The sequence below is a fragment of the Phragmites australis genome, chromosome 22 (assembly GCF_958298935.1).
Source record: "Phragmites australis chromosome 22, lpPhrAust1.1, whole genome shotgun sequence".
Classification (NCBI taxonomy): Eukaryota; Viridiplantae; Streptophyta; class Magnoliopsida; order Poales; family Poaceae; genus Phragmites; species Phragmites australis.
The window spans coordinates 3,527,519-3,599,607 of record NC_084942.1 but is presented as its reverse complement, the minus strand read 5'-3'; the positions used below and the strand labels follow the sequence as shown (position 1 = coordinate 3,599,607).

General features: G+C 41.7%; 4 protein-coding genes across 6 annotated transcripts; 2 read left to right on the top strand and 2 right to left on the bottom strand.

Moving 5' to 3' along the window:
• Window positions 1–18,783: 18,783 nt before the first annotated feature.
• On the bottom strand, window positions 18,784–21,293 carry LOC133905403 (protein SMAX1-LIKE 3-like). Its single transcript, XM_062347164.1, has 2 exons — window positions 19,911–21,293; window positions 18,784–19,780 (listed from the first exon to the last, which is right to left on the bottom strand). The coding sequence occupies exons 1-2, from the start codon at window positions 21,101–21,103 to the stop codon at window positions 18,784–18,786; spliced, it is 2,190 nt and encodes a 729-aa protein (XP_062203148.1). The 5' UTR covers window positions 21,104–21,293.
• Window positions 21,294–34,375: 13,082 nt separating this feature from the next.
• On the top strand, window positions 34,376–39,247 carry LOC133905308 (transcription factor E2FA-like). 2 transcript variants are annotated; one of them, XM_062347066.1, is made up of 14 exons: window positions 34,376–34,673; window positions 35,877–36,066; window positions 36,148–36,204; window positions 36,358–36,443; window positions 36,524–36,612; window positions 36,686–36,740; window positions 36,874–36,926; window positions 37,006–37,056; window positions 37,140–37,188; window positions 37,277–37,342; window positions 37,434–37,510; window positions 37,622–37,841; window positions 38,367–38,433; window positions 38,552–39,247. In XM_062347066.1, the coding sequence occupies exons 1-14, from the start codon at window positions 34,521–34,523 to the stop codon at window positions 38,665–38,667; spliced, it is 1,329 nt and encodes a 442-aa protein (XP_062203050.1). In that variant the 5' UTR covers window positions 34,376–34,520; the 3' UTR covers window positions 38,668–39,247. The 2 variants fall into 2 exon arrangements, with proteins under 2 accessions (XP_062203050.1, XP_062203051.1); XM_062347067.1 differs by lacking the exon at window positions 34,376–34,673 and adding an exon at window positions 34,690–34,893 and having other exon boundaries at window positions 38,549–39,247.
• A 16,278-nt stretch (window positions 39,248–55,525) lies between these two features.
• LOC133904916 (uncharacterized) lies at window positions 55,526–56,401 on the top strand. Its single transcript, XM_062346563.1, has one exon. It carries the CDS (start codon window positions 55,688–55,690, stop codon window positions 56,189–56,191), a length of 504 nt encoding a protein of 167 aa, XP_062202547.1. The 5' UTR covers window positions 55,526–55,687; the 3' UTR covers window positions 56,192–56,401.
• Window positions 56,402–56,532: 131 nt separating this feature from the next.
• On the bottom strand, window positions 56,533–63,510 carry LOC133904915 (putative HVA22-like protein g). Of its 2 annotated transcripts, none has more exons than XM_062346561.1 (6): window positions 63,271–63,510; window positions 63,043–63,141; window positions 59,335–59,379; window positions 59,185–59,248; window positions 58,877–59,083; window positions 56,533–56,896 (listed from the first exon to the last, which is right to left on the bottom strand). In XM_062346561.1, the coding sequence occupies exons 1-6, from the start codon at window positions 63,300–63,302 to the stop codon at window positions 56,726–56,728; spliced, it is 618 nt and encodes a 205-aa protein (XP_062202545.1). In that variant the 5' UTR covers window positions 63,303–63,510; the 3' UTR covers window positions 56,533–56,725. The 2 variants fall into 2 exon arrangements, with proteins under 2 accessions (XP_062202545.1, XP_062202546.1); XM_062346562.1 differs by having other exon boundaries at window positions 56,533–56,893; window positions 63,271–63,508.
• Window positions 63,511–72,089: the final 8,579 nt, after the last annotated feature.

Below are 72,089 nucleotides of genomic sequence, written 5' to 3'. Positions count from 1 at the left end.
CCTTGTCTTTGTGACTTGGTGTTTCAAAGGCCGTGACCGAGTGCCGACGAGAAGCATATCTGTCGGTGACACAGGAACCAGGGGTCCCCTAGTCCCGAGGTCAGACCAGCAAGTTGCCACGTGACGACCTCCCGCGGGGATGATCTCCCCGAAGCGCGAGAAGACTAAGTCCCGGGAGAGGGTGCTCGGGGCCATGAACAGTGGTCCCCAAGTACCCGAGTTCCCCGATGATCTGCGAAGACCAAGTGCCAGGAAGACAGTGCTCAGGGTCATGAACAGTGGCCTCCGAGCACCCAAGTCCCCTGATGACCAGAAAAGCTGAGTACCGGGAAGGGTGTGCTCGGGGCTGCGAACAGTGACCCCCGAGCACCCGAGTACCCCGAGGACCCAAGGAAGGTAGTTCGGGGAGAGAGTGCTCGAGGCTGCGAACAGCGGCCCCCGAGCACTCGGTTCCCTTAGGATCTGAACAGTCAATTCCGGGAGAGAGTGCTCGGGGCCGTGAACAGTGGCCCCCGAGCACTCGGTTCCCCAAGGACCAAGAAAGGGCATATCCTGGAGAGAGTGCTTGGGGATGTGAACAGTGACCCCCGAGCACTCGGTTCCCCGACGGCCTAAGAAGTTTTTCGCCAGTGGCCCCCACAGAAGTTCAGCGGTGAGGTGTCGACCAGTAAAAGGCCCGATGCCGCATTTAAGAGGGCGCTTGGCCTGTCACTTCCAACTGCTCCTGCCACGCTCGGTGTCAATCCCTGCCACATTCTGGCAGGAGGGCGTGGGGACATTTAATGCACGGGTCCCATCCCGCGTCATCCGGCGCGCCTCGGGATAGCGTCACAAGGCCTAAGGCGCCCCGCCTGCCACCCTGCTGTGTCAAGCGTACAAGACTGAACGGGCACGCCGGGCTGCTCGGTCGCTGCCCGGTGGGCCCTCTTCGCGGCGCCCGTTGCCAAACGCCATCATGACGACCGAGACCGGGCAGGGGGCACGTTTTCAACCCCCGTCACTTTGCGCAGCAGCACATAATGGCTGCTTTTCCATTTATGGCACCTTGGAACTCGTGCCCTCCCTTTCGAGGCACACTACCGTCGGCGGGTATTTAAGAGAAGCCGGTGGACACAGAAAGGAAGAGGCTCTGACACACTCTGGAGGACCCGAATTCGAACACTCAGAGCCAAGGAAGAACACTCCCGTATAAGCACAGAAACTAAGACCACCGAAGAACAAGAAGCCCGAAGCTCTAGGATAGACAAACATTCTTGTAACCAGCAACATCCCTGAGAGACATTCTCAGTGCATTTATAGCATACACACAAGAGTAGAGTATTACGCTCAGTGCGGCCCGAACCTGTCTAAAAACCTCCAGAGCATTTACTGCATTCTGCATCCGATCATTCCATTCCACCTGCCATTGCATTTGCGCCCATTTATTTCTCCCGCAAACAGATTCAGAATCATCCCCCCGACCAAATCTCAAAAGGGGTCCCTCTGGATCCTTACGATAGGAGTTCACCCTCCGACAATATCCTTTGTGGACTAGGGGTGGCATTCATGCCATCGATACCACGGGAAAAAAAATCTTATGCCAAGTTTACTCTCTCTACCTTATTTACGTTTCCGCATTTACTTATTTATAATTTACCTTCTTAGATGGGTTGCAAGCCCTTTGATCGGTAGAGTAGACACACTAGATAAACCTAGAGCACATTTGCATAAAAATTGATATAGGTTTATCTTGTGTTATTTTTGGAGCTGAAATAGTTCTAAGTGTCATAATTCACCTCCTTCTTAGGACGTCACCGATCCTAACAACGTCTTAGTAAAAACTTGAAAGGCTACATATTGGCGACGACAACCACATTCTGTTGGTCTCTATGGCTATGTAGGAATGACATAGTCTTTAACAAGAGGAACTCGTTTTATCCTTTACAGGCTATTTTTACTTGTACACACTGACTCTATACATGGTCTGTACTTGACTAGAGTGGGCAGTTAGGGAGCTCTTTAACCAGTTTGGATGATAGTCTAGACTTCGCATCCAATACTAAGTAGAATAACCTCAGCTGAGGAGTTATAATTTTATCTTGTTAGACTATTGCTTTGTGTGGGTCATATGTATCGGGTTTATGTTTTTAGATCGTGGCTATGTGCATCATAGTTATGCAGAGGTGAGGGTAAACTCTTGTGTGGTTGTATCAGTTTGATGTAATGATGAGAGTTAATAAAACTCTTTTTTCCAAAAAAAAAAAAACTTTTGGGCTAATATTGTTGGTCTTCTACGTGCAAAGAGGTCATTGAAGCATGGCACCAATCAAGTCTACAAATGAGCACTAATTAAGAAAAATTGTGTATCTCTTGTTGCTAAGGTTTACGGGTAAAAGGTGATGAGCTATCTTTGCCAAAAGCGCTTGGGTTTGTATAAAAAGTTGGCAACACTTTGGAAAGGTAGGGCAAAGGCAAAGTATCATAAAAGAGTAGTCACCATTTTCTCTAAATAGACCCAGTCTGTAGAATAAGGGATGTGCTAAAGGACATTCGCCTGAAAAACGAGTTTTACATCGATGTTTTCCAGCCACAGGATGACCATCCAACAGCCACCGTTCTTTCTTCTTCCTCCTTCCCGCAGCTACTTTTCTCCTTCCTCCCGACAAGCCGACTGAATTGCCTTGAAGATGCGAAAGGGTTACGTTGAAAGTGTTTGCCAGCTATGCTGGACATGCTTTCGACTAATAGGATGGATACACTTAAAGATGTCCACACGTCTAAGAGCTCCATCTGCCACATGTCAAGGAGACATCCTGTGAAATATGAGGCCAAAAGACATTTTGACTTAATATAGCCTTTTAATCCGGAATCCCATCTGTACATCTTCAATTCAACTATCAAGCAATGTCATAATATCCTGGTTTCTTGTTATTTTCTTCTCGCTATTTGATCCTACCAAAATATTTTTGTTCATGCAAACGTTACGCTTTTTTGTTTGAGTAAATATGGTGATTAAGTCTATGGAACATTTCCATGACTGAATAAAATACCAGAACCCTCGGTTGAAGATGCGTAATGACGAAAAAAAAATTGATTTGAAGAAAGTTTGGTTAATATTATTTTCTGTAATTATGGCCAGTCAATTTCTGAATTGAGTAAATTTAAAAAACTTACAAGTATTTTGACATATGTCGTAGAAAACTACAACATCTAATGCCAATTTAAAAAACCTACAACTATTTTGACACATATTAAAAAAAACTATAACACTTTCTCACACCATGGACCCACCTGTCATCCTCTATGACATGTAATAGGAGGATTTACCAGGAGCTCACCTGTTAGTAGAGGATAATTGGTGGGCACACAGTAAGAAAATTATAGTTTTTTATAACATGTGTCAAAATAGTTATAGATTTTTTAAATGCACTCTTCTGAATTTAAAGTTTTATTTGAAAATTCTGTGTGGAAAAAGGGTAAATCCCACCCGCCGGTAAACAATATATATAAGCTGGTAAATGAGACATTGAGTACAAGTGTATATACATTACTAATTGTAAAACTATAAAACCGTATATAAGAATATATATATATATATATATATATAAAATATATGTTGGTTCTCGTATCACCTCTTACTCTACTTTTCATCCATCTAATAAAATTTTCCAAAATTTGAATAATTTAAACACTTTTGTCATCCACACTCGTTCTCCAACCTCCACACCTTGTTACCTGTTATAGATATGAGACACGTTTTACTAATTAAAATAGATAAAAGAAATTAGAAGAGAAATTAATGTAGAATCATCTACTCCTTTTTCGGATCCCATTTGAAGTCAAAATACGGCATCACTCTCAACATATTCGTTTGGTAGCACTCCTATAGCATATCCACATCCCATAGCTTAAGTTTAGAATTAATGTTATTACATATAATATTTCATGTTTTTGTTGCAATGCACTCGGTATTTAGCTAGTGTGTACGCTGCTAGCCAGCTCCTTTTACGAAGAAAGCGGTATGGAGCTTCTCCCCTTTTGAGATAGAGCAAAAGGTAGAGGTAAAAACAACAAAAGCTAAAGCATAACGTGATACACGCAATTAACTGCACAGAGCTTGTGGAAAGAATAGATAGTCATGGGGGAAGACATACACATACAGTACAGACTCTTAGATTTCAACACGTACATGTCGTCAATTTTTATATATCTCTGAAAAGCCCCGAACAACAAATTAAACGCCCTTATTACACTTAGTTTTGTGTATTTTAGTAATCAGATGTTGGGTGAGAGTAGTGTCTAGCTAGAGATCAGGAGATTAGATATCTTTCTAGGATTCTAAAGCACCATGCATGCTTTAGGGCCTAATGACCAGGAAGAGGAAGATATGCTTATCTTTGATCTCTTGCTTGCTTTTCTCCTGCCTAATAAGCTTTTCGCACCCACTGCTTTCGTTAAGATGGCAATGTGGATCCGGAAATCTAATTAAAGCGCGAAAAGGATTTTCTTTTTTTCCTCAAATGCATGGCATCACCATACACTAAAAGCAAATACCTTTTGATCATCTACTGGATGAAAGATTGTAGCTCGATCGTTGCCTTGTAAAGCGCTTCCTCCTTTCTACAACCCCGAAGTTTTGAATATATCGTACTAGCGTAGCACATCTATACCAGGACATACGCATTGATTACTACTCCATAACATTGTGTTTATGAATGTCACTACTACATAAATAAATTTATAGATCAGCTCGTCACTACTTAGTTACTAATAGGCTAGTAGTGATATGGTATCAGTGTCAGTTCGTAAGTCACGCAAGAAAAATATGTCATCATGGCTTATGAATCGACAGTGATAAGGATCATCACTGTTGGATGAAGACTTAAGCTGGCACTGATGCTCAGCTCCATCATCACTGTCGATTGAATCTACCGACTGACAATGATACTGGAACATCACTATCGGCTTATGGTATAAGCCGACAGTGATGTGTACAATATAACATAGTGGCCCTTTCTCATTTAAGCCCGAGCACAACACTATCTTTTTGGCCCCGGCGACCTTCCTCGTCCTCACCGACGCACCACTGCTTTTGAGCTATGTCCATCCAATTCCATTGCTCGGCGAGGTTCACAGTGCCACACCGAATCTTTTGTTCATGCTAGTTTGATCATAGCCTGACATCGCCCAGTGCTCCGCGTCAACTGGCCGGCCGCCACCGAGAGCTCGCCCACCTCCATGACAAACTCCGTACCGTTGGTTGTCTCTGCCTGAGCCAAACGCACGATGAGCTCGACCGCGGTCCAGGGAACCTCATCGCCCCCTTCCCTTCCACTCTCTCCCTCTACAGCGTGCCACCGTCGTTGGCCTAACTCCGCTGCCCACCATGGTCACCGTTGGTCGTGCTTGCCGCCTTACATGCCACCGCCGACCCCTCAAACGAGTTCGCCACAGTACGTTGAGTATTTTGGTACCCCTCCCTGGCCAAGCTCCACCGTCGTTCGCTGTCGGCGACCGGTCAAAATTAGTCAACAGCGATCGGAAAATTCAAAAAGGAATATTAGTTGTATTGATAAATTAACTAAAATAATCTATAATTTGTAGAATAATATCTAGAGCTCAGAAAAATATGAAACAAAGTTTATTACTTTTGTTTTGTCATGATCTACATGATAAAAATACATGCATGCATGAAATATTCACTGAAATACCTCTATTTCATTAAATATGATGTAACATGTTAATCCATAATTAAATCTTGAAATATCCAAAATTGGTTAATCAAACTTTGTTAATCTTATTTTTGACATGCTCTGTACAGGAAAAATATATTTCAAACATGAAATGCTTGTTTAGCACTAATTCTTTGTTAATCTTGATTAATCCTTTTAAGCTTGATTAATTTCTACATAAATTTATAAAAATCATAAAATGTGAAACTATTTTTTTAGTCTTCTCTATTATACCTTACACAGTAAAAATACCTTTTGCCATGTTGAGTACTTCCCTCATATGAGTTTGTTTGAACTACCTCATTTAATTTTGCATTTAAAAATAACAAGCATGTAATTTGGTTAATTAAGTGGGCAAATGAACTCCAGTTCATGTGATTCTTCCTCTACTGCATTCATAACCTCATGCACTACATGTCTATTAAATTTCATGTCATTTGGGTGACATCTCATGACATTTCATTCATTGTCATTTCAATGCACTTTATCGCTATTTAGAGAACAACATCGTGGAGTGTCACGAGGTTGATCTCGAGGGTGAATGTGCTGTTTAATTTTGATAAGTTATAGCTATATCTATATCATGCATGTACGGGTTGAATAATAATGAAAATTTCTAGGGATGGCACCAACAGACACTAATCGGAAACGGACGCGAAAGCATACAAAAGACAGCTCCTCCAACCTAGGCCAATTACCGGTAGGAGATGGTGAGGTAATTTATTTGTTGGTGATTACAAAATCTTCTAGATCTTATGAATTTGGATTTACAATAATGATATAATTGTAGATGGATATAAGATGTATGTACGATGCGAGCCGTGTGAGCGTAGAGTACAAGAACAACGTGGAGTATTTTCTGGTAGCAGCCGCGGCATACAAGTCAAATACACAGTCTCAATACATGTGTTGTCCATGCATCGATTGCAAGAATAAGAAGTAGTTTGCCATCACCCAGCAGATATATTTTCACTTGATGCAAAGGGGCTTTATGCCTGGCTATACCCATTGGACTGAGCACAGTGAAGCTGAGATCGTACATGAAGGGCAATACATTGGTAGAGAAGACGAAGACTTATGCATCGATATGCCTGCTGATGCATACACTGATATGCCGCCTACTAGAGATACATTGGTCGATGATGATCTAGAGAAGATGTTGGCTGACGTCGACACCGATGATCTAGAGTAAATGTTGCGCGATGGGGAGGGAAATTTCACCAATGAAAGAGAGTTTCAAAAGTTTCATCGTATGGTAGAGAACTCTAAAACACCATTATTCCCTTGCTATGAGAAGGAGCACACAAAGTTACGTACAGTGCTTTCACTACTACAATTGAAGGCAAGCAACGGATGGTCTGATGCAAGCTTCATATAGTTGTTACTATTCTTGAAGAAATTGCTTCCAAAAAAAAATATGCTGCCAAAAAACTCGTAACAAACTAAGCAAATTGTGTGCCTATTAGGGTTGGAAGTGCAGAAAATACATGTATATCCAAACGATGGCATGTTGTATCACAGAGAGCATGCAGACTTAGAAGCGTGTCTCGTCTATAGTGCAGCACGGTACAAGTGTGACAGTGATGATATCGATGGTGAAGGAAAGAAGAAAATGCCTCCCATCATGGTGATGTGGTACTTTCCTATAGTCCCCCATTTGGAGCGTTTATTCACGAACAAAAGGCATGCCGAACTGATGCGATGGCACGCAGAGGAGCGCATGGATGATGGAATGCTGAGACACCCCACTCTACCTAGCGGAGAAACATCGATAGGAAATACAATGAGTCCTTTGCAGAACATGTGAGAAATATAAGATTTGGGTTAAGTACGAAGGGGATGAATCCATTCGGTAACATGAGAAGTAATCATAGCACTTAACCTGTGACTGTATGGATCCACAACCTTCCTCCTTGATTGTGTATGAAATGGAAGTACATTATGATGTTAGTGTTGATACCAGGGCCGAGGCAACCTGGCAACGATATCGATGTCTACCTGAAACCATTAATGAAGTTCTTGTAATACTGTCAAACAATGGTGTGCAGGTATGAGATGCATACAAAAGAGAGAACTTCACCCTATACACAATGTTGTTCATAACAATCCAGGATTAGTTAGCCCTTGGCAACCTATCGGGCCAGACTGTCAAAAGGTACTATGCATGCATGCATTGCTTGATGAAACAGAGATCTTGTGGCTAAAGAATAGCCAAAAAATGGTGTACCTAAGTCATCATAAATTTCTTCTCAAGGATCACCCGTACTGCAGCAATAGGAGAGCTTTTGATGGGAAAGTTGAGACTCGATCACCTCCTAAGCATTGCACTGAGAGACAGGTATATGAGATGGTAAAGGGACTTACGGTTATCCTTAGAAAGGGACGCAGGAGTACACCGGTTCCAAAATCTAATCTTATAGCTCCTATGTTCAAAATGAAGTATATTTTTTATGACTTAGATTATTGACCAGATTTGGTGGTTCGACACACAATCGATGTCATGCACATTGAGAAGAACGTTTGAAACTAGACATACCTGGCAAAATAAAGTATACACTCCAAACACAGAAGGATTTGAAACGTTTGAAACTCAGACAGGATCTACATCCCAAAGATATGCAAGAAGGCCTCAAATATCTTGGTCCTGCTAGCTACAGTCTGAGAAGATGGAGAAAATTACAATGTGCAAGTGCTTATATGGAATCAAAGTTCCATCCGGTTACTCCGCCATCATAAAGAGACTTGTAAATATGAAAGATCTGAAATTAACTAACATGAAGCCTCATTATTGTCATGTGATGATGACATAGATGCTTCTAATTGCAGTTAGAGGTATTCTAGCGCTGAAGGTCCAAAACTCAATCATAAAGTTGTGTTCATTCTTTAATGTGATATCACATAAGGCTATCGATCTGACCAAGCTAGATAAGTTGTAGGAAGACGTGGTCAAGAATCTATCATAGTTTGAGGCATGTTTCCCTCTATCATTTTTGATATCATGGTGCATCTCATTATTCACATTGTACCCTTTCAAGAGGTTCATGGGAGTTCTGAAGAAATATTTTTGTAACCAAAATCGGTCGAAAGACTGCATGGTCGAAGGCTAGGGAAACGAGGAGGTCATTGATTTCTGCGTCAACTACATGAAGCTCAAATCGGTTGGTGTGCCTGTATCTTGCCATAAGGGGAGGCTAGAGGGGAAAGGGACGATAGGTGCAAACTCATTCCGCACTAATGACCCTATTTCATTCATGCAAGCACATTTCATAGTTCTACAATAATCAGTTGTAGTGGACCCGTATGTCAAAGAACATCAGAAGATGCTACACATCAAAAACCCAAGGAAGGCCGATGCTTGGATTGCGCAAGAGCACCGAGATCATTTTTGCACCTGGTTACATAGACAAGTGATGGATAAGCAGATATAATGTGCTCAGTTGAATGTGCTGGCTCACAGACCGTCAACTACAATCCTCACATTCCAAGGATATGCTATAAATAGCTATACATTTTATACGAGATCTCAGGATAATAAGAGCGCCAACCAAAATAGCGGCGTCCGTATAGATGCCTATGACTACAATGGAAATAGTGAGACCTACTACGGATTCATAGAGGAGATCTAGGAGCTCGACTATAGAGTGTTAAAAGTTCCTCTTTTCCGGTGCCAATGGGTCAGAATCTCAGGGAGCATGAAGATCGACAAGTACGGTATGACTATAGTGGACAAAAACTCGTTGGATATAGCGAAAAACCATTCAAACTTGCGAATGCTGTTATGCAAGTCTTCTATGTAAAGGAACTAAAACCAGCTAATAAGGAGGAGTGCCACGTGGTTCTTCAAGGAAAAATAAGTATTGTTTGAGTGGAGAATATCATTGACGAGGAAGATTACAATCAATTCGACGCGCTACCTCCTTTTGGAGAGGATGTCGACCTAGGTCCCATGGAAGACACAGACGAACCTCCCTATGTATGTCGTGATCATAATGAAAGGTGAATCGTTAAGACAAAGTAGCTAAATTATATTAATTGTTATGTATTACTATGTATTAATAAAGATATTTTTACTATTGATTTACATTAACTATAGTTATGAACTATTTCTTTTCAGTTTTTAAGGATTTAAAATATTTATCTATGAAATTAAGTAACATAGGAAGTTCCAATTATATTTTTAATTAATTAGCAGGCTCCAACAATATTTATTTTCCATTTTTATTGAATTACAAAAGTAAACCATGAAATTTAGGTATATAGCAAACTTAATTTTGATATATAGCAAGTTCAAATTAAAATAAATATGTATTAGGATTGAAGGTCAAAATAATGTTACTAATTATAGATAGTACGGTCACAATTGTGAGGAACCGTCCAAATTGTATTCCAATTAATCATCAGGACGATCATTTGTTTAATCACGACCACGATGATTAACCGGAATACCATCCCGGTAGTCCCGACACGTATTTTGTGCCCAAGATCGGGACATATGCCTTTCCAACATATATAGCATCACAACAAAGCTTAAGAAAGAGCGAGTAATTAAATTATATTACAAGTTTTTAAGCATTCAACCATTTACAATAATTTACAACAAAAAATTAGAGAAACTACGCAGCGGAAAAGTAACACCTATCAACACTAAAAGCTAGGTGATGCCATATGCCCTTAGGCTCCACCCAAAAGCATGCAACACGAGTAATTTGCACTACTCATTCACGCTACCTACATCAGCGGACGTGAAGTAGCCAAACATGAGCTCCTCCTCCCCGGTAAAACCTGAAAGAATAGTGTGGTTACAAAGGTACTTGCAAGACTTAATTCATAATGGGTACATCTAATAGTCCGACTCTAAGGATAATGCATTGAGGTATTTGCAAGGAATCGACCACATAGTTAGGTAAATTTTATAAGCGAAATGCAATTTGACATACACATGTGAGATTCTATACTTAATCAAAAGTACCTTTCTACCCTGTAACCAACAACTTGAACATAAATGCAACTAAAACCATCTCGTGTAATCAATAATCATTTCCAACCATCCCCAACACACCATTCCATATCACACATCCCTGAATTCTACGACCGATGTAAATGGACAGAAGCATGCTCATGACCGAGAGTACGGCAATTCGAATTATTTTTATACCCTGCAGGGGGTACTCCTTTACCTACACGACTCGAGGATCATACAGCTCACATGTCCAAACAGGCCCACGTAAGGTGGTACTCGTGTCAACCTTTCCCAATTCTCAATAAGCCCCAACCATTTGATCATGCACCGATAGGTGCGGGGATCATCCAGAACTACTACCGTAGCAAACTGGATACCCCTACAAGCCTATTATGCCGACGACACCAAGGTTGAACAACAAACACCTCAACCATGGCTCCCACAGCTAAAGTTGAACTACATACCAACTACCTCAACCACAATACCCACCATCGTGACTGACCCACACCTCAACTATGGTTCCCACCACCACAGTTGACCACACTAACTAATCCATCAAGTTATAATCATGGTAGTTTTTTTATGTCGCTCGTGACCATGAGCACGACTGAATACTCAATTTTAACTCTGTAGAGGTTGTACTTTACCCACAAGTCATGATTTCATCACCCACAAACAGGTGACTAAGTCTCTATTTTCCCATGTTAGCTAGACACTTGCACACATCCAAGGTGTGTGGCCAAGAGATGACTACAAAGCCTTTACAATGCCTCTCTCAGCACATGTCTACCCGTAAAGGTTTCACCGCCCTGTGATTCCGCCTCAACAACGGAAGCCCCCTCTTGCGTCTTACGAATCCCAAGATATCATCCATTCACTGCTCATCTGTCTGGTCTGTACTATGCTAAGAGTAAGCAAATTATTTGGCTAGACCCGTCCCATACCAGGCTTGCGGTTGTGTTATAAACACATAAAGGTCACCCCACAAACCGGTAATTAGATTTGAGCAAGACTATCACTTTCCCAACCAAACATCTCATCATACCATCTGCTCAAATCCTTATATCATGCTGCTACAAAACTATCCCATCATATTTTACCATTGTTTCCTAGGACCATTATCAAGTTCATGGAACAATTATCATAATTACCATCCCAAAGCAAGGCTAAGCATCATCTACCCTTCTATAACCCAAAACCATACTAAGGCGACAAGGATGATAAGGGAAAACTAGGGTAAAGTCTAACACTTGGGATTTCTAACATATTATTAGCATGCATGTTTATAAAACAAAATATTTTAAAAACTAGGATAAATATGTTCAAGAACACAACTTGTCTTCACTCGACTCAGTTGGATCTTCAGTAAAGTCTTGGTTTTGAAGTCCCTCTAACTCCTCCGGAACATTGGTGTCTACTCACGCAAATAAGCGGAAAGGTAACACATAAACACCAAGATCTAAAAAGAACCAAACATCACACAACAAACATCATCACATATTATATCACACTTTTTCGGATAATTCGGTGAAAGAATGGGTCAAAATGGAGTTACATTTATCATGTTATAATTTTCTAATGATCCAAATAGAACTAAAAAGATTAAGTACAGATGAAATTATATTGCTAAGAATTTTCTAGAATTTTTCCAACATCATCTATAATTTTCTAGGATTTCCTAGAATTTACTAGTATTTATTATCTTTTACTTTAATTATTAAACTATATAAAACATTAAACAGAATTAACAAACATTACAAAAACACTATAAACACACAAAACTATTTTACAAATGTTTATACTAATTTTAGAATTATTTTTATTGTAGAAAATATATGTATTGGAATTATTCAACTAAGGGAACACTATATAGAATTATAACACCATTAAACAAAATTTAATATACCTATAAAACATTATTAAATATTATCAGAAAGTATCTCCCTATTTTTAATTAATTTTATAATTATTATTACACTGGAAATCTATTTATTACTCAATATTTACTAATTATGACGTCAGCGGAACAATAAACGAAAAAGAAAGCTAACTCGGCAGGCTGAGTGGGCTGTTCAGGCTGAGGTGGCACAACACATCAGACAAAATCGCTGACGTGGCATCTGACTTGGCAAGTGAGGTGGCGAACCGATAGACTGGGTTTATGAGTGCCATGTGGCGCTCTCTGATTGGTTCGTGAATAGGTATGAGGATCTTCTAATCTTGGTCGTTGGCTTTAGATAGGACGACCATCAGCGCTTGGCCCTCATCTGCACAGGCGGCTCGACGGCGGAGCCGATGCCCGCGGTGGCGCTCGGTCAAACTTCCACCGAAACGGCGCTCCGGTGACTAAAACTTGACAGCGAGCGGCGAAACAGAGACACAAGCGAACGGGGAACTCACCTAGGTGCTTATTGAAGCTCGGGGAACCGCTAGCCCGGTCGGCGACGACGCATGTCGGCAAACTTCCTCGATCAGCGTCGTAGGCAGTGCTCTGATGATGAACGATGGTCGGGATTACCTTGGGAAACTTCCTTGCTCTCTTGCGATGCTAGAGAACTCTTCAACGGTGGCGATTGAGCTTCGGTGATCGAGATTGACAGTGGCAGCTCTCCTCATCGATGTGGCGGCGAACAAGCTTCTCTCAGCAACTCTCGGCTCTAAACCAATGACTTGATTTGGGGTGCTCTAGGGGAGGGGTCTAGGGTGCTATTTATACCCAGAAGAGATTGAGTTTGTAGGCGACTCAACTTCGATTTGAATGGCGGCAGCAACATCTCAGACTCCAATCCGTGTAGAGATAAGGCGTACTCATTTGGGATCCTTACTTCTACGTAGCTACCGAGCTTCTAGATGGCCTCCTCCATCGAACGTGCATCGGAATTGCTCCTTGGCCCATGGTAGGCTCGCTCTCCTGCGTTGGCTCAACACGGTGGTGTGAGAGAGAGCGGGAGGGAGAGGGAGCTGGAGGTAGGGGGTTACGGGGTGGGCAGGGTGGTTGAGCTGGGCTAGACTGAATCGGGCTGGAACAGAGAGAGGAAGAGGAGAAGAGAAGTGGGCTTCGGTCCAATAACTCAAAAAGGCTTTTCCATTTATTTCTATTTCTATTCCCTCACACACATACTGGTATACATATGTACATATACTTGTACAGCATATACCCTTCTCGGTATACTTTATATTGGCTCACTTAAATAGTCAATCTAGCAATCAAAACATACATACACACACACACACACACACACACACACACACATATATATTTATATATATCCATAAATATTCTTTTATAAGAAAATAGCCCTCAAGGTATTTATGCATTTATACATATAGCACACATACTCACATATATGTGTACATGTATAAAGCACACATACACACTTAGGATTTTTATTTAGTTTTGCAAAACTCTTTTATCTTCTTTGAAAAAGTTTTTAGTTTTCTTAGTTTTAAGAATTTGGGCTGTTACAGGAGGGGATGAACACTATAGTAGAGAACGAGCACACATTCATCATATGGGAGAAGGCATACATAGTGTTTCCACCAGGGAACCTATACTCTCCATGACACCCCGAGCCACCATCGTAGATCTCCCTCTCGTTAGCCATCTCCTAGAAGAAGTCCACCTCCTCAGCCATCACCTCAAAGAAATCCACCGCGCAAGAAGCCAGCAGCATCAAGAAGCTAGCCATCAGCTCAGAAAACACAATCAGGTTCCGCAACATATAAGCTGACGACATTATCTAAGAAGTCGGTGCCATCTAAGGTGGCAGAACCCAAGGATGACTATTCACTCATTGCTGAAGAAAACAAAAAAATTTGTGGACGCTAGTATCACGACTCATTTCCATCCTCCACCACCTCCACCGAAGCATGTTGTGCCTGAAGATACCATTAAATTTTTCATGAATATAGACAAAGCTAAACAGATGTGGGTGGCTTCAAGTAAGCCAACGAGTGACTATGAACGTATCAATAAGAAGCATGCCAAGAGAAAATTAGGTCCAATCATTCTGGATGCTCCAAGCATTGGGGACTTCCTAGCTTATTCTAGATTAACAGCAGTAGAACTAGCACGACTTACTGTATGAGCGGATATATCAAAGTCAGATGCTATATGACCATTTGAGTTGGGAAAACCTTTGGTCAAACCAGATATAGAAAGAAAACTTACAACTCAAATGTGTTGATCACATCATTGGTACTTGGAGCAGCCCAAGTAAGGTATACAAGCGTTCCCCGTAAGGTACAGAGATGAATATTTTCTCAACGGGGATGACTACTTCTGGGTGAAGTTCAAGTGCTTGTATGAAATGTACAAGGAAGATGCCCTCGACATGGCCATAATCAGAGCGTGGACTCTGTAAGTGACTTTTGCATATAATTCACGTTATATGATCATGTACATTGAAATCGCATGGCTAACTTCTCTCTTTCGTAGAATGGAGATTCAAGTGTGCAGAAAAGAATTAAATAATAAAGTAGGATTCATCGATCATGGGCTTGTCAACCAGAAAATTATATGATCGAATCCAGATTTCACCGAGGACTACTTATTGAAGTGTCTGCTTCACCACATCCACAAGACCTCCGTACTCTTACCCTATAGCTTTGAGTATGCGTGTTGTGTGCCAGGGTGTTCTCATAATCTCATTTTATGGGCAACTTGATTCTAGTACTAATTTACTATGGTGATATGTTCCTGTAGTTTTCATTGGATCCTCCTTATCATCCACCTAAGCTTGAGCAAGATCATTGTTTTGTACTCACAAAAGAGAGATAAGAAGACTTACCAAGACCTCATCGACATGCTAAATAGGTAAACTCGATCATTTATTTTCATATCGATTGCATCTAAGTTTAATTGGTATTCATATTCACGTACATAGCGTACAAAAGATATTGCAAAAAGAGTGTTATGTACCGTCCATACAAGAAGCAGTATGATGTAAAAAACCAACTTTCCAGTACACAGGAAATATTCATGACTTGCATTTCCTACTGAATAAAAAGATTTAATTCATTCCACTGATGAAACATTTCCTCTTGAAGTGTATGAGGCAACCTCCCAGCAACAATCACTGCAGGTTCTATGTCCTTACTTTTATTCATAGATTCAGCCCTGATGGAGAAGCTTTCACGTTCAATGATCTTGAGGTATGAAATTACATATCGATGTCTTCTTTCAATTTCTATAGGTGTTTAAGAACTAATTCTTTCAATTCTTCAAACGCAACGCTCCAAACAACGCACATGTGCTTTACAACCTGCAGAAATACATGTCATTCAAGAACAGGTCGTCGGATTCTTCATGTAACATGTTATCAATCCAGCTGGCAAGTTTCATGAACCGATCATGCCATCGATGCATGAGAAGTCTTCAAATAGTTCTGTGCCTTCTAGTAGAGAGTATGCAACAAGGATGAAGGCTGTCAAGGGGTTAGATGACTTATATATCACCAAATGACACTATTAATAAAAGAAATTAATTACTATGTATTAATAAAAACATGAATTAATATATATTAATGAAGGTGTATTTATTATTGATTTACATTAAATATGTGTCTCAATGTATGCATGTTAGTGCACTTAGTACAAAAGCAACAGCCCGTAAGCGTGCCCAGGAGGAGGAGGATGAGAGGCTAGCCCGTCAGTTGTGCACTGCGGATTAGCAAGAAGCAGCGTCCCGTAAGCGTTCCTAGGAGGAGGAGAACGAGAGGGTGACCCGTCAGTGCGCTGTGGATGAGAATGAGTGGGTGGCCCGTTAGTGCGCTGCGGAGGAGGTCGAAGGCTCAATCCATAGTGGCGTTCAGGCGTCAGACTTCGATATCTTTGACACGCCAATGAGCCTGGAGCTTAGGCAATGATGCGATCGATCAGGTGTGGCCAGGTCCTTCACTCCACCACCATCGGTTCCCTGACGTTCCCAGACGTACACATGCCATCAGTTGTCCGTGCAGAGACACGGTCCTCATCGCAGGAGAGATAGAGGGATACTGGACTAGCTCAACTCGACTGACTTTTCAAGGGTGACCTGTGATAACTATTATGTATATTTGTTGATGCCTATGACTTGTAATATGTGTTCACTCGAATATAACATGAATTACTATGTATTAATGAAAATACCTTTATTATTGATTTACATTAAATATATATCTCATTGTATGTATGTATTGAGAGGCAGAGAGGCAGAGAGATCGAGAAGATAGAGAGAGGATATAGAGAGAGCATAGGGAGAGAGGAGAGGCAAAACACTACCAGCTGAATGCTTCAGCCGGCACTGATGCCTTGGGAATCACAGAGAGAGAGCATAGTGATGCCGGTGAAGCCTTCAGTCGACAGTGATTCCTCCATCATCACTGGCGGCTAGTGGTTTCAGCCGGTAGTGACAACTTCTTCACTACCGATTTCCCAAGCCAACAGTGATAGTCCCCAACCATCACTACCCCTTACCCACTGTCGGCTCCAAAACTGACAGTGAAGGGGGTTTCGGCTCCAAAACTGACAGTGAAGGGGGTTTCGGCTCCAAAACTGACAGTGAAGGGGGTTTCGGCTCCAAAACTGGCAGTGAAGGGGGGTTTGGAGCCGGTAGTGATGTGTTGTTTTGTATAATACGTGATCGAGTCGAGAAATGTGAAAATGCATGCACAATCGACTGTCTATACTATCATCATCATTGAAACAACTTTGAGATTCATACTAGAGTGAAATCATATATAACCTACCACCTCAACTACGGTAGTGTTTGGTTGTTCGTATGTGAGATGATCTTGTAAGTGATGGTTTAGCCAGATGGGTTGATTCTAGATGGATTGATACATGTCTTATGTTTGGTTAGCTGTATAGGACGATACATGTTTCTATTTGGTTGGTTGTATGAAATGGGACGGCTTGGTATAAGATTTTGTTTGGCTGCCTGAATAGATTGATTCTGGATGTGCTGTATAGGATGATAAAAATGCATATAAATAGAGTATTACACGGTAACTTACTTCTTCACTATATAAAATAGGGCTAAAAATAATTTTAGAAATTAGTCCATCACATAATGAGAATATTAATGAATTTTTTGAGAATTTATTTGAGTCACTAACAATTGTTAGAAGTTATAAAAGTAGTTTTTTTTAAGAATTTTAGTTTAAATTCTACATAGGCTTTTTAGTGAATCCAATTAAAATAGATTTCATATGAATTACAGAACATATAAAAAAGTTTTAGAATTTTTGAAGCAACAGAAGACCGATTTTCAAATACTGTTCGTAGTGGGATGACTCAGTCCTAACGGCGCGTGATGCGACCGATTTTGGCGTAACAGGTCGTTCAGGATCTAGGGGAATATGCTTGCAATCTGTACAACCTGGTTCTAGACAAGTTCATTCAATTTAAACAACCAAACACTGGTATGCGGACCGATTCGAGACCGGCTCGTAAAGGATGGGGGGCAGGCATCCAAACACAGCCTAAACAAAGGTTCAACAAAAACCTCAAAGTGGTAGAACTAGCAGTGGGATAGTGGAACATGCCAAAAGAAAAATGTTAGCTTCATTTCAAGATTGATTTTTTCAGACAAAAAGAGGGAAGCCAACCAAATAAACTGGGAATGAACCTTGAAATTAATAATGAACTATTGTAACCGTTATCTACTTCGATAGTAATACTGAGTCCACTTAAGTACCAGTACACACATGGTTTTTGTACGTGACCTCCACAAACCGTATATATGTATGGCTATTCGTAAGAGAATCGATATTATCCAAATTTATGTGAAGATTTTTCCTAAAAGAACGAATGTGAAAATTAGTTCTGGCTGAAAAATTGAGTACGTTGCCGGCAACAGCGTAGTTTCCTGTAGCTGTAACGTTGGAGGATGTCATATTGTCATCTAGTCATAATGTTCATGAACTCGACTTACCACGGCCTCTAGATTGTGTTAAAGCTAAGCAATGTATCTCTTTCTCGTTGCTAATATAGTAGAAAATACGTAGTTCTCCTAAGTGTTATTGAAAAAAGTTTATGTAAAAAAATTATGGCAAAAGCAGAAACAATAGAGCAACAGCAGCAGGTAAAAATGTCATCAAATGAAGTAAAACCAATCTAATTATTCCTCCGTTAATATTGGAAGAAGAAAACACCATCCACAGCATTAAGGATCTCCACAACATCAAGTGAACTCTCTCCCTCCCCTTCACCGTCAATGGCGCATGCATTCAAATCCAAGCTAAAACGTGGCACAACTCCTTTCTCTGCACCATCATCTTCCTCCTTGCCGGCGACGTCGCACATGACCCGTTGCTTCACCCGCGGAGGGGAGGAAGCCGTAGATCTCGACTCGAGCACTTCATAGCTCAGCACTACAATGGCGTCCTCCAAGCTGACCACATCGCCATTGCAACCCCTCACTGTTCCAGTTGTGATCGCATTCTTGACGCCGGCTTCCGAGTCGTTGTCTGATCGGCCGACGCCGTTGATCAGCACGACACGGTGAGGGTTCTCGCGGATCGCCTTGTACAGCCTCTCCACGTAGCCGTGCTCGTTCTCCGCCGATCTCTGCCTCTTGAGGCTGAGTTCGTCTCCGGAGCTGGAACCGGAGAGAGCCAGGGCGAAATCGGTTGGTGCGATGGTTGTGAACTCGGCGTAGGAACCGAAGACAAGCCTGGCGAGCTCCCGAGACATCGACGTCTTGCCGTTGCTGTCCCTTCCTTGGAAGAGCAGCCACGTTGCCGAGCTCGGCCGCGTCGTCCTCGTCACGCCCGAGCGGCGCTGGAGCACGGCGCTGGCGATGCCCTGAGCGATGTCCCTGTACCGTGGAACGCGCGTTTCGAGTGCGCTGCACAGGATCTTGAGGTTCTCCGCGGTCAGCTCCGTGAAACATGGCCGACGGCGAGCTGCAGGCTCCGTGGCGCCGCCCGATGAGTAGGACACCGAGTTAGAGGAGACTGGATTAGGGTTCTGGTGAGGTCTGGACCGGTGACGAGAAGCGACCGGTGACGAGAAGCTCAGTGCGAGCTCGGATCCGGTGAGGTCTGGACCTTGGCAGCGGCGAAGCCACGAGGGGACGCTCGCTGCCGTCGCCGTGACCATGTCGGTGCCGCAGTATGTGAGCTCACTGGAAAGAATAAATCGAGAATGGATCATGTAAAATCGTGCACCACATGTTGACTAACCGATCGAAAATTAACTAGTAATCAAAGTGATACATGCATTGGTCAGTCTAACAAATCTAGCCAGTCACGCACCTGTCGCCGCCGAGGCTCAACGCGAGGCCGCCGTCAGGCACGACGACGGGGTGCAGCTCCAAAACGGCCTCCAGGGAAGGCTGCCCAGCCCTGCAGTTCTTGTAGGACGGGTAGGCTCCGAACGCTAGCAGCCAGAACCTGTCGCAGTCGTGACCTCTGCCGTCGCCACGCACCAAGCTGCTCAGCTCCATGACGGCGTGCTCGACGGGGCAGTAGTAGTTGCCGTGCTCAAGGCGGCCACTTCTCTTCACCGAAGCGGCGGTCCAGGCCTCAGCGGTGTAGCCGAGGTCCTCGAGCACGAGCACCAATCCTTTCCCGGCTGCGCAGCCCTCGCGCACGAGCGCGCGCAGGTCGCCGGCCCTGGCCTCCACCTCCTCCCTCAGCATGCGCTGGAAGGACGCGGCCGAGAAGGGCACGAACTGGACGTTCTTGAGGCACTCCTGCTGGCGCCGCAGCTCGCCCTTGCTCACCTTGTCCATCACCTCCTTCACCACTCCTTCCGCGGCGGCCGCGCTTTCGCCGACGACCACCATGCACCTCTTCCTCCCGCTCGCCATGCAATCCATCACGCGCATGGCGTCGCCGACGACGTCGATCTTGGTTTTGGACTCTTTGGGGTTAGGATTTGGGGAGGCCGTGCTTCTGCTTGCCGTATATGAGGACTGCTCCGACGAAACGGCCTTCTCAACGTTGGCCTTGACCTCGGCGCTCGAGAACCCGGCCTCGCGCATGACGCGGTTGACGCTCGGGTCGTCGAGGATGGAAATGACGAGCTGCTCGAGCTCAACCTTGGCGGCGAGCCCCGGCGGACGCTGGCCCCCCACGGAGGCAGAGCAGCCCCGGCGCTGGTTCGCCTGCGCGCGCTTGAACGCGGCTGCGAGCGCGTTGGACAGCGCCGGCGCGCGTTGTCCCGCGTGGTGGAACATGGCCGGTGCCCCGGCCGTCGCGAGGCGATTGAGTGCGACGTTAAAGCAGAGCTCGAGCGCCTTGCACTGGAGCGGGTAGGAGCTCGACCGCGTCCGGAGGCAGGCCAAGCGGAATAGGCCCCCGGCGTCCGCGACCATGGCGCTGGCGACGTGCAGCGGGGTCACCTGCGCGTGTCCCCGGCGCTGCGCCAGGCTCACCGCCTGCCTCATCACGGCCGCCGCTTCCCCCGCCAGCGCCTGTTGCACCGCGCAGCCGCCGCTCCGCATCTCCCTGCCTCCTCGAACGTACGACGCACGCCGGCCGAATCCTAGTTGCAGCAGCTACTGCGCGCCTACTGCTGGTGCGGTACGTGCAGATGGACGCATGCATCGAGGTGCAGCTATATGCCGCCAGGAAACGCAGCAAGGATCGGAGGAGGACTGGCTGGAGCAGTGATGAAGCTGCTATGAATGTGTCGTCTTGCATGACTCACACTATGTACCACAACTGACATGAGATTGTGTTTCTTGTGGCTGTCGGGATGTATGTTGCGTCATCATACAACTAACATGACATTATGTTTATTGTCATAATATATCAGAATATATTTATCTTACCTGCTAGCTACTTGATACGGTGATCTTGAGCCACACGATAATTCTTAATCTATTTTTAGTAAAAAAAATTATTTTTTAGTTTTCATTATGAATTTAGCTATTGATTACTTGTATTTTACATGGACTCTTTATTTAGGTATTTAATTTTTATAATAATTTATTTTGTCTAAGACTATATTTGATATGAATACTTCTTTATTTATTCTAACCTCAATTTCAATTATTATTTATTTTATTTTATTTGGACTCTTTATTTTGATATTTTTGCTTTCCAACCCGTATGAAAATCCAACTAGTAATTTTCTATAAATTTTAATTCTAAATTTAGCTATTTATTAATCGTATTTGATATATACTCTTTGGTTTATTCTAGACCGTTATATGTTTATAATAATGAATGATCTAGATCTTTTTTCTTTTTTCGATCAACATGGTAATTTGTGGTCTTGAGAGCAAACGAGAGCTCATTTTCCCCCTCAATACTAAGATAATAGATTTTATAATAATTTGTTTTTTCTAAGACTATATTTGATATTGTCGGTGACATGGGAACCAGGGGTCCTTGAGTCCCGAGACCATGACAGCAGAATGCTACGTGGCGCCATCCCTCGGGGACTATCTCCCCGAGGCCCGAGAAGACACAGTTCCGGGAGAGGGCGCTCGGGGCCATGAACAGTGGTCCCCGAGCACTCGTAGTTCCCCGAGGACCCGAGAAGACACAGTTCCGGGAGAGGGTGCTCGGGGCCATGAACAGTGGTCCCCGAGTACCCCTAGTTCCCCGAGGATCCGAGGAGGCACAGTTCCGGAAGGTGTGCTCGGGGGCATAAACAGTGACCCCGAGTACCCGGAGTTCCCCAAGGATCGAGAAGAGACATATCTAGGAGAGGACGCTTGGGGCTATGAACAGTAGTCCCCGAGCACCCAGAGTTCCCCGAGGACCTGAGAAGCCCCTTACCGGTGGGTCCCACAAGGGCTCAACGGTGAGGTGTCAATTGGTGAGAGGCCCGATGCTGCATTTGAGAGGGAGCATGGCCTGTCACTTTCAACCACTCCCCCCACGCCTGTCGTACTGAGTACGTCAGTTCCTGCCACCGCCTAGCAGGAAGGCGTAGGGACATTTAATGTGACGGGTCCCATCGCACGTCACCCTGCGCTGCTTGGAGATATCGTCGCTGGGCTCGAGACATATCGCCTGCCGCCCTGCTGTGTCAGACCTGCTCTGACCGGGCGGACACGCGGGGTTGCTCGGCGGCTGCCCGGTGGGCCCCCCTGCTGCACCCGCTAAAAGGCGGCGTAATAGGCGATAGGACTGACCAATGGCGCATTTTCAACCTCCTGTAACATCAAACTGCAACCCCATGATTGTTGCTTTCCATTTATGGCTCCTAGGAACTCGTGCACTTCTTCCTAGGCATGCCAAGCATTCCCCGACAAGATAAAAGGGGGGTGCACCTCGGAGAGAAGACAAGGATTAGAGGTTGGAGAGGCCTGAACAAGTTCGAACAAGCTGAAGACAAGCTTTGATAGACCGAAGAAGAAGAAGTTATAGACTTAGACAAGAAACCGTGTAACACAAGAGATCCAGAGAAAGGCATTTCCAGAGCATTAATAGCATATACACAGGAGTAGGGTATTACACTCCGTGCGACCTGAATCTGTCTAAAATCCCTTGAGCATTTACTCCCACCAGCATCCGATCATCCGTCCCGCCTACATCTCATATACTCGCATTAAATTCACGTACAAGATAGATTCAAAATCATTCCCCGGGCGAATCTCAAAGGGGGTCCCTCAGGATCCCCGCTTGAGGAGTTCATCCTCCGACAGATATGGATCCTTCTTTTTTCTATCCTAACCCCAATTTCAATTATTATTTATTTTATTTTATTTGAAATCTTTATTTAGATATGTTGCTTTCCATACCGTATGGAATCAAACCGGTAATTTTCCATAAATTTTAATTTAAAATTAAATATTATTAATCATATTTGGTATGGACTCTTTGATTTATTCTAGATCGTTAGATATTCATAACAATGAGTGATGTATACTCTTTTATTATTTCCGATTAACATGATAATTTTGTGGCTTTGAATGTGAATATGATGCTCATTTTTCCTTGAAATATTAAGATAATAGACGACTTAATGAGAGGGGACTGGTGCTTTTCAATTGCCCCATGTTCTCTCGTGCGGGGATCTATAAGCTGATGAGCGGATTCGGATGCAAGGTGATTTCACACTTACAATAGACCTTGTTTTTCTTTTTATCTTCTGAGTTGAATGGTTTCCTGTGAAATTCTTGTGAAAAACTCAATTCAAGAAAAAATATATAAATAACTCCTATTTCAACTCCTAACGTGCTAAATACATATTCAATGCTGTCGGAGGGTTAACTCCTGTCGCAGGGATCCTGAGGGACCCCTTTTAGAGATTCAGCCGGGGGGATGATTCTGAATATGTTTGCCAGAGAAATAAATGGATATGAATGCGATGGCTGGCGGGGTGGAATGATCTAGTGCGGGATGAAGTAAATGCACTGGGGTTTAGACAGGTTCGAGCCGCACGGAGGCGTAACACCCTACTCCTGTATGGATACTATAAATGCCCTGAGAATGTCCCTCAAGGATGTTGCTGGTTACAAGAATGTTTGTCTATCCTAGAGCCTGGGGCTCCTTATTCTTCGGTCTGTGTGTATCTGTTGGCTTTTGGGTGCCCCTTGGACTTCTCGATCTTCTCTACTTCCTTAACTGCTTCAACCGTTCAGAGCTTGCCGAGAGATTGTCTAGCGCCTGTCTTTGTCCGTGCTGCCGGCTGCTTTAAATACCCGCCGGTAGTAGCGTGCCCCGAAGGGGAGGGCACGAGTTCCAAGACATCATAAATGGAAAGGGCGTCATCATAGCCTCTGTGCGAAGTGACCGGGGGTTGAAAATGCGCCCCGCGCCCGGTCATCAGTCACCATAATGGCACTGGCAACGAGCGCCGTGGAGCGGGCCCATCGGACAGCCACAGAGTGGCCCGGCGTGCCCGCCCTGTCTTGTTCTCCTGCCACAGCAGCGCGGCAGACGGAACGCCTCAGCCCTTGCGACGTTATCCCGAGACGTGCCGAATGGCACGGGATGGGACCCGTGCATTTAATGTCTCCACGCCCTTCTGCCAGAATGTGGCAGCAACTGACACCGAGCGTGGCAGGAGCAGTTGGAGGTGACAGGTCACGCGCGCTCTTTAAATGCGGCCTCGGGTCTTTGACTGGCTGACACCTCATCGCTGGACCCCTGTGGGGGCCACTGTCAGGGGGCTTCCTGGGTCGTCGGAGAACCGAGTGCTCGGGGGTCACTGTTCACTTCCCCGAGCACTCTCTCCCAAGAATGCCCTTCCTCGGTCCTCAGGGAACCGAGTGCTCAGGGGCTACTGTTCACCTCTCTGAGCACTCTCTCCCGGGCATGCTTGTACGGATCCTTGGGGGACCGAGTGCTCGGGGGCCGCTGCACGCAGCCCCGAGCACTCTCTCCCGGAACTTCCTTCAGTGGGCCCTCGGGTTACTCGGGTGCCCAGGAGGCTACTGCTCGCAGCCCCAGGCACACCCCTCCCGGTACTTGGTCTTCACAGATCATCGAGGAACCTGGGTACTCGGGGACCACTGACTGTGGCCACGAGCATCCTCTCCCGGTACTTAGCCTTTTTACCTTGCGGAGGAGACTCCGCGGGATGGCACCACGTGGCGGATTGCTGACCTGGCCTCGGGATTTGGGGACCCCTGGTTCCTGATTCACCGACAAATGCCCTATCCATTCTTGCAAAAAAAAAACCAGTAAATTTACTCCCATAACCAAAAAAGCCATCCCAGAACAGGAAAAAGCAATAATTTTACTTCCGCAACTAGAAAAAGCCATACAAGCCTTTAAATAGTTGTTATTTCCTTCTCTTCCCTCTAATCCCTCATAAACCGCCAAAGATCTCTAAATCTATATTTGTAGCCAGTGCCGATGGGGGCAATTTGAGATAGTCGTGAATCTTTCTATCTCGCTACACTCACTCCCCAACATTCACCGATGAGCCAAGACGTTGTCCATCCGTGCAAGCACGGTTGTACACACGGAATCTCCATCAATACCTTCTTCCATTGCTCACACCTCTCCAGTCTCCACCGTCGACCCAATCGACGTATTCGACGGTGGCGGTGTGGGTATCACTCCAAACATTGTGTTTCTTTTGTTTACAATTTTGATTTTGAGTTAATGTGACGTGTTAAGGATATTTTTTTTGAAATCTTTTCTAGTGCAGAAAGAGATCTGTTGAATCGTATAATGTGACAATTGTCTCATATTTGTTTGGTTCATTTGGGGTACACAAATCATTGAGTTCAAGTTCTCCTGTATTTTTTATCTTCTTATTCTTTACTTAACTAGAAACAATAATTGTTAGAATCAAAAAAGTATCAAGAAAATGATGAAATAGTTGTCAAGAAAATAATCTAAGATGTAACCAAAATTGAAAAATGTAAATAGAAATAAAACAAGTGATTTCACAAGATTAAAATAATAAAACAAGTGATTTCACGTGTCACATATATGATCATAACAATAAAATGAAAAACATCATAAGGAAAGCATCACACATATGTTGTTTCTCTAATTATGTGATTAAATTTCTCTAGAGAGGAAATCTCGTAGGTTTTTATCCCTTTCCTTGATCAGTTGAAGGTTGTTTCCTTATTACTGATTTGTTTATTTGTTTAGGAATGAAATCTCCCAAGTTATTATTCCTCCGTACTCCATATATGGTGCATTGTTATTCCTCTGTACTCTATATATGGTGTTGCTATCAAATAAATCAATATAATTTTTGATTTTAGGATTGTTGTTTTCCAGTCATTGAAAAGTTAATTTCCAGTCACACCAAGCCATTTTTCCAAATATACAGCATATATTTTCCAGTTAAGATAACATATATTTTTCCAATCACGTAAATATATATCTTTCGGTCATTAGAACACAAGTTTTCATGTTGTATAATGTGTTTTCCTTTTTTTTTTCTCACCCGCGGAGTTGGATTGGTTCAGACGTCAACGCGTAGAGTGTTATTTAAGACGCAAACACATTATATATATATATATATATGAAACATATTTGTTACTTCCGGGAGTATGTACTCTTACATACGTATTTTATAACATAGAGAGTATCTCATGTGATAAATAATATGTATATGGAGCATGTGAATATATAAGATTATACAAGTGGTATGTATACTTTTTTAGTGGTTTGTACATATTTTTTTTGAGTATATTATATTTTATGTACAAATATGAAGGTATTATCAAAATCTATTAAAATTGATAGACTTTTTTTCAATTTTTTCATGTAATTCATATTAGAGTATCTTAGAATAATTATATAAACATACTCATAGTGATAAAATAGTATATACAATTTATTTGTGTGGTATATTATAATAAAGAGTATGTACTTCGAGAGTACAAACTAGTTTATATATATATATATATATATATATATATATATATATATATATATATATATATATATCTCTTCTAGTAAGATATTCACCAAGCAAGCCATCAAGATTATGTGCAACTTATTAAGACAATCCCGTTGAGTACGGGTTTTAAGTCACTGCACCGACTTAAGCAGCTGAAACTAATTCATATATGCAATACATATGCACAGTGGCAATTTTAGGGTCATCAAGAAGTAAGAGCTCTCTTTTTTCCCTCATGCTACTCCTCTTCGAGTACTACTTACGTTTACTTTTACTCGTCATCATTTTTTAATATAGCAAATTTAATTGTTGTTTCATAATAAATTTAATAATATAAAAGTTTTAAATATCTATAATCTTTGTAAAAAATAGATACTTAAATTTACTACAATAAAACATGATGATAAGTAAAAATAAATGGAAATAGTAAGAGGATCTGAATTCCTGCCCAATCGGTGGATCCGCCATGCATACGTCTGCGTCTGTCCGGTGCAGAGAAGCTGCAGGACAGTTGACTCCCGATCGATAGTGGTCCATGGCTACTTATTACGACCTATCGAACTTTGTGATTTGATTGCTGCCGATCTGCTTACTCCTTCCTATTGCAAAACACAGTGCATCTGGACATTAAGGCATCTCTAGCTAACTGAAGGTTTTATTATAGTTTGAGCTATATATTTTCTACTGTTCAGTGTTGTACTGTCACACAAATTTAACATCTTTTTTGTCTTTATAGACCGTGCAATTAAGAACCTGTTTGGTTACTAGTATCATCTAGACGCTCCTAGGTTTATTTTAGACATATAAGTGTATATAGTCTGTTTATTTATTTGGTTGTATGTATTTAGTTTAGTTGAGAAGATGTCGTGTTTGGTTGTTGGTATGAATATATGTTATGTGAGATTGAAATAAAATAGCAATTATTAATATGATATTTATTTTGTATAAATACACTACATAATATTTAATTTATTATATTAAACCTTAGTCTAATTGAAAATATACTAATATAAGTTAATATTCATTACTTATATACTAATTATGTCATTAACTAACCTCTACCGGCATGGCCCGATAAAAACAGATTTAAAATCCGTTTCCGTCGAGTCAAGCTCGCTCGCCGATTTTGCACACACGAGACCAGGCCTGTCCAGCACACACGGGCAACCAAACGCTCCATGCCAGCGCTCGACCAGATAACCAAATAATCCCTAAGTGGCTGTATCTGAAACTACGATTGTGCTCTTGTGCCGACACGGTTGAAAATAAAGTTGTGTCTATTATCGTGTTGTAAAATCTACTGGGTCATTGTGTTCTTTAGGTATACTGTTTTCAATTGTGTTGGATTGATTCCATGTTTGGCCTTTATGCTCTTATAGATCTTCTGTTTGTGACGCTGGTTGGAGAATTGGATTGATACAACATCGCTTTGAGCTTGTGATTTTGACAACACTTTCTTTTCTACCACAAGGATTACGTTCACACGCACAGCACAAGCACACACCAAACACTCACATATCCGTGAGTTTACCCTCCTATCACACACCTAAAAATAAAACCAATGAAAACACTAGTATATATTAATATGTGTAAATCGTGGATACCAAAATTTAAACTTTGGTGAATGAAATCTTACCCCTTACACCTCCACTGCCCACCAAAAGGTGGTTCGTGTTTTTTACAGCTATCTTTTGGTTGCCTTGGTGGACCCATTGGGAGAGGCAAATGAGCCGGTTAGTTGACGATGACGCATGGTGGCTGTGGACGGAAACGCGAGGACTTCAAGATTGAGGTTGAGTCTGTTTCAGGTAGTCGGAGTTGCTTTATCGTAGACTCATTGACGGACTTCGCGTGTGTTATTTTTAAGTGTTGCGCTATTTACTTTTTGTTTATCGGGATGCTCCTGTAGTCTTTTTTTTCGGTTGGTCTCGAATCAACCAACTAGTTATTAAGATTTTTTATCCAATTTTTCTCATAAACAAAACATATTATCTTCTTTTATAATAATATCGACATCACTGATACCGCCTTTCCAAAAAAATCAGTTTAGTCGAAATTGCAATCTCAACCTTGTTTTACAAAGTTTGGGGTGCCTCTATTAGCTGATTTTTCTTCTTCTTGTTTTTGTGTAAGTCGAATTGTTTCCTGTGATTTTTTTGGGTATCCGCGTCTGGATCTGCTACAGCACCACGCGGTATCTGTTACGATGGGATGTGTACGTTCGATCGATCAGCAACCTGCAGCTCCTGTATGTACACACCATCTACACGTAACGTATACACTGCTGGCGCGCTGGATCCTGTCCTGCACCCCACGATATTTTTGTGGACGGAGGGCAGGGCCAGGGATACGAATCCAAGAGTTGCGAGTCCATCGGCACGGCGTGCAGTCATCGATGAGCAGCGGGCACAGGTACGCGCCTGGTGCTCCTCCGTTCTCGCCGCAGCCGCGAGGCAGAAGGGCAGAGGGCTGACAGCATCGCGCGCGCACCGTGAGCTTGCTGTTGAAGCGCTGAGCCTTCTGACGCGCGATCGAATCCTGCAGCCAGCTGGTAGATGGCCCGTCTGGTCCAGTCAGTGTGATTTCATCAATGCTGAAAAACTAGGTCTATTGTGACATTGACAAAAGCAAGGTGAGCATATTGACGTTTGTTATGATAATATGCGGATGGACGTAATTAATTTGAAGAATTTATATTTAGAATTGGTTGTTATTTTTGTTTATGTGTAGTTGTGTTTTGAGAACAAATGGTTCGGTGACGGTGACCGAGAGTAGGTTCAGCGAGATTTATGGTTAAGACGATTACGAGATCATATGAGACGTTCGAACTAGGAACAACACATGTGAAGATAGATTAAATTATAAGATATATGTGGAAGATGTACTATTTACGTTGTGATAGGGAGGACCACGTCACTAGATGTAATGTACATGCTATAATGTAGATGTAAGCAATGTGGATCACTGTGGTGTGCGCTATGTGGAGCACGGTGGCCTGAACATAGCAACGAACTAATTTTGGTTAGGTAACGAATTAATTTTCGATCACCTAGCAACGAAGCATCTAGGTAAGATTCTGAAAGTTTTAGTTAGTTAATTTTTCGTAATTCTTGTATAATTGTGAAATTATAGTTTAATATATTTTTGTCACTATTTGTTACGGTCTGTTTTTAAAGGTCAACTTTTGATAAAGATTCGATTGACTCAATTCCGGTTGAGTTAGTTTCTAATGTAAAAATTTAAAAACAATTGGACATACATATCTTTTTATATTATTTTTAGTAGCATAATAGTTTAGAACTAAGCATCAGATTAAATTGATGTTTTATTAAGCTTAATTAAAATTTAAATTTAACTCCCATAATCATTCACTCCTTTGATTACATAATAATTAGTCAGTAATGGATCTAATAGTTGGGTTGGCCAGCCGGTGGATGCGAGGCGTGGTGTGAGGCTGCATGCACGTGCCGGCCTCCCCTCTTAAGACAGCTTGCTGGTGGTGCGAATGCGTACGGTGAAAATCTGCGATGGATCATGTCAGGAGTCAGGACTCGGGACAGGTAAACATGTTACGTCGTCGGTGGTGCGCATTGCCCCGGCTAAAGATGTTCAATTGGGCGGCCTGGTCAGACACGGCACAACCCGTTACAGTCTGTTAGTTAAATGGGTCGTGCCGTGCCAGCTCACGTGCCGTGGTTGCAGTTCAGGCACGATCCGTTTAAGATTAGGCCCATTAATATTTTTCTGGCCTAACGACCTGTTAACACGTGAAAATCCGAAAAAACATCAAAAAACTGCCGAATGTAGGGATCGAACTCAAGATCTCATACATGAGAAGCAATGACTCTACCACCCTGTTAAGCATCTCTTTATGTGTTAGGGATAAACAAATTATATAAAGCCTTAGAAAAATAGAAAAACTTAAATGGGTCGTGCCGTACCGGCCCGGCGTGCCGTGGCTCTGGCCCAGGCACGACCCGCCTAACCGTGCCGTGCCGTACCTGGGCCGGGTCATTTTTCCCGTGCCGCGGGCTGGCCCGTTAGACCCGGCCCAATTGACCATCTTTAGCCCCGGCTCCTGATGAGCCAAGTGAAAATCTGCAGGGGTAGGTCCAGACGTGGGCACTAGGCAGCACGCCTAACGAAAATCCTGTTATACGTGTGCACGACTTGATAAGTCACGGCTTGATCCGGACCTGTTGTTTAGCGGTTGGCTTAGGGTTCAGAATTAGGTTGGGATCTATTATCCGAAGGGTGTAGAGGGAGGTCCGAGGGGGCAGGGGGTTGCGACTGGCGAGGCGGAGGTGGCTAGTGGGGGGTGGGCCGTGGAGGATCGTCGATGGGCGGTGTTGGTGGTGTTGGTGGTGTGGGTGAGGATCAGGCCGGGTTAGCGGAAGGTGGGGCGGCGTGGTGGCGGTGGGAGGACGGGGGTGCCGCTAGCCGCAGGTGGTGGGAGGCGAAGGTAGGGGAGGTGGCGAAGGGGCGTCGTCAGGGGAGACGAAGGCAGACAGAAGAGCAAGCCAGCAAGGTTGGGTTGGGCTCCATTGCCCGGTAGGCCTAAAGGGAGGTGGGGGTTGCAGCTCGCGAGGTGAGGGTGGCGGGGGGGGGGGGGGGGTGAGGCCGGGCGGTGAGGGCGCCACCATCCGGGCGGTGGAGGACCGCCAGTGGGCAACGTCGGTGGTGGGGGCGAGGACCGGCAGGGTTAGCGGAGGGCGGGGCGTCACCGATCGCAGGTGGTGGGAGGCGAAGGCAGGGGAGGTGGCGGAGGGGCACAGTCGGGGGAGACAAAGGCGGAGGCAGAAGAGCAAGCCGGCGGAGCGCTGCCATTTAGCTATCCAAAATTGCCCACGTGTTGGAAAGTAGCACGCGTGCGCGGATTAGCACCGCCTCACGCCTACATCTCTACGCTAGTGCCCGACAGACACCTCCTGTCTTGCCCTGTGCCACCACATCCGATCCTCTTCTTCCCGTTTGCCACATTTACTCCTCCGGTCTGGTTCACATGAGTACATTGCTTGACCAAACATCGCGTCTTCAAGCTCAAGCTCAAGCAATAAAAAGAATAGATTCACAATATTCTACCAGATAACGGTCTAAATCCTAATATGATATCCACTGTAAGGATAACATATGAGATCTGTATCCATATATCATCCGCACAACGATGATAGTAGCAAATTGTGTAATCTCCCATAAAATTAAACAAATAGGAGGGAAATATTCTCTTTTAATTCTTTTCTACTTCACGGTGGATTAGGCTTTAGTGACTTTGAAATGGTACCGAGCTTTTCGAAAAGTAAAGAAAGACTGGCCATCAAAAGCTCATGTATGGCATTTTCTGACCGAAAGCTGATTACACTAGGAATCTCTTTTGCTTGTTTCAGGCACAACCTTTCTAGGAGGCATGCAGCACAATATCATTTAACTACGTCTTCTTTGGGGGAAAAAGGACGCCCACTCTTTCCTTCTCTAGCCAGCATAATTGCTTTTTGTTTTGTTCTCTCTTTTTTTTTGTGAAACCATGATCACTTCCTTTCATGTAATATACACTTTTGTGATAACAAAAGTTAATATTCTCCATAAGGTGTTTGGAAAAAGAACTGACACTCGCAAAGAAGAAGAATCTGAAAATTTAGCATTTCATTCCAATATCAAATGCACTACATTTCTTGCAGCAGTGCATTTATGTGGAGTTCAAGTACATGGGCTGCAAGTTCCTTATGTGACGATGTATCTAAGGTCCAAGTTTCGGGCCCATAAAGTTTTGGGCCTATGGTGCTTCTGAAGTGGGCCACTCGAACGCGTAGATGGGCCTCCACGGGCCTATTTCCCGCCTGCTCAGAGCCTAGATTTTTTTATTTTTTATTTTTTAAATAAAAATTGTGTGTATATATATATATATATATATATATATATATATATATATATATATATCTATCTATTTTGAAATTTTGCAATAATATACTCCTATAGCCTGCCGCCAATCCTAGTGGTGACAAATTTTAAAAATAAAATATTATATTTTAATGCTCTCAAAATTCAAAATGCTTTCGAAATAACTATGATTTTTTTTGAAAAAAATAAACTTTCCTAAAATCAATAGTATTTTGAATTTTGAGAGTATTAAAACTCTATGTTTTTATTTTCCGATCCTTGTCTCCAGTTGGAAAAAATGATAACTCTGGAGTATAGAGTTATAAAATTTCAAAAGGGAACAAATATATTTACAATTTTCGGATTTTGTGAGCCCCATTCTCGCGGTGCTGCGCGCCACCACGTTCAATTCTGAGAAGGAATTCGCCGTGATATTTTATAGGAATGGTTCAAACCACTTTAACATACACGCAACCACGTGCCACCCACCTCCTCTTCGATCCACCGACAGGCGGGCCAGAGACGCATGGGGCCCACATGTCATTCTAGAACTTCCCATCCAGTGTAGCTTTCCGTGAACATCGAACGCAGCTATCGCCGCCGTGCGCTGCGCGTGAGCCAATCAGGAGGCTCCCCGCCAAAACCCAACGCGCGCGGGACTAGCGCGTGGTCCACCTGTCAGCGTGACGAGAGGGAGGCGGGAAAATAAAAGCGCGCGCACTTCACCAGGGGCTTGGGACCCCACAGACAGCTGGACGGTTTCTCGCGCCCGTGGGTTTCTGTGATTGAAATGATAAACACATCACATCATAATCAACAAGTACTGGTACTATCTGCGGAATCTCAAGTGACTAAGGATATGTTTTTACACGCAATCTAGATTCCGTGGAGAAAATTCTTCCCGTCAAATTATAGGTGTGTAATTTCGTAATACAATGTGACATAGATTATAAAAATTAGTTTTTAGATTGCTACAGTTTATTTCTGCTTTTATTTTTATAGATAGAATCTATAATCAAAATAAAACAAATAAGATCTAAGTATTTGCAGAATTATCAGGTCACCATAATACGCCATACAAATTACCAGTACATAATATATGCAATGCTCTATAGCGCATATTTACTATTGTCAACTAATTGAATATTGCCAAATTTTAAATAACAACATACTAAACAAGCTAGAGTATTTAGTCCACACACTACAAAAGCCATAATCAAAACACAAAATTAACCGTTGTTTCTTTACTACGTAAAGTCATAAAATGGCAAAATTTGCAAGATGGGGCGTAGCATAGAGTCCAATTACATATGTCAGAAAAAAACATGAGTCCTAATGTGTAGCAAATTTTGCGAGTGTTTATACGCAACTATAGGATAGTATTCAACCCTTTCGAGATAATCTAAATTTTAAATCTTCAATGGCAAGAAAAGAAGAAGACCCGGTATGGAAATTTAAATTTTAAATCTGAAATGGAAATTTTACATTTTTTTATCCCTGTTGGGCCCCACATTTCCCTCCACAAACTTGCAACCCCCGCTAAAAACTCCAATTTCCCTCCTTTCTCCCACCCCCTCTTTTTCCCTCGTTTTCCTTCCCTCCGCCGCGCAAACCCTCGCCGCCCCCGCCGCCCCCCACCTCAGATCCGAGCTTCCAGACCCGCCAGCCCGCTCGCCGGCCTTGCGATCGACGCCTCCCCGCGCCCCCTGATCCCCATGGCGGCCGGCGGCGGGGCCGGCGAGGCCGGGGCGCGCGCGCTGCTGCAGCGGCACCAGCCGTTCGGGCCGCCCCCGGGCGAGTACCACCACTTCGGCGCGACCGGATCCGGCGGCGAGGATATGGTGGAGGCGGTCGTCTTCAGGACGCCAGTGAGTTCCGGGGCGGGTGGAGTAACTGGAGTTGTTCTGCCGGTTGTCGCGGTCGTTGGGTTGGTGACGTTAGAGCGCGGCGGTTTTTGGTGCCTCCCGCTCGCGGCGAGTGGAGCTGGGGGGGAGTTCCTGTGCACCGGCGGACTTAATCGATTCCGGCAATGACGAAGCGTGACGCCTTTGGATTTGGTAACGAGCAAGCTAGGGTCGATGGGGACGGGTGGGTTTTGATTTTGCGGAGATGAACTGAATTTTGCTATCTGTGGTGGATTGTGCTGCAAATTCTGCAGATATTTTGCATTACTGCACTCTGACATTCCTGGAAGCGGTGACCAGATGGATAATTTGCTGTTGTTTAGGCGAATGTTGCTAGGATGGAGTAGGATAATGTACTAATTCGGTGAAAATTGCTAATTTTGACTTGAGGGAAATGATTGTGCTTGGTGTGTACTCGTATACACTGAGTAGATCAGGGGAGCAACCAGCTGATGAGGTGCTTTAATTGCTACAAAAGACATTCCTTTGTTTGCTCATACTAATCGATATGCACTTGGTAGCGTGGGATATAGTTAATGATGGAGGAGTTTGGTGGTTCTTGTGATGATGAATTTATGTAGTGTGTGCTGATTTGTCTCGCCTTGTCTTTTTTTGTGTGTGTGTGTGACTGGTTGCTGGCATAGCCAACTGTTACCTAAATTTGACACATACTTTGAAATAGTGAATCTTGTAAGATGCAGTGTTTTAAATGTGCTAGGTGCTAGTAAGATGTTTGCGGTTCTTTAAAAAATAGTAAGATGTTTGCGACAACTTGAACCCTAATTCATGCTACACAACTCTGAAAATTGAGTGAGAACTATGTTATGAACATCAATCATAAGCTGACTACCTCATGCATTGCATTGTGAAAAAAGGCACGGGATTTGAATTCACTGAAAAAGCTATAAAGATTAGAAACCTATGTCTAATTGTCTGTACAACACTATTGTCTAATTGAGAGTCTGTACATCCTAACAATGTTCCCAGGAGATCTTACACTTGTCTGCCTATGGAGACTATTAGGAAGACATTGCATTTTCGTTGTAGTGGTATAACACGTTTGTGCAACTTTTGCCCACGAATATTAGGCCTTTTGAAGGTATAACGGTATATATGCATGCAATTCCTTATCTAGTACTAATTCTAACAAGAATGTTCTGTTTGTAGTTAAAACGGAAACATAACAGGGAAGAAAATGAAGCTGCTGAATCAAATGACTGGATGATGAGCCCTGGATATGCTAATGCAGCTGGCAGTCCAGTTCCTACACCGCCTTCAGGAAAAGGTTTAAAAACTTCTGCCAAGTCTAAGGCTACCAAGGGCCAGAAATCTTGCCCTCAGACCCCATTGTGTTTTGGTGAGTAATGCACATCAAATCTGCCATAATTATGCTTATCTTGGACCAAGTTATTCAATTTAACTGCATACACTTTGCCAGGTTCTCCAGGCAATCCAGCTACTCCTGTTGGTGGCTGCCGCTATGATAGCTCCCTAGGTGAGAAGACTCAGTCATTGATTTTCCTGTTTTGGATCTTATAATTCAGCAAGTTTTTTTTAGAAAAATGTTGTTAAACAGGTTGACGTTCCATCAACATTTCCATGATAGTTTGAACTGATTTTTTTCTTTTTCCTGGTATTATTATTTTAGGGCTCTTGACAAAGAAGTTCCTGAACTTGCTAAAAGGAGCACCTGGTGGCATAGTTGATTTGAATAATGCTGCAGAAACACTAGAGGTTGGTACTTCCTTTTTGGTATATTGTTCCAAGCCCAGCTTTCTTTTATTAAACATATGCATGTGGAACTTGTTATGCAGGTACAGAAAAGGCGTATATATGACATTACTAATGTTCTCGAAGGGATAGGGCTGATAGAAAAGAAGCTTAAGAACAATATCCGTTGGAAGTAACTATCCTCTCTATCCATATTTGTGTTTGGTGCTTTATGGGCATTACTTACTTCATATGGCCTTTTCCAGAGGAATTGATGACTCTCGACCAGGAGAAGTTAGCGATGATATGTCCATTTTACAGGTGTTATGCTTCATTTCTCTCTAATTGTGAATAAAATAGTTATTCTCATAAGTTGTGGGACTGGGAATGTAGATTCTTAATATTGTTTTTTTATCTCTAGAAAGTAATTGTTCTTTATATATGTCATCCACAGGCAGATATTGAAGCTCTCACACTGCAAGAACACAGTTTGGATGAACGAATAAGGTTAGTCACCAGTTATTTAAAGCTAAGTCACCTTATTGTTATTCTTTCACTAAGCATACTCATCCAATGTTTGTTGCAGTGAAATGCGAGACAGGTTAAGGGAGCTCACTGAAGATGAAAATAACCAAAAGTAAATATCTCCTTTTCATCAAGAGTTGAAAGAGTATTGGAGTGCAAGTTTCAGATCTGATTAATGAATCTCTCTACTTGCAGGTGGCTTTATGTTACAGAAGATGACATCAAATCTTTGCCCTGCTTTCAGGTCTTTTTCGTTTTGAACTCTAGTAATTGTTAAATGATCGATACTATCTATATGAATCAAGTAACTATCAATACGCTACATTTTGCAGAATCAAACACTAATTGCTATAAAAGCGCCACATGGTACAACTTTGGAAGTCCCAGATCCTGATGAGGTTGGTAGTAAAAGCATGCTTGTTTGTCACACTCAGGATCTTGGAGGGATGTTACATTTCGTTAATGAAGGCAGCTTCCGTCTTTATGCAGGTTAATGATTATCCTCAAAGGAGATATAGGATTGTCCTAAGAAGTACTATGGGTCCCATAGACGTGTACCTTGTTAGGTATAAGCTCATTATTTCTACATGTCTGCCATGATACTAAAAATCATAACTTCAGAATGTTCATCTCCAACTTAATATGAAGCCTAACATTGTTGTATTGATCGATCTTAGTCAATTTGAGGAGATGAGTGGCATGGAGACTCCTCCAAGGCCCGCACAGACAATACACACGGATTCTCTAGAGAATCCTAGGTCACCGTTGGCTGCAGAATCCAACAAAGCTGCAGGGATGGAACCAAATATTCAAGAAGGGTTCACAATGCCTCCTGATGCTCCTAGTAGTTCGCAAGACATTGGAGGGATGATGAAGATTGTCCCTTCGGAGCTTGATGTAAGTTCATTTCCATGCATAATTATTCAACGAGATGTGCGAAATGAAATCAATTTGTCTAGGGTCCTGTTCTTACTGTTTTATAGTATGTCTTTCCGCACCTATGCTCAACTTCACTTTCTACTTCAACTGTAGTTGGTCTATGCTTCATCTAACTAGGCAAATAGAAACCACTTTGCTTCAACTTCACTATATCCTTTTTTAGGGAATATCAACTGCACTATATCACTCTTGTGATGTACTAATGCCATTTGATCTTCTTGCTGTGCTCCTTATCATTTTCTCCTAATCCTATTCTTTTGATGATTCTAAGATTGACCTGTAAAGACTTACTATTTGAGTTGGTTATTGGTCGATCATCTAACTGATGGATCACAAACCCGTTTTCCTAATATTGGAAAACACTCTACGCAAAGTCTTTTTGAAATATCCTCTATAGCATATCTGAATTCAATAGCATTTTGTGTAGTTAAGTTTATGTAGCACAAGCACTTTATATGGCATTAACCCCCCTTTTTTTGGCAGACTGATGCAGACTACTGGCTCTTATCGGACACAGGAGTTAGCATTACCGACATGTGGAAGACAGCACGTATCCTTCTACCAGTCTCTGTCACCCTTATCTTTCATGTACACACAGATATTTATGTAGTATAACATGCCTCATTTTAATGTGAAACAACTAAACCCTTAACTCGAGAAAACAGCAGAGGTGGAGTGGGACGGGATCGAAAAATTCAACGCGGAGGATTTCCTGGAAATTAGTACTCCTCAACACCAGGACAAACCATCCGACATCGTGGATGGTCCCTCCTGTATAAGCTGAACTGCTGAATCATGGCAGGACTGGTTCTTGGCGTGGGCTATGAATGGCCGATCAATTGGGTGCAGGGGATGGCTGTGATGTACAGATGGAAATTCAGTACCATGTTAGTAACTTTCCTGGACCAAGCCGGCATCCGAAGCATGCTGATCGTAACCTGAAGAGATGGCCCTGGCCCGGTGGCCCTTTGCCGGACTTGACAAGTTGAAGCAATGTTGTATCTCGCAACATGAGAGTTGTACGACTAGGAATTCGCTGATGATGCCCGCTGAGATTAGTTGTAAACTAGACGTTATTCGTTTATCTCTTTAGTGGATAACAGCAGTTATTAATTATTCGTGTGACATACGTTGGTGCTCACCGGCGCCATCCCGAGATGGACGGTTGCTATGAACTAGCCATGCCCTGCAAGTGACCTGTCAACCTTAGAGTGTCTTGGCAGACTAGCTCTCGCCATCACTGGGCAATCTCTCATTCTCTTCTGATGCATGTGTATCGTGATCTCTTTATTTTTGTTAGAGGTGTGTGACGTGATCTTAATACATGATTAGTCTGCTACCCTGCAGCTTCACATTAGAAGCAACTCCATTAGCCCAGTCTCTTCTTGCTTGTCCCATCAAGCATCTGGTTGACTAGTACTTTCTTTCCCTGATCGACATCTAAGCACTTTGTTTTACGTTCTCATGCTGCTACTAACCTATTATCATAGAAAACAAGTCACTGTCATTGTCGTTATCTTGTGTGAGAGCAGTCGTGAATGGCACACCGGAATCCAGATCAGTGCCGCGTCAAAGGCTTATCTATTTCATCTTCTGCCTGGGTCATGAAGAAGCTATGTCTCAGCTTGGCAGCTTAGTCAAATCTAGCATCGATGCCAACTCATTTTTCTCCCATAGCTTCTTTCTAACACCTATGGGTGCACAAGCTTTTGATCAATTATTAATTCTTGAGCAATTATTAGTTGTTAACCAATTATTAGCTCGCTAACCGAATGCACATGAAGTGATTAGTAATTTTAAGTGCCTAGTGAATTAGCTGAAATATGACTTCCTGAGACTTGTTTAAACCTGCACTGTGAGTGTTCTATCAAGCTGTCAAATGACAGAACATTAGCCGTGTCCTTTCTGTAACAATTGAACCACCAGCTAGATACTTCGTCTGATGCCTCGTGTGCTCCACTCTGGACTCTGCAGAACACAGATCGCCGAAAGAAAATTACAACAACCATCTTCACTGCACTTTTGCTGCAGTAATGTTAGATCCGCTTCTGAATTAGCTTCGTCCAGGTCTCGATGTAAGCGGAAACCATGACGTTCTAGGATCTTTTAGAACAATTTGATTCAACCAAAATAAACAATAGTTTACGTACCCACAATTTGATTCAATCAAAATAAACAATAATTTACGTACCTCTTGGACGTTGCTGGATTCGTCTACTAACCTTCCATAGTAGAATTCTTTTGCTCCATGTATGCTACCACCGCTAGAGGAATGATTTGTACATATCGTTGGTAAATCTCGTACCGGAAATTTTTTTAATCGTTTGTAAAAAAGAGTATGTAAAAATAAGATTTATACATAGGCTTGTGATTAAAGTCATCTGTACTATAAAAATATCATAGATGGCTCGCAAGCAGAGCCGTCTGTGACCTTGGTACAATACAGACGGCTCTCATTTCGAGCCGTATGTACTATAGGAATATCACAGACGGTTGTAGCCTTGTAGGTCTAGAACTATCTGTATATTTATTTATACAATATTAAATTTATATATTACTAAATGTATTCACAACATATCATACACGGATTATTCAACAAAGTCATACATAGTTCATACAAACTCTATTCACAATAGATCATATATAGATCATACACACAACAGATCAAATATCTTCATTCAATGTCACAAAGTCATGCACATATCATACAAAGTCATTATGAAACTCACTAAGTCATAAACAAAAGTAAAATGTTAATATTGTTGATTTCGATCACTAAGTCATAAACAAAGGCTCATAACATTTACAGCCTTTACCACCTTATATGGAGGCTTCACAGCACATTTGACCTCCAGATTTGTCATTTTCATTCACAACAAAGCAAAGCATTCTTTATTCTTGAGTCAACTTTGTGTCTGATAATAAACCAATAAATTAGTTGTAGCACACTGAATTAAAAGTAAGTAATGAGTTCATTTACTTTTTTTCTATATCATTAGCTATAAAGGTATAATAAATCAATAGACTGCAAGATGTAAGCATTTTCAATATATTAAACTGATCAGCTTCTATTGAGATTACAAACCTTAGCTCCTAAAGTTGTCACGATCATAAAATTCGCCGCTCTCCTTTATGATCTCCGCATTTATGAAATAGATGAACCATTTTTAAATATACATGAGATTATCCTTCTCAAGAATATTTGTAGGAAATTTATATGTTTGTAGAAGAAGAAAAAAAGTTAGGCACAATAATAGAAACACAACGAATACTATAATTACAGTAACCGGTAGATATACTGGTGCACTAGAGCTAACGATTTGTATCATATATTGGGCAACATAGTACCCACAGATATTGGTGCCCTGCGGCTGCTTGTGACACTGTAGAAATTTGTGCATGGTAAATTTAGTTCTATAGAATGCATATTATAACGGCAAATTGATGTGCGACGGAGGAACTATTACTGGGAACTTATGTTGGTGGGTCGTCAAGGGTTTTTCTCTTTGTACAAGCCCACCCATCGAAACATACATTATGAACGCCCTTATCAGCAAGTCTGTCAGATCTGGATACCTCTATGTGTCATAGTTTCTAGGATCAAAGTATATGAAGTGTTGATTATGTGTATAGATACAAACTAGCATCCAATGGTCTCGGTAGTTGTACAGTAGAAGAATAAGTTCCTTTGTTCCACAAAGAGCGAGGGTTCGGGGGGAAACCTTTTAGGTCCCCTCGAACTGACACCCCCTTCCTTCCCTTTGTTATCCGTTCCATTCCTTTCTGTTCCGTTCATGGTCTCCACAACATAGTTCTCGACCTCCCTCGGAGACCAAGTGATCGTTGGCCCACATACGACCTATGGGTCGAGGAATCTAATTCTTGGATTCTCTCTCCTGACTTCTTGAATCATATGTCTACACATAAGAGTAATATAGATGAATGAGCATATTAACGAGTTAGGCGGTTCATTAAGCATAGACTGTGATTAATAACACTTACAGTGTCTAACATCTCATTAGGTCGACGTCTAGCTTGTCATAACAGTAGAGGAGGAATAAATCCTCAAAGGTCATGAGGAAGGTCCCAGCTCATTGCAAGAAATGTTTCGCTGGTACTTGGCGCTGAAACAAGGAGAAAAATGTTTCTCCTCATGGAACCTCTTCATATATAGGTCGTCCAGAATCATACTTGGCCAACCTAATTACTATAACTCTTTCTTGCTTAGTAACGGCTGACTAGCCACATAGGTGTTTAACAGAGGTTCTTCTACCTCATTACTCTTGTCCAACTATTTGTTGGCTCTGTGTTTTTTGGGAGGTGCCATTTTGATGGACTGTTGGCTAGATTTGCTGGACATTTGTTGTTGCTCATGTGGTGCAGAAGGAGATTTGACCTTTGATGGAGCATGACGAAAAGAGAAGTTGATGCCGTCGTGTACTGGAGATGACGACCGTCGAGGCTATGGAGGTGGTGGAGGGACAACCAGTGTTATAAACTTTTTTGACCACTGGATGAAGGAGTGGACAGCCTCCCCATATGTCCTAACATCGTCCTATAGGGGAATAGGAAGTGGGAGGGACATACAATTCCCATATACTATGTCCACTGACACCCTAGCGTAACCAGGTTGTAGCAGGACTCTGTGAATCGTCATTCTCCACCACATGGGAACGTCAAGCCCGTGCCAACCTCAATGATGTTATCGGAGCCAACAGTGGTAGGCAGTAAGAGTTTGCACTTGGTGGTCGCCTCTATATCATCGATGGGGTATCTCTCGCTAATGACCTCTTTTGGAATATCGTCGAAGAGGTGGTCGCCTTCAAATCCATCGATAAGGAAGTCATGTTGATCGACTATGTTATCTAGAGCGCTAAGTTGCACAAATGCACAGCTACTCTAGTGCTGAACCGGTGGAGATTCAAGTGTCGTGGCTACATCATGCTACTTGATAGCTCGCTCTTCGACCTGTTGTTCCATCCTTTTGTCCATCCTTTAGTCCATCCTTTCTTCAAGAATATCCATCTTTTCTTTCATCCTTGCTTCGAACTCAGTGACAATCTCCATTCTCATCCGTTCATGCTTGGCTGCGCGCTCGGTTTGTTTCTCCTTCGGCTCCTATATGAATCAGCGCCGTCAAAGAATCCCAACTTCCATGGAACGGTAACACCTATGCCACGCATGCATCCTGAGTGCTCTTTTTTTTCCCAAAGCCGAGGTTAGTATGTCTTTTTTCCCGAGATGGCTGGAATGATCCTTGAGTGGAATCTTTTGAAAGTTGCAGGATCCTTTAAGCCACTTGCTCGGTTTCTGTCATTTTGAAGGTGATGAAACCATCGGACAAGCATACGACCCTTCCTTGAAATCAGTTCCAGGCCCGCTTCTCTAGGATTTGAGAAAATGGTGTGGAGCAGATCTTCCAAGCTGCCTGCTCATCCTGCTTGTCCTAGTCCAACTCTTTGCGCATGTACCCACTGGTGCTAAGACTGTGGGGGTGCGTGTTGCGTTCCTAACGCGCCTTGTTAGCCTGACTCTGCTGCTGAAATTCCTCAGAGTGGCACCTCATCACAAACTCTATCCATTGATCCGCCAAGTACCCATAAGTAATATTACTAAGGATAAGATCATACTTCACATATGTATTATACAGCTCGCTCTTGAAGGTGTTCCACGCATTTCCTATTTTGGCTATTGCTAGTCTTTCTAAGGCCTCCAATGAGCATCCTTCAGAGAAGTCAAATTGGCCTTTAATTGTTTTCCACAAGAAGTTTTTGTCGCTCTGCAGCATAACCTTCTACTTTGGGTAAGTTATTCTGACCCTAGTCCTTTCAAGTGAGGCGTATGCTCTACGAAATATCGTCTGAGCTTGCTGAGGCTTTGTTGGCATACCTTCCCCATTAACATGAGTTATGGTGTAGTGACCCGTGGGCATTTGGTTTTTGCCTTGACCACCTCACTTTCGCTTTTGCACCTGAGTTTGTTTTGTTTGCTTCTGAAAAGTGGCCTCCTCATCTTGTTGAGCAGTGACCTCTTCTTGTTGAGGAGAAGAGGTACGAGACAGTTCAAGTTCATCCCTAGACGTCATCTTCAAAATAGTAAAAGTCATATGCTTATTAGGAACTTGTTATAATAGTACAAGTTTGTTATTGCTATTGTTTGAAGAATTTCTATTTAGAGAACTTGTGTTAGCAAAATAATAATAACAAAGGAATACATTTTCAAAACTATAATGGAAATATTTGTATACTCTTTTAGGATACATAATTATTTGTGCACCCTTAAGAGCTCATACAATTTGGCTATTGGAGGCCATATAGTTTTTATTCTGAAAAAGAAAACCCAAATTCGATATTCAACTGGATTCCACTATCCATTGGAAAAACGCTTACCATTTTGGGGTACAAGACCAATTAGACGTGCGTTCCAGAGGAATACATTTTCAAAAGTAGAAATACAAATTGTGATATAATTCTTCTAAATATCCAGCCAAGCCACTTTTGCAAAATGCTCTCTGGAAAGAAATTAAACACAATAAAAATGAGTGGCTATAGAAATATCTTACTTGGTCATATAGTCAAGCCTCCATAAAGGAAATCATCAATATCTTTTGCAAGTCAACGAAAATATCAGGGAAGAGAGTAGAACCCTCAACAAAGGAAGAACACTAAGGAAAGTGAAGGACAAACAGCTGTCCAGGGAATGACATAGCGCTAGTCAAGAGAAGAGTAAAGAAGCAGCCAGATCTCCCCAAGTCAACCAACCGGTCCACCATTCACACAAGCACATCCATCTACCTCAAAAGTACTGTATATAATGCAATAATAAGAGCATGGAGACAAATATTCTATAAATAAAAGTACAAGAGCGGAACAACATATATTGACTAAACATGATCTTGCAAGAATGTGCCAACAATCCATAAGGAAAAGCACCATCCATCATGTACAACTAAAGTATTGAACAACATGTAAATGTAAAAAATATTGCTCTCAGATAAAGAATAACAATTGGCCCCAGGACAACATAAGTCCTTCTCCCTAATTGTCCTATTGACAATATCATCAATTGGGCAGTGTTCCTAAGCTTTCAGCTAGTAAAAGGACCTGGACAAAGTTCTCTAGCATCAAAGACTCCTCTTAGACAGTACTGCAATGCCAAGAAAAAATGTACTAACTCAGCATAGAAGTGGAAAACTACTGCCAAGATAGAGATAAACATATTGCGAAAGATAGTAATAGAAAATTGAACTAGCAATTTATCTAGTACCAAGTATACGAAGCACACACTGAACTAACTGCAGCACTGATCCAAGGATCAACTTAACAAGCAGCACAATGAAGAACCAATCCATAAGGTGTTTATCAATGAACAGGAACATAAATGAGACACACACCAATTAGTCTTCAAGTGCTGTCAAATTCAACTAACAACTAAAGAATTCACAGACCTAAACTAGTGTACTCAGAGAACATGTCCAATTTCAGCAATTTGACTCATCATCAATCAAGTATAAACATGTACCATTCATCATCGAGTATCATAACACATGCAACCATATTACTCAGATCAGAGGAGGGGGAGGGGAAACTCACAGAGTAACCGGAAGAGACATATTCAAGATGTCACAACAAAATATACACAAACTAAGAACTAACTGGAGTTCCGCAATACAAAGATAATGAGATAAAATCCTTGCTAAAGTTCCGCAATACAAAGATAATGAGATAAAATCCTTGCTAACTGGAGTGCAGGCAAAAGAGAAATTGATCACTCCATTACTGCACGTTGAATATTCTGAAGATAGTAAAAATTGAGATACTGCCTACTTAGCATGATCATGGCTATCCATGCAACCAGTGGCAAATCTTGAGATAAAATTGTTGGATTGGAAATTCTAATGCAGAGATCTCTCCAACAACAACGGATCTAAGGATAGGGAAGGAGGGAGGGAGAGCAGGGAGAGAGGTGTGCGTACTTGTTGCTGAGGATGGCGAGGCCAAAGGGGCGGCATGAATCCATGGATAGTGAGGCCGAAGGGGCGGTGTGGATCCGTTGTCGGGGAGGAAGGTCACCGAGGTCATCAGGGAGGGAGGTTGCTGGAGAAGAGCGTGGTCATCGAGGTCGCCGGTGAGTTGCACGAGAACTTGGTGGTGGCTAGGGTTTAGGAAAGCACTTGGTGGCGGCACGAGTTGGACAAAACAGTGTTTATACCGCCTAATCACAGACAAGTCATAGTAAAACACTGTTTGTACTAATAGTAGTATGGACGGGTCTTCATATAGGATCGTCTATACTTATTTAATAGTACAGACGGTCTCGTACTTAGAACGTCTGTAATATTATTAGTACAGATGGCTTGTTACTATTACCTGTCCGTAATAAATAGTACGATGGTGCTATTTTATGAACTGTCTGAACTAGTGATTTTCTAGACAATTGATTTTAATTTGCAAAATTCATATCTAATTCATACAAACTCCAAATGAGATGAAACTTTTATGTAAATTTTTGGTTCAATGTGTACTATCACATGGTGTAGGTCCCATTTTTGTAATTAATGTAACCTTGAACATTAGATGTATTTATTAAACTGAACTAAAACTAGCAAAATTCATAACTAATTCATACAAACTCCAAATTAATGAGATCAAAAATTTTGTATGAATCATTTTAACATATTACATTGCAATATACATGTACATAACAATTGATTAATATCATACAACTTTAACAATCAGCCCTTCTTGATGTTCAACGCGCAGATAGCAAGCGGCCCCGGTTGGAAATTATTCTTCGTTAAGGGCCATACCATCTCCAAGAGGGTACTAATCAAATTAATTGTACTTTTCTTCATCCATGACATTCGTAACTCCGATAATCCTTCTTGATGTTCGTCTTTGTATGTGGCACGTTTGAGGTCAATAATAGTTATTTCATACTTGTCTACCACACTTGAGAGTGCAACCCAATGACACTGAAAGAGGGGATCTTGAAACGTACATAGTCGAGTTCTCAAATCTCCTCTATGTACCCTTAGTATGCACAGACCCCACGTTTGTCCTGGTAGGCATCTATGCACACATCGCTATTTTATATCGTGCTCTTATTATCCCGTACTCTGGTATAGAAGGTGTACCCATTTATGTTGTATGCTTCAAATTTCACGAGTGTGTGACTTCGCTATCTTGCTAACCAACCAATATTATCCTCTGTTGAACTATTATTACTGAATCACACTGCCAACCAGTTGTTGAAGTTGCGGTTGTGTTGTTTTGTGACCCAAGCCTCCGTACAGTCTTGATTCTCTCTTCGTAGCATATCCTTATGCATATCGATATGTGGGGATACTTCAGTTATGTGTTACAAAATCGTGAAATGGGCTTTAGATAACGTGGCAAAGTCAGCAATAAATGATTTCCTACCTATGATCCCTTCCTATCTAGTCTACCCTCATGGCAAGACATGGGCACACATATTGGTTTGAGCTACTCCATGTAATCGATCCAGAACTCGACTACCTCTTCGATTGTATAACCTTGGACGATGCTGCCCTCTGGACGAGATTGATTTCGTACATACTTCTTAAAAATTCTCATGTACCTCTTAAATGGGTACATATGATGTATAATGTCGCTAGAGTCAGGCTAAGGGAATATCCTGTCCACTCCCGCTGAACTAGGGATAAAAAAGCGGCAACCCTGGACAATTTGCGACGAGGAACGCCATGGCAAGCTGTACGCCACCGGCAGTGGCCGCAGTAGCCTTGTCGAACACGCACGGCACACCGGGGTTTGCTACTCATCTTGTGGAGCGAACCTCCCTTGCTGAGCACCAATTACTCGATGATCTCACGCACTGAGGAGCCTCTCGCCGGTGATGGGGCTTCTCCATCCGTTCTTCATCCATCGCTTGATGGATATGAGCGATCATACATCTTGCTGATGGCCATGTCACCGGGTTGTCCATCAGCTCCAGCATGATTGGATATTGCAACGCCCCTGTGTTGATCCATAATTCGATGATTGATTCTAGGTGCCGCCTTGGATTCTACGCTAAAGCTGAGATCGGTTTGTATAGATATATAACAATCTCCTGTACAACTCTTATACATGTATTTATACTAAGGCAAGTTTTGCCGCTAATCTATTTTGCCTTAGCCAGTACACCAGGAACACCATGAGGCCACTAATGAGCATGAGGTCATTATCGTTCTCGTCGGCGGTCTCCAAGCACTCGAGCACTTCGGTCTCTAGAAAAGTCACCTCCTTGGAGCAGTCCGACCAGCTCGTGATGTCGACACAGAGAGAGAGAGAGAGGACCATGGGCGCCTTTGGCCACGTTGGATGCCCCAGTGACCACGTATGCAAAATCGGAATTCATTAGCAAGCAAAGGTGAAGAATGATCTGGTTTTAGGAAGCTAGAGGGTTAAGTAAACTAAAGCAAAGTTTAAGGGGTTAAGTGAACTCTGAGTATACTTTGAGGGAGTAAAATGAACTTTTTCCAAAAAAGTTAAATGACTAATCAACATTTGATTTCTGTGTTCGCCAGTTGGACAAACCATCGGTTAGCTAAGTTTCATTTACTACTATTTGATTAGAGTATTTCATTCCCCTACTTTGACCCCGTAAATATTTTATCCAAAATTCAGCGGGTATAATAATATGCCCTTTAAGCCTTTAACTGAATCCAACTTGTCCAGAAAAAAAAATGATTTTATGCATCCTTGGCCACTTGGCCTAACTAATCTTTGTTCGTTGCTGAAAGTAAGACTTTCCAATGTGGAGGCTGGACTGTTGAGCATAAAGAGCGAGTGCTTCCACCATGGTTAAGTACATTATTAAGATGCCATGCAAGTATATAAACCAAGATTCCATCGCAAAATGCCCAGCCCAATCAAGCAGTAGAATGACAAAACAAAACACCAGGTAGACACCTGCTGGAGACTGGAGAATGGAGAGTTGAGACCAGGCTACGATCTGATGTGATGCTAGAGACAGATCGCCCAAAGGAACTGCAACAGCCGTCTTGACTGCACTTTGCTGTGATTAGTTTCATATCCAATGGCCTTCCCGGCCTTCAGGTACCAGCACTTCCCGATAGAGAAAATGAACCACCAATACATTAAGATCTAGCAAAACTTATATATTAACACCTTCGTCGTTACAAGCTTACCAGCTGGAGTACTATCCCATAAAAATTGCAAGATTCCTAACCAAGGCAAGGCAATATAATAGGCGCCAACTATGACATATATTTCGTCTCTCTTTTTTTCTTTTCTTTTGTTTTGTTTTGAGAATAGGAGTAACAGGCTGCTAGAGCTATATATCTTACACTACTAAAAAAATACCATCTTTGCTCTCCTTTCACTGTTGATTCAGAAATAATCGATGATGATAAGGTATCACTACCGGTTTATAAGCCGAACCGACAGATCTAACCATGAGCTGTTAAGAATCGACAATGATATTCAATATCATTGTTAGTTTATAAGCTCATTGAGAGAGCAATAATTGAACCAATACGGTCCGACAGTGACAATGCTTATCTATGTCGGCTCATATTCCAAACCGATAGCGATGAGGATTATTACTACTAGTTCATAAGCTCACCAATAGAACAATAATTGAGTGAATATGAACCAACTATGATAAAATATCACTACCTGTTTATAAGCCGAACTGGCAGATTTAACCATGAGCTGTTAAGAATCGGCAGTGATATTCGATATCATTGTTAGTTCATAGGCTCATCGAGAGAGCAATAATTGAACAATAATTGAGTGAATACGAACCAACAGTGATACTAATTATCTCTACCGATTCGTATTCCAAACTGACAATGATGATCCTTCTATAAATCTTGAGCACGGCTCCTTTAATCCACTACCTATCTCACTTCGCTCCCAATCTCCAGAAATCGATCCCGAAGAATAGTGATGGTTGAAGTGGTGTGATGGTCATTGTCGCCACTTTGATAGTCTCTACCCCCAGGCCTGTCTTCCATGTACTCTGAGCCTGTCACTGTCTCGCGAGTCTGAGCCACCTCACGGTCGCCCTTGTTTCCGTGAGCCTGAGCCACCTCGCCGCCGCCCTCGTTTCTTCAAGCCCTCTCCGTTTACCGAGCCTATCACCGACCTCGTCATCTCCCGAGCCTGTCACCTCATTTCCCCACACTACATGAAAAATAGACAAAGAAGACATAGAATTAATGACGAGTCATAATATGATCCGTCACTTATGAATAGTGATAGATCATCCTTGACCAGTCATAAGTGATAAGTCAAGTTGTGACCCATCACTTATTACCAATTGTAAGTGACATGTCAAGTTGTGACTCGTCACTAATGATCAACTCATCAGTGACAGGTTATCCTAGAGAGTCATTAGTGATGGGTTCATTTGTAACCTATCACTAATGATCAGTTTGATGAAATAGAGCAGGGGAAGGAATGTTAATTAATCAATCATTAGATGTATTAGTCAATTAGTTTTCTATCGCAACTTACTTAATTTTTTGTTTATATATTAAATATGTACATAGCATGATGCTATAATTTTTTTATTTTTCTTTTAATTTTCTCTTATTTTTTCTCACCTCAGTAGCACTAGGATAGGAATCATTGTGTAATTTTGTTCAAGTTTGATGTAAGAGGTGGTGGCTATGCACACAAATGCGAGTTCCAAAAATAATGCAGAAACTTTAGGATGCAAGAACTCAATCTTCCAGACTGTTTTGGCCTCAAAAAACTTGCCAAAGTTGATGAAGTAGGGTGAAACGGATGTAAATTTTTATGTAGATATTCGTAGAGTCAAAAAACATCAAAATTAAAGTCCGTATGCAAAAGTTATGCCTATTTTACCGAAGGTCACTCCGAATCACCTATCAAATTACAATTCAACAAAAAAAAACAGTCATAAGTGACATATCATAACTGTGACCCCACCACTTATGATAGTCATAAGTGACGGGTCATAACCGTGACCCGCTACTTATGGCCTTTTGTAAAAAAATGTTAAAAGGATAAAATATCCGGCTTCCTTCAGAACGCATGCGAGGGTGAGGTGGTAAGTGGCAACGCACGCAAGCGGAGATCGCGTGTTCGATTCCTACTAAACACAGAGTTTAAAAATAGTGTAAAAAATAGCATGTGACACGTGATGAGTGGTGTGAGTGGTGATGCCCCCTGTGTTGGGATAGCTCAGGTAATTTTTTTTTTGACTTTTTTGTGTTTGAAAAACACAAAAAACGTTCATCAGTTATAACTAACGAGTCATAACTGTGACCCATCACTTACGACGAGTCAATTATGACCCGTCACTTATGGTTTTTTATAAGTGACAGGTCACAGTTATAACCCGTCACTTATGACATTCATTAGTGATGGGTTAAGTTGTGACCCATTACCAATGACCTCATTGGTGATGGATCCATACCCGTTACTTACGACTAGTAATCAGTGACACGTTCGGGGTAATGAGTGCGGGACCCGTCACCCATAACGGTTATCACCTGTCACTTATGATCTTTTTCACGTAGTACCAACCCCGACCCATCTACCTGTCTCCCAAGCCCGTCACCTCGTCTCCTCCATCTCCCTAACTAAACAAGTGGCAAGTTGATTGTTCAAGATTATGACAATAGCCAACTAAATGAGTGGCAGAAAACATATTTGCTTCAAGTTGATTGTATTTCTGTTATTCATTTAGATGTACTATTGTCATTCAGAGAGTGTAAGATGTTAAACGGATGATGCAATACTGTTGTACCAAGAGCTCTTCGATGTATAGTGCAATATTACAAGGCTAGATCCTAAGTCAGAGAGCTTTTGGTACAACAGCTTTGCAACATCTGTTCATATTTGTCATTACAGTTTTAACAATATTGTAGTTTTAAATTATGAACAAACTTGAGTACATGGATCAGTGTGCCTTGCAGTGCAAAATCGCTCTACCAAGAGCTAGGAGCTCTGAGCAGTTTTACACCATAGGGCACATTGATCCTAATGTTGATTGAGAATCTGATGTGAATTTAGATTTAGATATAAAATACTCTACCACGAATATTTTGATATGACATCTCTGTCTCAAGTTTGAGATCAAACTTGAGACAGATCCTTATATCGAAGAGTTCGCGGTAGAGTATTTTTTACATGTGAATGGATTATCACTGCCGGTTTAAGGTTAGAACTGGCAATAAAAGTTGGATTATCACTCCCCATTCAAGCTGAGAACCGATAATAATACTTACTATCACTGTTGGTTCATAAGTCAGTAGTGTTAATTCATAATTATCACTGTTGCTAATTTACCGTCAGTTCTAAAATCTACAGTGGATAGTTTTGAACCGGTAATGATAACCTGATATGTAGTAGTGTTAAGACACAGCACATGCATAATTACGTGAATTGAGTTCTTTCCTATACAATTTGTACACGATTATGCTTTCAACAGACCCTTATTCGGAAAGAATAGTTCATGGATCATGTTTCAATAAAACATATAGATGACCAAACACATATATCATCCGAAAAAATGTAGATGCGCTTACAGACGCTTCACAAACAAGGATGTTGAAGATTATGACTTTTGTCTTGATTTGCCTTTGGATAAATCTATCGGATGGGAGTTTGCTTTAGACCGGTTTTGTAAAAACAATTGTTATTACATATACCATGCACGATTCATGTAATTTATGTGATGCACCAACTTGAGTAACCAATGGTTGGCTTGATTTTTCTAAATAAAAAAAAATGTTAGGAGCTTCAATGATTCACTTACAGAAGAGATGGCAGTCAGATTTGAGCCTGCGAGGTAGAACTCGAGGGTTATCATTTTTACCTCATGAAAATATGTGAAACAATCCACATGAGAGTGGTCTATTATATTAATAAGATCTGATGAAAACATCAAATCAACCTCCAAATATTCTATCCTAAACTCTGCAGGTACATGTGTAATTTAACTGAATCCTACTTGTCCAAAAAGAAAGGAGAATCTATGCATTGTGCACCACTCGCCCAAGCTCATCAGTATAGGGTGTGTTTGATTGAGAGGTAAAGTAGAATAGAATAGGTTCGTTTCTGTTTTTAAGATGGGATGATTTTTTTAGTTGAATAGATGGGATGAGTCTTCTTTTTATTTGGTTGGAGGGATGAGGTCGAATGAGGACGAGAATCATCAACTAATTATATCTTTTAATTTTAAATAATAATCATTAATAATACACTAATCAATATGCACTAACATGTATTAATATTATTCTTGCCACAGTCATTACTAATTAACAATAAAATACTAATTAACCTTAATTATACTTTAATTAGCTCATTAATTACCACTAATTAGCATATTAACCCTTACAAATTCTAATCTTATAGTAATATATACCAATAAGTAATATAAATATACTAATATCACTCATCATTTTACTAATGAGCATAATTAGCAAAGATGAATTGCTTTATCCCACCGATTTAGAGTAATAACTTTATCCAGTATATTGAGAGAATATTTAGTAGAAAAGATCTCATCTCTACTGTTCCTAAATCAAACATCAAAAAACAAAAATCGCTACTCTCTTATCCCACTCCATCCATTGAACTAACACACCATAGATGTTCCACAATTCCCAAAGAGTCCTAATGCGGAATGTTGACTTTGGAGCACAAAACACTCCGACGTGGACCAAGATTCCAATGCGGATTGCTGAGTCGGACTGATGCCGATTGGGCCCACAACCCGGGCCCACCGCAGCAATCGAACGAGAAAAGCAGACGTTGTGCTGTGCCGACGTGAGCAAAATGTGGCAAAATTAGGTGCCACCTCTCTAATTCCACCACCATTTCTTCATCGCCTTGTATCAGGGGCAGACCCACTTATAGATTAAAAAGGCATATAAGATATTAGATAATTTTTATTTTTTAATAATTCATTATATATACTAGGTGCATAGGACATCACTAATTTAACAAATAAGATATTCAAACCTTGAGCTTAAAAATAAAATATTTAATTATTTTTATTTTAAATCTACCACTGCTTGATGCCACTACAATACCAGGGGACACAGCTAGCCTTGATCCTGGCCATTCGATTTGTCGAGAGTGGCAGGTGATTGTGAATTCTCTACCTTGATTTTGAAATATTAATCCTTTGCAGTGGCCCCAAGCTTGCGATAGAGATGTTTTGGTGTTATCCACCGGCTATTCTTCTTGCTGGGAAATTAGGAGATTTTGCAGTCGTGAATATACGACCGTGCTATATTTTTTGCTGTGATCTTTGAAGTCTTTTTTTTTTGTTTGGAAGTGTTGATTTTCTAGTCCTGGAGAAGAAGTAACTTTGTCCATTTTTTTATAGTTGTATGTATATACACCGTTAAACCAGACTTTTATGAAAACTTTTCTGAAGACGAATGTAATAATATAATTTTCACAAAGCTAATGTGGTAATTTTAAAAATGTCAAAAGCCACATCAAATAAAAAGGAACGAAGATAATACAAAGTTGTTTATCCTGCAAAACACCAACGACTTCAAATAAATTGAAGTATCTCATATCGATCGGTACCACTCAATTATGTTAACAAAATCATATTTATTTTAAAATTGACTACAATGCATTAACTACGTTATGCCAAGTTACCTCTATATAATAGCCACCTGATAGGCTTCAATTAGAATATGAACCCCTACACCTAAATAGCATCTCAGATGCTATGATCAGACATCTCTGGTGAAAAGGCATCCTTATGTTGAAGACACCTTTCTATAGATTTTTTAATAAAAAATATGTGTATTATTGTGAAAGAGTAAGTTTTCATACTATATTTTTTCTGTATTAGATGGCACCTTTCAAAAAAAATATGAATATTCTCTCTGATTATAAATATAGATTGGTTTACCATTCTCAACATTTCTCTAAAAGTAAGTCATCTTAAAACTCTATGTATTTTTCCCTTTTCCTTATTTATTGTTCTTCCTTAATAAATGCTACCGCTTTCACAAATAAATAAGTTGTCTTTCCCAATACAAAATAAATGAATGGCAACAAGATTATTTAGTTTACTTTCTAATATTTTTGCTTAAATCTAAAATGATCAACATTTATAATCAGATGAAGTAGTATATATGTGTTAATATGTAAATAAGTCTCTCTCAAACAACACTTACGAAGTGCGAGATATTCAATGATAAAAAACCTACAATTTCCGGAAGTATCCACCAAATTTATGTAATAAGTGCTAGGCTTTGCAATTACGCCAAACTATATCATACACAATTAGTAAAACCTAAATGAAATCAAGAATACAACCTAACGATGGAAAACTATGGGAACAAAGTTAGCCCCCGTGCTGATGTGGATCCAATAATTGTTGTGGGCCCACTCGACCACCTCCAGCCACGATCTGACAAACCATTTCTAGCTCACTATACCCAAAGGAAAATTCCATTTCTGTCTTAGTTCTACGAATCTTTTTTTAAATAATATTATTTTATTGAAAAATGTAACAATATAATTTAAAATTGAAAAATTGCAGATATAGATGTATCGGCAATTTTTTCATTTTAAATTATATTTTTGCATTTTTCCCAAATTCACGCTACTGGTTTTCCATACAACTTTTCAGCCAATGACATGTGGGCCAGGCTAGCGTCCGACCTGCAATTTCGCAGTTTTTTTAGAGCCGCGCTATATATCACACCCGTGCAAAAAGAAACAAGAGAATTCTTCTTCTCTTCTTCCCACTCTCTGCCCCGAGCAAGTAGTCGTCTCCTGTCGAGCCTGCTGCCTTCGATCGCTTCTGGTATGCCGTCGGCGCCAGCCGTCGTGCCGGAGTCTCGGTTGCCGTCGCAACACTTCCGCCGGCCGCTCTCGCCGCTCGCAAACGGCTCCGCGGCGGCCGGCGAATTCGAGCTCCGGCACTGGCGCACGCCCAAGAAGCGTGCGCCGCCCGTGGGATGGGCACCGCTGGTGATCGAGATCTCCCGCGGCGCCGGCAGCGACGACGACAGCAACGGCAGCGGTGGCGGCGGGTACGGGTACACCAGCCTCCGGGACATCCTGTCCTCGCCGGAGTACGCCGCGGCGGGCTCTCCCGCGGCCTGCTGTGGCATCGGCGGCGGCTGCGGCAGCTGCGGAGACATACACATGATACGGCACCCGCTGGTGAAGCACGCGGCGTACGCGTACCTGCAGATGACGCCGTCGGCGAGGGAGGACCCCGGCCGCCGCAGCCGGCGCTGGCGGGGGCCGCTCTGCCGACTCCTATTCGGCTGCCTCACCTTCATCGGGGCGCTCTTCCGGCCGTGACTCCTCCGGCGACAGCCGCGCGGTTCTTGGCTGCAATTAAGTTCATCTTTTTTTTTCTTCTCTTGCTCTTCCCATTCTCGTGTGATTAGATTTTTTTTTCTTATAATTTTCGGGCTTTGGTTGAGATGTAATTTGTGTAAATAATTTGCTAGGATTAGGCACAAATGGAGATGAGATTATAGCAGTAAGAGGAAGGATTACTTGATTGCACACTAACAACATCATATTAGTTGTTAGCTTGAAGCTGTCCAGAATTTTTGAGTCGTCATGAACTAATGATTAGTGCAATAATGACAACAAAAATGAGAAAACAAGAAATGAAGCAGACTGAAGTACATTGATGAAAGAAAAATAAACGATTTCTATCACCTCAACCATACCTCGTAGTTCGTACACATCTGTTCTTCACAATGGTCAATGGATTGCTGAATTTTGCTATGTACTCTCTTTTTCTCTGCCTTTCTTTGATTCATTCTATGTACAAAGTACAAACAATCATCTCCTAAATAAAGTTGCTGTAAGAGTCGCTCTCGTCTAGTAATGCTTGCCATTCTGCGCTCGGCGGGGCTGGGCGCCGATAGTAGCGCGCAGAGCCTCGGCAATGACGGCGGCGTCGGGGTTGTCGAAGATGGACTCCTGCGGGGGCGGCGACGGCGGCCGGCGTTTGGTCGCGAATGGGTTCCATCCGGACTTCTTGTTCCTCTGCTGCACATGAAAATAAAAAGGAACCAACCGTTGTCAATGCCCGAGTGCAAAACCGTCTCTGGTGCATTGCAATCAGTGCGTCGTGATTCGTGCACATGGAACCACATGGTGGGTACCAATACAACGCTGCTTACTGTGCTGCTGAACATTATATAGGACCGCGTCTACCGAACACGCAACTACCCGTCGACACGGTGACACTACCAGGGACCAGGCTAATCAGGTCCTCACGGAAAAGCAGCGTTTATGCTACGAGCAGGGGCAAAGCTAGAACCAACGCTATGGTGGTGCAAGGTGGTCTCTGTTGGTAGCTTTTTGGTGCACATAGTTAGATTTGAGTGGTTAACAAGAGGTAAAACAAGGTCCTAATAACTGAAAAATCGTTGAGACCCTGGTGCGGGTGCACTCGGGTGGGATGGGCTCACCTAGCTTTGCCCCTGGCTACGAGACGAGATGCCAATAAAATGGTTTTGATTTCCATAGTTCATAACCGAGAGACCATGACCATGACAGGAAGGCACTCCCCAGGTCAGATCAGAAAGAAGTGAGCATTCATCAGCTCATGGGAGCTAGGACAATGCAACGAAGGAGAAGGCAACGTTGTAAGACAGAGGTAGAAATCAGAAAACCTCAGAGGTGGACAGGATTGGTTCGTGGAAGAGGATGAGTGGTCAGGTTGGTCCTTCGGCTCTTGTGCAGATAAATGCCCACACTGTGCGCGAGATGGATGCTTTCCCTGTTAGAATAGAACCGGTTGCGCGTCACTGTCCGGTGGGCCAGGATTGAATGGGAGCAGCGAGAACTGACAACGGCAGGGGCCGCATGGGGCAAGCCTTGGCCTGAGTTTGAGGTTCAGTCCATGACAGTTGGCAGTGGCATGGATGGATTGGATAATGCTCCTGTCTGTTTGTCAAAGTGGGGCGGTGAGAGGGAAACAAAGGGAGTGAGTTGGCAGGGTTGGGGGACTGTGCTTTCTTTGTAGCAACACTTTGTTTGATGCCACTTGGAATTTCTTCAGATGTGTGAGGTGTCATGGTTCGTCGGAAAGAAAAGGTTGGAGTCTGTTGGTGAGATTTCAGTAGAATTTGATAAAACAAAAACAGGCAAACTTCATGAGATTAGGTAAAGAAATTTGCATGATTTTTCTATATGTTCAACGGAAACAGCTATCTGGTGATAGGGGCTCATAGATGTAAGTAAAAGGTTGTTTTGACTGAGTGCTACTTTGCTTGAAAGTTTTTTTCCCCATATGATGAATAACTTGCCCGTGGGGAATTTTGAGTACTGTGGGCTTTATTGTAGCGTGAAACAAGAAACTAAGCCGTTCTTTATTGTAGGATTGCTCATCACCTGGTATCAAAATTTGATGAGCAAGAAAACCTAACGAATATACATAGCAAGTTGCTCTATTAAATTTATAGTAACAATATTGCACGTCCTTCAGATTGTATAATGGTAGGATATGAACTTTACCAAGAACAAACAAATTTGTATTAGAAATGCATGGTCAGATTATTTTCAGTTAAACCATATCCATTTACTTATAAACATTCTAACAAATCAGAAGGACATATTTAATCTCCAAACTTAGGTATGTTTGGTTTCTTTGCCCACCCTTGCCCAAATAGCCTTGCTTGGCAAGGTTAGGTAAGGCAAACCTTGCTAGAAGAGAAGAGCCAATTTGGCTTTCTCTCAAAAGCAAAGAAATCTTTTTTTCACCTTGTCTAAATTCAAACCAAACAAAGTAATCAAACATACTTGTCCTCTAGCCTTGCTAGGAAAGGGTGGGCAAAGGAACCAAACATACCTTTACCCCACATGCAGAAACATAGTCAAGAATGAAACATTTAATGTTATGGAATATAGGCGCAGCAGAGCATGAGCTAGGCGGGGCGATCTAGTTATCCCAGTACCCGTATCACAATATTTAATATAGTGCATGCTATACTGAGTAGTACTGATGGAGAAAAATGTCATTACCTCTGCATTGGATCCTTCAGGTTTGTCAGATACTACATAGCGCAGGACATCCATGAAGAAAGCCGTTCCTTTGTCCGCGAAATTCTTGACGTAGAAGGTAAGTAATTGCCCAGATTTCGCCCTCAGATGCAGTAACCTCTGCTCAATGTTTGGTTCATATTGCATCACTACGGGCCGAACAAAGGTGTCATATACAACATCACTTCCCTACAGAGAGTCGGAGAAAATCAACTTAAACCAAAATTTCACTTAAACAAAGATATCATGTGCTGGAGAAAATAAAACATGAATGAACAGAATACTCTTACCTTCGTTTTGGGGTACCACAAGTAAACAAAGAAAGCTAGCTTGATTTCTCCATACATTGGCATCCTGACATGGAGTACAGTAGACATGCATGAATAAGCTGTAGATTTTACAAATATGAATGAAAAAGTAGGCAATGAGCATTGACTAACCAAGAGATGAGGCTCTCAAAGGCTATCACCATAGCCACAATAATCCTGGAAACATTCACAAACAGGAAATTTACATGGATCTGTTAGCCTGGCTGATACTTGAACTTAAACATAAGCTGAAGGAAGCAGTAATTATTTTGTCATAGGAAACAAATAAACAACATTAATCTCATATGCAGATGCACCACCGGTAGTTCATGTAATAACAAACATGATGTACAAATATTTTGTAGTCATGGATCTCACCAATTCAAAACTATTTTGCTATTTCATCTATTACAGCATTTTCTTTATGTGCATGCTCATTGTTTTATTCAACACTAATCCTATTTCCTAACTTGATGGTATGTATACTAATACCCCCAAACGTCTAGTGAATTCTACAAAAAGATAAAAGCATAAAAACCTTACAGTTGCTGTGCTATTCTTAACACAGCTTGAATACCAGAGCATTAACTACATGCTATCGAAACTTTGTTGTAAGCTCAAAACTCCCAGTATATACTGCTAAAGTCTCCTATTTGCTCTACCAGGGTATTAACTGAAAAGCCATTCAAGTGAATAAGCAGTTCATATTTTACCAAATCTTTCATCACTAAAACATGTTCTTAGTAGTATAAATCTCCTTGATTGAGATCATTTAAAACAAACAACATGACTATTGACTAAAAAACACCAGGCATGGATACCCTGGACCGCAAAGAACTGCCATGAAACAAAATTTCCCCAGTAACTATATGTAACATATTCTTTTCATACTTAACTAGCAATCAACACCAGAATTTGAAATAGCATGTTGATAGTGATAGAGCATGAGGATGGCGATTTTTTCAGCCCAGACTATAATATAATGTACAGAAATAACTGGATTGTAAACATTTTTTGCCCAATAAGTGACAACACGAAGTACCTGCACATCATCGCAGTAGAATTTCCAAGAAATAACTAAATTATAAACATTTTCCAACTCAATTAAACCTTTGTGTTTTAGAAAGCCATGTTTCCATCCAATAGGATGATGAAACTATTGTCCAATCTAAACTGGTCCAGTAAGAGAAAGATTACTAGTGATACCTACTGAGTGTAATTTTACCAAAATTATCATAGTCAAATATAGGTAAGGAGGACTCATATGACCACACCCATGCATCTCATGTGCAATAATAACTCTCTCTCTCTCTCTCTCTCTCTCACACACACACACACACACATAAGACTCCAACCAATTGGAAGTTCTTTATCAGTTCTTTTGAACTCCAACCAATTGGAAGCTTCTTATCTGTTGTTTTGAATGGCTTCATGCTGTAGTCCAATGTACATTAGGTAACAAAGTAGTTTTCAACTGTTAGCATGTATATATCCTGTACTTTGAATTGGTCTTCTCATCGATCAATTAAGCCGATTAAAATGATACAAGAGTCTTAGAACATTCTGTATTTTAGTTTGTCATTGAATGTGAAGAGAGGTGCGGATCGACCAAACCTAACATGGGAGGAGTATGTAAAGAGACACTTGAAGAAATGTAATATCTAGAAGCGCGTGGAAGTTAGCAATCCACGTGCCAGAACCAGAACTTATACTTCAGTCTCCTTGTACCGTTATTACTTTTTTACTATTACTAGTACCTTTATTATTATTATTATTATTTTCTCATTATCTTTTTAGTTGGATCTTGTGGGTTTCATCTCTAGCCTATCCCAACTTGCTTGGGACAAAGGCTTTGTTGGTGTTGTATTGACCTAGTCCACTCATGCTCAAGTCTGATCACACAGGTAAACTAAATGTATCAGGAAGTGCTCCTCTTGCAAACAAAATCAACCTTCTTATGTCAGAGATGATGAACCGAATGACTAGACAAGGAATCAATTTCACATTGTTAAACAAGGCAAGAGATTAGATGAATCTTCGTCACTTTCGTGTAAAGATACGCAGGCCCTTCGACTAGTTAGTAAACCAATAGCATTGATCTGAGTCTCAGTTATAGCATGCAAAGCCAAACCGTTTCTAGCATATTGAATGCACATGTTCGTGAACTACTTATCACATATATCTGAAGTAAAAATCACATGGGCAATTTTTTAATGGAAAGAAAAAATGTAAAATCTACAGTTAACCATATATGCATAGATTTTCTAAGGGACATTTAAGTAAAGTACAATGACTAACAGTAAGTCCAATATATAGCTTACATCTAAGAATCATGTAAGTAAAAGGCATAAGAAGCAATTGCATTGCTATGTGCCAAACTATCAAAGGACATAGATGTTGCAATTCTGGGATTTGTATGAGGCTAAGATATTGGAAATCTGTTATCTGAAGTCTCTAGGGTAAGAGGTACTCTTTTTTCACCTCAATCTCAGATTGAAGGAGGGATTCTATGAAGGAATATCAATACATCCTAACTGCCATAGATCTTATGCTGCATATATGTATAAAGTAAAGTAATGGTAATCAGATTGGATAGGCTGATGAATAATCAATTTCAGTTTTGTGGATAAACTGAAATTTATGCGTAATTCCTTATATGCCATTGCTAAAACTCACAAATCCCTGATATGTCATCGTGTGTCTATGACGCGTGGGCCCATCCCAGTCACTGACACGTGGGGCCTAATGGCATATCAAGTATTTAGGTTTTAGCCAGTGGCATGTGAGGAATTATTCCTTTACCTAAAAAATAAGCATGTTTCCGCATCTGGGGTCCTTACAAGAGAATGCATAAATTCCAATTATACAAACAAAATTATGCATACTTCTAGTAAATCTTTGAAATGTCCTGACGAAATATGAAACATAAGGGACTGGTAGCATGTACCTTCAATTAAATATCAATAAGCATGTCATTATCGCAAAAATGGCTTTGTCAAAACCTGGACAGTTACAAATCAACGTTGACGGAATAAACGGCATGGCAATTACTAGTTACTAAATTAGAGATGATGGGAAACCCTTGAACTCGTAGCATTAGTGCTAGGAATGTTTTTCCCGCTCTCATCACAGTCATTGATCTACCCAAACCCTTTTTTAGTTGAGGCCTCTATAACATGTAGTCATGTACAAAATAATGCAGCAGAATTGATCCCCCTGTTCTAATCCAGAGCACTGATTGCAAGCAGAAGTCTTGAAACATTTACTAATATTTAGCAGTTTCGCGCCAACTTTTAGGTGGCGAAGGGCAGAAATCTGAAACTGAAACAGAACTTGCCCCCTTATGTCAAGCCTAAAAAAGCATAGAGCTTCCAATCAACAATTAAACGCCTGAGGAATGAAAAATAACTCTCTGATTGACACTACTTTGTTGGTGGAATGCAGGATTGAGGTGTCATCATCCAGTCATCTACCTAACATCCAACTATTAATACACCACAAAGAATGAATAGTTTGCAATGGAAAAACTAAAGGGAGGCAGAAATAAAGTTGGCACAATCATTTCGCATGAACTTTTGCATAGATACACATTAAAAAAGACACTCCATGTTAGGGAGCGAAAGGTTAAAGGGAGACGAACTAAAGTCAGCATCATGATACACATAAAACCACGTTATCCAAGTTCTGAATCTCACGCTACATCAGAAACGAAAAGAAGAAACACGCAATCACACAAGCGGGCTGACAAGATAACCGATAAGAAATCAACAGCAAACGCAAACGCATGATCGATTCAAACAAATTCTTCACCCCGAGGTGGTAGTTGACCGACCGACTCACCAGTACTGGCACCAGAAGCGGAGCAAGTGCGCGTCGTTGGGGCGCGTCTCCACCGTCTTGAAGCACTCGAACGCCGGCATCGCGTACCCGAACAGCAGCCTGTGCCCGCGTCGCCAAAACCAAGCTCGAAATCAGGACACGGCACCAGAATCAGCACCGAAACATAGCCCATTCATCCGTCCAAGAAGGAAGCGTCCGGACGGGATTTCATCGGGAATCGGGACTTACAGCAGGATCTTCGACAGGAGCTCTCCCAACATCTCGCCGGGCCGGAGACGCGCGCGCCGCGGCGGAGCTCGATGTCCCCACCTCCCTCGGCACGGCGGACCCGCGGATCCTAGCCTGCGCTTCTGCTCTTGTGGAATGTGTGTGGTGGGGGGGGGGGACTCGCGTGGAGCGGTGGTGGAATGGAGGAGGAGGCGGCGGAGAAGGAAGCGGTTGCTCTGGCGTCGGTGACACGGAGACGACTCGCGAGTGGGGGAGACTTTGAGGGGGAGGAGTTGCCGAGTCGGACGTGGTGGGGTCCGACCGTTCGAACCGGGGGTGGGTTAGAGTTGGACCGCGACGGACCGAGCGGGCCTGGCTGCGCGGTGGGGCCCGCCCGGACGGCGTCTGGTTTGCGACCGGATGTTTGGGTTGGCTTTACGGCATGTGTCGATGATCTGTGGGACCAGGAGGGGCTGCGGGTGTGTGGGTGCGCGGACCGGTGGCTTTACGCTTTTTGGACCCCTTCGACCATGCTTTCCGTGTCTCGGATCCTTCTGTGGCCCCGCGTGTTGCCCCCCAAAACTCCACACAAGGGAAGACTACCTGCTGTTACCTTGTCTGGTTGCACACGAAGTGCTTTTACTAGTTCCAAACGCGTAGACACTTCACGTATCAAAGAAATCGTAGTCCGACTCTGACAATTTCAATTGCGATTGTTGAGGTTCTTAGATTTAGTTCTAGCTCTACTTTTAATTTGAAGATTTTTTTCCCTTTTCACCATGCTTGACAACATCGGGTCATGCTGAGTTTGGCTCGATTCTCGCCCTTAGTGCACTTAGATTCCTATACGCTTCTATTTCTCTTTGTATGTATATCAATTGAGCTGATGATCACTATTACTTAATATATTTAGTAGAATAATTATGTATTGGTATATAGAGTCGTCTATACAAACAATATCATAAATAAATAACTCTAAACTAGAACCGTATAAAAAAATGATAACAAACCATTACAACAAAGTTAGAAGCTATAATAAAGACGGTTACAAACTAATAGTACGGATGATTCTAAATTGAAACCGTTTGTATTGTTCTATTTGTATAAACAATTTTAGTTTAAAATTATCTGTACTATAGACAATAATAGTACATACGGTTTCAAACTAAAAACAATTATATAAAAAAAACAGTATATATGGTTTCAAACTAGAGACCATCTATATTATTACAGATGGTTCTAAACTTGTAACCGCCTATATTATTAGTATCTCATTGTATTTGTACTATAGTGCTAATGTTTAGTATTTAATAATTAGTGAGATAGTAAGTAAGCTTCACACCAGGTTGGAGATTGTGGGTTTGACTTAAAAAACGCACGTGTGTTATTTCACATAAAAAATCAAGTGAATTAAGACCGAACCTATATAATAATATTAGGAGGCTAGTGTTGGTAGAAAAATTATTGTTTAGATTTTTTATACTAGAAAACTTAGCACAAACAATTTTAATTTGAAACCGACTGTACTAATCATTTGTATATATAATTTAAAACTCATCTCTATAATCTGTACAACGCAAATCTGATTTATATAGACTCGATTAAAAAATATCTCACACGGGATTTTCAAACCATCTATATAAATTATTTCTTTAGTAATGGATGCCTCTTATATGATAAGTTGATGCTCCAAATATCTCTTCTACCCATGTAGAAGGTATAGATGCAAATTTACATGTAGCGGAAAATGCCAACAAAGAACTCGCATGCTGGTACTCCATTTTATCACCGCAGATGATCAAATGCCGCCTTTTGGGGAGGAAGAAGCGTGACAAGAATGGTTGATCATTCCTGGGTCAATGGATTGGATTAGATTGGAGGCCAAAGCGGAGAAGATTCAGACCGGCATCTACGCGTGCCACGACCCAAACCCAACAACCAGCAGGCATGGACTCGTACCTTGGTACACCCGTACTTCGATTCCTGTCCAACCAAATCCACAACGGGAAGGCTCAGGTCAAACATCAACTCGACTTGACAAGTGGAATCAAGTCGTTCTCAAAGGAGAACCAAGCTTGATTCAATGGGTAATGCATGAAGTTGTATCTTTTAACTATCAGCTATCAAATCTCAGACTGTATATATCTTATGTTTATTATTATTTTAACCGAAGTATCTGTCAATAACGATATATATATATGGTGATTTTATTAATTTTTAAGCTCTATATCCCTATTTTTAGTAGAAATTATGTGAATATATGCGTGTGATGATATGAATATATGTGCATTTACAAGTTGCACTGGTCTTTAAAAAAATCCTTCGTCAAAGGCTGCAGTTATCAATTTCCCATTGACTTCTCCTTTTATTTCCCGCACATGTTTCCATGCATGCGCTGTTTCGTTTTGCTAGGCGCCTATTCATTCATGTTTGTATCTGGCAGAGTCAACGATCAATATTTATGCAACTGACCAGGCATGGCAATTTAAGATTGTGTTTTGTTTTTGACCACCAATGCTTGCATGCATTTTCAACTCAATCGATGGACTAACCGTGGCGTGTATTGCTTCAAAACTGATCCCGCAGCTTCCTAGATACTTACAGCCTTTGAATTCTTCACGATGCATGCCTTTGTCATTCTTTGAACTCCGACATTACAAATGAGGCTTAGATATTAGAGGAAGCCTTTATCCGGCTTACTACTAGGCTCCTAAGCCTAGGATGGTCGTCTCGGTTGTGTACACTCTTCTACTTAATGAAACACATGCATTACACGTTCTTGAAGAAAAATATATCAGAGGATGCACAATAGAAGGTGGAGTGTGCGCCCGGATGTGCAATGGCGCCCCTGGATGAGCAATGTGTGTGCGACTGCCGTGTACAAGTTTTTGTTAGTATAACTTATGCTGCTACTACCACTATTTCATTATCGTCATCCCACAAGGGTCAAACTTTATTGTCGTTGATCCCCACGTACTATAATAGAATTAGTCATTCGTATCGGATTATCAGTGCTAGTTCTGATCATTCGCGTCGGGTCATTAGTGCCGGTTAGGTATGTGATTATCACTGCCAATTAATAAGAAAATTAGTTTTAGCACTGGTTTTAAAAAATAATCGGCACTAATAATAACTTATTAATGTTGATTCATACTAAAAATCGGCACTGATACTATCAGTGTTGGTTTTTAATTCAAATCGGCACTGATGAGATGATCGGATCCGAAATTTTCATTGAATCGGTTTCTAGCTAACCTCATGTCCGCTCACGGCACGACTCTCTCCACATTATCTCCCCCACACATTCTCTCCCTCACCTCCTCTCTCCACCTTATCTCTTCCCCATCATCGTCCTCCTCCTCCCCAACTAGCCTCTCTCTCACACTCATCCCCTCACTAGTCTCCTCCTCCCAGCCTCCCCCACCGGCCAACAACTCCGCCCCTTGCGAGATCCACGGCGGGATCCGACCATGAATCTTGCTCTAGTCGGAGATCCATACACCAATAGCGGTGGGGAGCAAGAGGCGGCAGGAGACGCTGAGTGGATGGATGAGGCAGGGGCCGCCTCGACACCGTCGTATCCATCACTATCACCCATCATGCAGCAGAGCGGCGGTCTCCACCCTGTCCGCTCGTTATGTCCCTATGAAGGGCATCTTGTCGCAGCCCCGTGTGTCACACTCGTTGTGGCCCACCTTTTTGTGGCGGCTGCAGCCTTCGTGCCCCACGGTTTCTGTGGCGGCGGCGGCCTTCGTGCCCCGCGTTTTCTTTATGCAAGGCGGAGCAAGGGTCCGCCGGCAAGCATCCTTGGTGAGCCGAGGCACCGGATCCGCGGCAGCAGCATCCTTGGTGAGTGGAGGCCTAGGATTCATGACGGTGGTGTCCTCGGCAAGCAAAGGTCCAGGATCAGCAGCGGCGAGGGCCCAACGGTGACGATGAGCTCCGTCATGTGAGGCAAGCAATGGGCTCGGCTCAATGCATCGAGATGGCTCGTCGGCCTGGTCTTTTTCCTTTTTTTTTCTAGAAAACCTCATCAGTGTCGGTTGTTAAGCCGGCACTGATAGTCTCCGACTATTAGTGCCCTTTATAGAGTGTCGGTTCAAAAACCGGCACTGATAAGGTTTTAGAACCGGTACTATTAACCTACTTTGGTGTAGTGACGGTTAATTTTAGTTAGTTAGGAATCGCTTTTACTAACCACTATGGAAGATCGCTCATAAAGTTGGTTGGTTATAGGGTGCGTTTGGCAGTAAAAATGTTTGGATTTTTTGGCCAGAATCAACATAATTCATGCTAAACGGTGTTTTTATGATACAAGAAATCTGATTATTAATGATGATAGGTTATCATCATGGTACAATGATATTTATGTCATAGAATAATAATAGTGTCATATTTTTCGTGTCACATGCTTCATCACAGAATCTACGTCATGGAATGTACTTTGTGACTAAGTCCACAAAATCGTCATGAATCTGCGTCACACATTTTATGACGATTATACTTATGTCATAGAAGAGAGACTATTCAGCGATATTTTATTTGTCATATAATGTAAGATTAATGTCATTATTGGATTGTGGTTTGTCACTAAAATTCTCACAGCCACTGCTTGTCTATGACAAAAAATAGAAATCATTATGTAAAGCATGATCGTCATGTAGTTCTCTCTATATCGTCACGCATCCCATGAGAACATTAGCAATATAGAAATACATTAGAGAATAATCTAAATATTTGGACCGTCTTATTACATTAAGTCACATAATATTTCATAAAAATATACACAACACATGTCATTTTGTCTCCAGCATATGTGAAAAATATAATCATGTCTACATCACAGACTTTAAAAGATACCTTTTACCATGTTCTACTAAAAATATGATTAATCTAAACCATGCATTCATCAAAGACTTCAAAAGCTATCTTGTACCATGTACTACAAGAAAGACGATTAACTTGAGCCTATATTTGATGATTAGCTCATGAGGCGCATAAGAATCTCATCAGTTCTCTGTTGCTTGCATACGAGAAGTGTCATCTAGTCTTCATGCTTTTTTGATTGACTCATTTGCTTCATCAACTTGATTTGATAATGACAACTTGACCTAGGTTGGTGAAATAGTTTGGACAAATGTTCTGCACAAATATATTATAAGTGGTTAGTGAGTATCATGCAAGAATTATGTTGTTAACTAAATATGCTGGCAGATCCTAAAAAACAACTACATCACACCAACAATTTTTGTATCTGAAGCTACAATGGTTTCTCCTCTATTCTTAAATTCGCATGTGGCAATTAATGTATACAACCTCCTATTAGTAATCCTGAAACCATTTGAATTGAATGCTAGATTGCAGGACCAAGAGCAGAAATTGCCCATCAAAACAGAAGAGGAAAGGCACCACCTCCACGCTATCATAACCATCAAGAGCAATAGCTAACTTCTCCATACTCTTCTCTATGAGATAACACATATTAACATCCTGAGAGCGGGACTCAATAATGACAATAATATATAATCAAGAACTAATGTAAAATAGAAATACCTCAGTATTAGCCAGCCAAACATCCGAAAGTATGACAAACACATCATTATGGCCTTTTTTCTATTGATGTTAATCTTAGCTGTTTGATATCAATGGAAGCAAAGATTATTAGTACAAATATTTTTTGACAAGACCTAAGTACTCAACATTTGTGATGGAGTTATTGAACTTATTGTTTCTTCAGCTAGTACTACACCACCCCCAAAGAAATCAAGACACATAAGCAATTAACAACTTTGCTGATGAGCCCATCATGGACCAGGACTTTAGTAGATGTATTACAAAGCTACTCATAAAGTGCCCTATTGCCTGTACAGTAGCATTAACAAATATAGGCATGTGACAACCTGTAATAGGAAATTAGGATAAGAGAAGAAGAAAATGGTCATATTAATTAGTTCTTGAGGAAAATGAGCCAACCAAATTGAAGAAAACACCACCTTCACTTCAAAACGTATAAAATTCAATAACTTTTCAGTCATGTAACACATGCATTGCAATTTGTTGTAGCTTAACCAAACATATAAATATTGATTTCGTATATCATAAACAGAGTATTGACAAAATGCAAGGGAGGCAGAGGCAAAAAATTCACCGTATAGTAAGTTCTTGCATATAGTTGAAGATGTCCCTTTCTAGTCTCTGAAAAAAAAATACATATATCCTGAAATATGAAGATGTAACTTGTAAGCAAAAATGCAAATCGACACACTTGGTGTTTTGTAAATCTATATTTGCCAACACTACAACAAATTGTGGTATCAAATTTAAGAGCTTTAAGTCTAATTTGTTTCAGTGCATAGATAATTTGTCTAAATTATTATAATCTTATGTAGAAGATATGTATTGATTGGCTGTAAAGGAGGAATTTAAAATTAACAAATACCTCTAGAACCATGAAGAGCTCAAGGGCAACAACATATGGTTTTCATTCTGACATGCAATTCTCACTGATTACTTGTTCTTCACAATATACCCAATAGGTGGTTTATCCTCCTGAAGTCAAATGGAAGTTTATTACCTGCAATGACCCTTTTTTAGAAATAGCAAAGCTTCATAGTATCGTGTATGTATATAAAGTGTATAAACATCAGAGGGGTTGGGTGAAGACCACGTAGTGAAAATTACCAGTATCTTGACAACTCATAAATTGGCTGCAGTGATAACAGCATTCCCCACACCATTTTGCTCTTTTGCATAATCTCCAAATCCACCAAGGAGGGATCATATTGTGAATTTTTTATATTTTTATTCTTCAATATTTATAAAAGTACATATTCATTTTAAAATATTATACATCTAGCTCATCGTCGCCCATTGAAAAAGCAACTACATGGACGCCACATTTTTTTTAAAAAAAAATGTCACCCTTTCAAAAGGCAACGTCTTAAAAAAAATAAAAAAAAACTATGTCTCATTGCTCTTTAAATTCAAAACACTATCGAAATTATCATAAAAAAAATCTAAAAAAAGGTATGTTGTACATGATGCCATAATCTATCTCTCTAAAAAATTCAACTCAAAACAATACTTTTACAATGAGAAAAAAGACAAATTTTATTGTACACAATATGACAGACGGTGTATAATGAAATTTATCCTTTTATTTCTTATTGTACAAATTATATTTTTGTCTGAGTTAAATTTCGAGCTAGATTATAGTATTCTCTAGTACATATATTTTTCAGAATTTTTCATAACTATTTCGATAGTATTTTAAATTTTGAGACCAATAGAACGCAATATATATTTTTTAAAGGTGTCCATCGTTGGTTAGATGATAGCAAGGTGTCACACATCCAACAGGCGATGACAGTCGAGATGTGCAACATTTTAAAATTGGCATGCACTTTTGTAAATATTGAAAAGTAAAATTAAACATAAAAACGATAATCAACTCATGGGCCGGTTTTCAGTAGGTGCGGGCCGGTGCCCGTCCTGGACCAGGCCCACGGCCTACTTGGAGTTCTGAAGCTATTTGTGTGGGTGATGCAACTTGGTATGGGCTTCCCAAGGTCACATCTCATGGGCCTTAACGGTCGGAGTGTACCTTGTCCAGTCCATTAAGCTCAGTATAGGCCCATATGGTTCGAGAATTTGTCACCTCGTCCGATCTGTAAAGGGCGATGCTATATTTTAGATGACCGAAAATATCATGTTTTTCAGTCGACCAACCACAACCGCATACTCTGCATCGGACGTATATCAGTCCGTGCGAATTGTGCTTCTTCAACTTAGCTATCTCCGACAGTATCTCTACCATCGGATTCGTGCCTATCACTACAGTCACATTAACTTCTCTATTTTGGAGTTCCTCCACCCAGGTATTAGCCCATCTGGTGATCCTTCATCGCTCGTGGCTGGCAGCGCCCCACTACCTTATTGCTCTGCCTTTGCGCCCGCCTCCTCCGACCAACCTCCCTCCCTCGTAAGCTCTTCTAAGTCCAACGATGAAGAAACCTCTCCTCCTCTAATCCTCGCTAGCAGCCATCATTCTCCATCGCTTGAGATATTTATCTAGTTTTCATGTTTGTAAAACACTTGATTGCTTTAAAAATTTGAAAAAAAAATCAGGATTATTAAGATGTGAAACTGAAAACCTATAACTGCATTGAGATGAAATGAAATGTAAGCCGGTAGCCTAATAATACGACACAACTAGGAAATGAATTTTCATAGCTGGAATAGGCTGCAGGAGTCACAAACATTGATGACATCGCAGCTTTTCGATAAAAAATCTATAGCTGCATTCCTTTTCGAAAAAAATCTATAGCTGCATTGAGATGAAATGGAATGAAATGTCAGCTGGTATAGTCTAATGCTACTGCAGAACTAAGAAATGAAATCTCAGAGCTGGATCGAATAGTCTTCAGGAGTCAGAACACATTGATGCCGTCGCTGCGGGCCAAGGATGATCCCCGTCCAGGCGAGGGTGAGCCTCACAGCAGCGTCCTGCCCTGCATCCAATCCAAGTAGCCAAGCCAGTAAACTCGTCAGGTCACATCCACTGGTCATGACAACGCCATGAACCCCGGCGTTACTCCTGGTGTTAAAGCTCAGCCTGCCACAGCAATGGCCGCCGCTGCTGTTACTATTAAGCATTCAGTAGCGGCATCAGCCTACGCGAGCGAGCGTGTGTCATGGCTGGAGCGTGACACTGCACACAGTAATTTCTTCTTCCCTTTCAGTGCCACTGGTTGATGCTGTGCTTAGTTATGACCTTGTCGATGGAGTGAAATGACGATGGGATCGATTAGCTCCCGAGAAAGATCATTGGTAAATTGTTT

Bases quoted from the DNA above. Each gene is read 5' to 3' on its own strand.
- LOC133905403 (XM_062347164.1), bottom strand. From the start codon at position 21,103: ATGCGGAGCGGCGGCTGCGCGGTGCAACAGGCGCTGGCGGGGGAAGCG. The intron at 19,781-19,910 runs GTGCGTGACTGG...TATTCTTTCCAG, and splicing joins TTGAGCCTCGGCGGCGACAG to TGAGCTCACATACTGCGGCA.
- LOC133904915 (XM_062346561.1), bottom strand. From the start codon at position 63,302: ATGTTGGGAGAGCTCCTGTCGAAGATCCTGCT. The intron at 59,380-63,042 runs GTGAGTCGGTCG...GAATGTTTCCAG, and splicing joins CGCTTCTGGTGCCAGTACTG to GATTATTGTGGCTATGGTGA. The intron at 56,897-58,876 runs GTAATGACATTT...TTTCATGTGCAG, and splicing joins CTGAAGGATCCAATGCAGAG to CAGAGGAACAAGAAGTCCGG.
- LOC133905308 (XM_062347066.1), top strand. From the start codon at position 34,521: ATGGCGGCCGGCGGCGGGGCCGGCGAGGCCGGGGCGCGCGCGCTGCTG. The intron at 37,189-37,276 runs GTCTTTTTCGTT...TACATTTTGCAG, and splicing joins AATCTTTGCCCTGCTTTCAG to AATCAAACACTAATTGCTAT. The intron at 37,842-38,366 runs GTAAGTTCATTT...TTTTTTTGGCAG, and splicing joins TTGTCCCTTCGGAGCTTGAT to ACTGATGCAGACTACTGGCT.
- LOC133904916 (XM_062346563.1), top strand. From the start codon at position 55,688: ATGCCGTCGGCGCCAGCCGTCGTGCCGGAGTCTCGGTTGCCGTCGCAA.